This window comes from Haemaphysalis longicornis, unplaced genomic scaffold, assembly GCF_048455015.1.
Source record: "Haemaphysalis longicornis isolate Haplotype H1 unplaced genomic scaffold, Haemaphysalis longicornis Haplotype H1 scaffold_8, whole genome shotgun sequence".
Taxonomy (NCBI): Eukaryota; Metazoa; Arthropoda; class Arachnida; order Ixodida; family Ixodidae; genus Haemaphysalis; species Haemaphysalis longicornis.
In genome coordinates this window covers 154,151,766-154,221,315 of record NW_027526445.1, presented here as the reverse complement: position 1 = coordinate 154,221,315, position 69,550 = coordinate 154,151,766, and the positions used below count along the sequence as shown (strand labels likewise).

Sequence of the window (69,550 nt, the reverse complement as noted above, 5' to 3'; positions counted from 1 at the left end):
TGCGTTGACGCTACCTTGCTGTTTCCATTTCTCTAACCACCGGAGTCGGCCCAGCATGTGACATGCGCGCGACCCACGATACGTTTTAACACGAACGTTTTTTATGCCCGGGTACACCGCGATCTTACTGGCGTCATATCCGTCACGGAAATGACGTCGCCAGAATAAGTTCCATTGACGCGGCTGCGGCCGAATTCGAGCCACCAACTCTCTCGCCGCAACGGGAGGTACACAGCGCTCTGCCCACTGCGCTACGAATTCAAGCGGAAGTAGGTCTATGAACGCGCCTTATATCTTGGTCTTCATTCTGACGCCGTCTAGCAGTTGCTGCCGTCTAGGAGAAGTGAAGCGAAGTAGTTCATCATGACACTAGTGAATGCCGACAGTTGGCGCCTCGATGCCAGCGTCTTCGTGTACGCGGGACGCGGGTGAATTGAGGCACCCTGCGCCACCTATTGCTTTCGGTTTCGGTTTCGGTTCCGTTTCTTTCGCACGGTTTTCAAGGGGGTGTGGTTTCAGTCGGAATGTTCCAGCGCGTGCAATCCAGTGTCTAACGCTGATATGTCTAACGATGCTATACCAACCTAAGATAAATAGCGATCTGGAAGTTCATATGGATGCACAAAAAATGCTCCTGTGAAGGCACATTTTACTTTCGTGTGTTGCCGATTCCTATGAAAGAGGCATCAACCACATTTTTTTATAACTAGGCTATACGCTTATCCAGTGGCGCCGTCTCCTTCGTTTCTCTTCCTCCATGACCTAAGCATCGTCCATTGTTTCGTATGTCCTATCGTTATCATCATCATCATCATCATCATCATCATCATCTAGCTTTTCCGTTTGCGACCTTTTTTCCCCTTTTTCGGTTACTATAACTCCCACGCTCGGCCAGTTGCCTTTGTTTGTCTAACGGCATGTCCGTCGTGATTCCGTCCTCTCCTGTTGTATCTGTCAAGGAAGCGATACGTGTCTGGCGTGTAATCATTGCATCGTAAAGGTTGGGTCGTATTGGCTGGTGGTGGCTTTAGCTGCAGCGAGCGAAAGCCTCTTTGCTCGCCGTGCGGCATTTTTGTATTCCCTCGCATATTCATCTGAGGCGCGCGTACTCGGGCGTACGCAGCTGTCACTGGGGTCGTCGCTATAGAGCCCATCGCAGTGGAGGCAGCACTCACAGCAGAAGCGTTTCCTTGAGACCCATGCCTCCCAGTTCCCTTCCCGCAACCTCTGCGACTGCGTTGAAACCCTCACTCACTCCGTGTGGGCCTCTCCCCTTAACTGGATTCTTCGCCCCAACCCATCTCTACCACTGAGAAGTGGGAAGACGATTGGGGCAGCTCGTAACTGGGCTTGGAGGAAAGAATGCAACCGTGGTTTCAAATGCTCCTGGTTGACCGAGCCGCCGGCCGAAGCGCCTAATCTGCGCGTTCCTTATCAGCCTTGCATTGGAAATAACGTGATTTCTCCCTCCTTCCAGCGTCGCGGCTGTGTACTCTTGTTACTAGCATCACAATTATCTGTAACTGCGGGCAAGTCGGCAGCAAAGCATGCTGGGCCCATGAAATGTAGCTGCGGAGAATAAATTGCGGCAGTGTCACCCATCGGCTGTTGGTATACGCAATACTCGCGTTCCACTTCGTTCCCGCTTCTGCGAAGCCCCCGGGACTCTGTTTCATACGATAGGGGCTGCGCACACGCCCCACTACATTCGCGAAATCCCTCCCTCTCTTCGTACGAGCTTTGGGAGACAGCTCTGAGCACCTCCATCTTCAACGATCAGCCCCTGCTGGTGTTGAGGGCTGTAGAGGCTGGGAAAGCTCCGGGTTCTTGGAATGATGACTCCTAGTCCTCCCCATTGCTTTTTTGCGACAAACACGTTTACTCTCTCTCTCTCTCTCTCTCTCTCTCTCTCTCTCTCTCTCTCACTCTCTCTCTCTTTGAAACCATTGGCTGGGACACGTCGGCTTTGCTCAGTGCCTGCTCCCACATGATCATTGGCCGTAAGGCTTCGGTAGAAGGGCATGCATAACTTGATTCGTGCATTCACGTTCCCAACAGCGACAGCAACTACTAAAGCAGTGGTAGATAATTACGAGTTTCTGGAGTTCATGGGATAATTTAGTGCGATCAGTAACGAAAAAGGCAGAAGCTTTAATTCATACCAATGCTCAATAATCGCCTCATGTTAATGTATTCGTGTCTGCCAGTTGTCAGCCCAAAAGCCCCACTAGCCTACCTCGGCCGATTTCGCTGGAACGGGTTGAAGTCTCATGAAGCCTACCCCATTTACCACTTTGCAACTCGCTCGCGTTAAAGGTGCTGCGCAGCAAAGGGAGAGGGCGACGCGGGTATGCGACAGAGCCGACAAAGCGAATCTTGCCCTAAACTCTTATTACCATAGCATTCCAACTTCTTACCTCATACTGCTCTAGTAACTAGGAAACTAGTGGGGTGCCATATTTTTCAATTATTAGTAATGACAGACTACTTAGTAAACCCGAATTATATTATTGTATCCATCATAAGTGAGCAAGCGGCACGGATATGAGCTTCACACCCGCAGTCAGCGCAATATACACACACATCACAAGGCACACCCGAAAAAAAAAAAAACGCGTGTGAGTACGTGCAACGAGGCAGCATCTTTCACGCCGGACGTGTACACTTGGCACGAAGCACTTGTACCTAAAGAAGTACAGCAGCACTTACAGCCTCGGCACCATAGCAGTAGATTAAATTATACCGCTTTGTAAAAGTTCCCTACACGTTTACGCGACGAAGGAGCTTTTCGAGGTCGTCGTGGAGGGCAAGCCATTCGGAGGGCATTCCGTTTCTTCCTTTCAGTCGCAGTTCCCAACGCCACGGCGCAGGTGGAGTTCATCAGCAGCCTGTCACACGCTATGCCAAAGAGCAAGTCGGAGAAGACCACGGTGTCCCACCAGAAGCACTGCAGTGTCGGTATGCGGCCCACTGTGGCCACGAGCACCAACCGCCGGGTGTGTTCTAGCTCGTCAGGCCGATCGGTAACAGGTGCGCCCAGTTCTTGCAGCCACCTCTGGATTTTCCGCTGCATATCCAGCGTGCTCGTCAGAGCCAGAGTCCTGCCCCGGAGGTGGTCCAAGGCGATCTTTCCCTTGATCCTCACCAGCAGCTTCGGTGTGCGAAGCAGGAACAGCTCCAGCTCCGAAATACGCCTGGGCCCGGCAGCTTCCCTGGCTTCGTCTCGTGCCGCCTCGATGCATCGCTCCCGTTTAGTAGTCGCCACCAGCTGAACATCGAGGTCGTCGAAAGAGGACAAGACTTTCCCGGAAAATGACACCCAGAACGCGTCTACAGAGAGGAGTAGGAGTGCAGTCGTCTTGGAATGTGGCCTGACAGGAGTTCCAAGATGGCAGGTCAGCCGTAGGGGCGTCCTTGAACTCGCGAGTGTCAGCTCCACATCATCTGCTCCCCTCGCGCGCAGGTCTTCGGCGAAGGCCAGCCTCCTCGTTGACTCTTGCTTCCTTCCGAGCGCGCCCTGAAAGAGCCCCACGGTGGCGCGGTAGATGTGTGCCGGTTCCCTGTAGTTCTGGAAGTCGAGGAAAACCAGCGCGCCAACCATGCGCTTCTTCAAGACGCCGGTTTGCAGGCAAATCCACATCACGTCAGGCTCCATAAGGCGGATACCCGGTCCCAAAGGCGGCGTGTCGGACGCCACGGAAACGCTATTGGCAGAAACGACCTCCACGCCGTGGCTGAGGTTTTCGCCTGGTATAGCGATGAGGGAATGCTCCCGCGATGCAATCAGCGCGAGGCACAGCAGGCGCGACATCTGCGGGCTAGCCAGGGCGACGATAGAGTCCTCGCTGCAAACGGTCAGCTTGGCCTCCCGAGCTGTGAGCACGTATTTGTTCAGCTCTTCCAGCGTGGTGTCGACCTTGACGGGCTTGAGGTCTGCGAGGCGACGCGAGAACGCAGCGACGTCGCTTTCCTCACGGGGGGCGAGAGGTTTTTCGATGATTTCGCGTTGGGCGAGAAGGCCGCCTTGCTTGGTTCTGGGCCTAAAATGGAACGCGCATTCACGCTCCACGCGAACCACACTACGCGCGTGGCTAGGAGTGATGATGATGATAAAATTCTTGCACACCGAGGTAATGGAGGGAAAGAAATTAGGAGATGGCATGACGTCGTGCCATCAACCTTCGCAAGCCCACCTGCGTTGACGCTACCTTGCTGTTCCCATTTCTCTAGCCACCGGAGTCGGCCCAGCATGTGACATGCACGCGACCCACGATACATTTTAACACGAAAGTGTTTTATGCCCAGGTACACCACGATCTTACTGGCGTCATATCCGTCACGGAAATGACGTCGCCAGAATAATTTCCATTGACGCTGCTGCGGCCGAATTCGAGCCACCAATCCTCGCCGCAACGGGAGGTAAACAGCGCTCTGCCCACTGCGCCACGAATTCAAGCGGAAGTAGGTCTATGAACGCGCCTTATATCTTTTTCACTACGGTCTTCATTCTGATGCCGTCTAGCAGTTGCTGCCGTCTAGGAGAAGTGAAGCGAAGTAGTTCATCATGACACTAGTGAACGCCGACAGTTGGTGCATCGATGCCAGCGTCTTCGTGTACGCGGGACGCGGGTGAATTGAGGCACCCTGCGCCACCTATTGCTTTCGGTTTCGGTTCCGTTTTTTTCGCACGGTTTTCAAGGGGGTGTGGTTTCAGTCGGATATACGCAATGTTCTAGCGCGTGCAATCCAGTGTCTAACGTTGATACGTCTAACTATGGAGGAAGAAAAAGTTAGGAGACGGCGCTACCGGAGAAACGTGAAGCCTATACATTAAAAGTAAAATCGAAGTCGGCCCAGGCGTCACTGCACCACGTGACCCCATCGCTCCGCCGCCGCGAGCTCTTCAATTTCGTCTGCTCGAAACTACTCTCCTGCCCGTTGTCGCGAAGCCTGATATATGTTGGTTTTTTTTAAATGCGAATGCATTTATTAGCCGGGGGTTGTCTTGCTCCGTTGGCCGGCGTGCGCCTGCATTCCTCCAGCGCGAGCGCTTGTGAGCGCGCGCCTCGTAGTTCTGCCTTCGTCGTCGTCGTAAATGCGAATGCATTTCTTAGTCGGGGGTTGTCGTGCTCCGTCGGTGTGCGCCCGCAGGTGTTATCCAACACCCTCTCTATTTTGCTGAGAGGGTGTTGTGTTATCTCTCCGCGCTCCTCCTCGCCCCTAGCAACAGCTGTGGCGCACCTAGCAACCGGAGCAGGTGGTAGCTCGGGCGGGAGTAGCGGAGGGCAAGGGGAGAGGACACGCCCGAGGGAACTTGATATCGCACGCCGTTGCCACGTCTCCCGTTCGAGACACGTCTCCGTACAAGGACTTGTACACCCTTGCCTACACCGGAGCCGGAGTCTTTGTGGTGACCGTGTACCTCGCGCCCAACCTCGCTCGAGACGCCGTTGCCGCGCAGCTGGACGCGGCTATGGAAAGTGTGCGCGTGCGCTCCAAACCCTCTGACCCCATAGTCTTGGTTGGCGACTTCAACGTTGACGTGCGCAAGAAGAGTGGCGAGTGGCTGGTCGAGTACATGCAGACCAGGCACTCTATGCATTGTCTCTCTGCCGGCTTCGACACGTGCCCCACTACCATTCACGGGAGTTGCATTGATCTGGTCTTTACGCGAAACTGTGACGCGCGTATGCTTCTCAAAGACCCTTTGACCGTGCACTTTAGCGATCACAAGGCAGTGATTGTGGCTGTCAGGTACAACGATAACACAAACAGGTGCTGATGAATAAATGATTACGTTCACACTCTCGTCATTAATTACGCCATTACTTGCAACACACTCATCGGTGCACCCAATGCATTCGCATTTCTGCACGATTCCCTTCGGGGAGGTGCGGGGGAATTTTTTTTTCTTCCTCCATGCGTCTAACGATGCTATACCAACCAAAGATAAATAACGATCTGCAAGTTCCAATGGATGCACAAAAAATGCTCCTGTGAAGGCACATCTTACTTTCGTGTATTGCCCATTCCTATGAAAGAGGCATCAACCACTTTTTTTTATAACTAGGCTATACGCTTATGCAGTTGCGCCGTCTCCTAACATTTTTCTTCCTCCGTGACATAAGCATTGTCCATTGTTTCGTATGTCCTCTCGTTATCATCATCATCATCATCATCATCTAGCTTTTCCGTTTGCGACCTTTTTTTCCCTTTTTCGGTTACTATCACACGCTCGGCCAGTTGCCTTTGTTTGTCTAACGGCATGTGCGTCGTGATTCCGTCCTCTCCTGTTGTATTCGTCAAGGAAGCGATACGCGTCTGGCGTGTAATCATTGCATCGTAAAGGTTGGGTCGTATTGGCTGGTGGTGGCGTTAGCTGCAGCGAGCGAAAGCCTCTTTGCTCGCCGTGCGGCATTTTTGTATTCCCTCGCATATTCATCATGAGGCGCGCGTACTCGGGCGTATGCAGCTGCTACTGAGGTCACCGCTCCCCATCGCAGTGGAGAAGCACCCACAGCAGAAGCGTTTCCTCGAGATCCATGCCTCCCAGGTCCCTTCCCACAACCTCTGCGACTGCGTGGAAGCCCTCACTCACTCCCTGCGGGCCTCTCCCCTTAACTCGATTCCTCGCTCCAATCATCTCTACCACTCGAACTTGTGCGTGACGAGCTGCCGGTAGAAGTGGACGGCGAAGATGACGGACACGACGGCCACGGGGATGAGGATGATGGTGGCGGCCAGGGCAGCGCCGCGGCTGTAGTCGAGGAAGACGACCCACGAGAGGATGGCGATCTCGGCCATGAAGAGCAGGATGCCGAAGACGGTGGAGAAGGCCCAGGCGGTCTCGATGTACAAGTGCATCTTCTCGTGCGGCGACTCGGAGACGGTGGCGATGCCGTGCACGCTGGCCACGGCCTCCAGGTTGGGCAGGATGCGGTTGGAGATCATGAGCGCCAGCATGTGCACCGACACGAGCAGCGTCGTGCACACGCTGAACACGATCAGCAGCGGGAAGACGCGCGGGGCCGCTCGTAACAGGGCATGGAAGAAAGAATGCAGCCGGGGTTTCTACTGCTCCTGGTTGACCGAGCCGCCGGCCGAAGCGCCTAATCTGCGCGTTCCTTATGCCTCGCATTAGAAATAACGTGATTTCTCCTTCTTTCCACCTGTGGATGTTCCCTCTCGTTACCACCATCATAATTGTGTGTAACTGCGGCGAAGCCGGCAGCATAGCATGCTGTGCCAACGAAACGTAGTTGCGGAGAATAAATTACGGCAGTGTCACCGATCGGCTGTTGGTATACGGAATACTCGCGTTCCACTTCGTTGCCGCTTCTGCGAAGCCCCCGGGACTCTGTTTCATGTGTTAGGGGTCTGCGCACACGCCCCACTACTTTCGTGAAATCCCTCCCTTTCTTCTTACTAGCTTTGGGAGAGAGCTCTGACCAGCTCCGACTGCAATGATCAGTGCCTGCTGGTGTTGAGGGCCGCTGAGGCGGAAAGCTTAAGGGGTCTTGGAATAAGGCCTCCTCTTCGTTGTTTTTCGCGACAAACACGTTTACTCTCTCCCTCTCAAAGCATTAACTGGGTCAAGTAGGCTTTGCACCGTGCCTGCTCCGGCATGATCATTGGCCGTTGGGATTCTGTGGAAGGGCATGCATAACTTGAATTGTGCATTCACGTTCTTAACAACGAAAGCAACTACTACAGCATCGGTGGATAATTAGGACAGTGGTGTACATAGGATAATTTAATATGGTCAGTACCGAAACAGGCAGAAGCTTTAAGTCATACCAATGCAAAATAATCTCCTCATGTTGGTGTAATCGTGTCTGCCAATCGTTAGCGACAAGGCCCAGTAGACTACCTTGGCCGATTTCACTAGAACTGGTTGAATCATTATGAAGCCTCCAGCATTTTCCAGTTTACAACTCGCTCGCGTTAAAGGTGGTGCGCAGCGAAGGGATAGGGCGATGCGACGGACCGGACAGAGCGAATCTTGCCCTAAACTAAGATTACCACAGCACTCCAACTTCTTACCTCATACTGCTCTACTAACTGGGAAACAAGTGGGATACCTTATTGTTCAATTATTGACAGACTACTTACTCAACCCGAATTAGTTTTATTGTAACCATCATAAGTGTCTACTTCATAGCAAGCGACACGGATGATCCTCACAGCAGCAGTCAGCGCAGTGTGTACAGCCATTACAAGGAACATCCGAAAAGAAAATACCGTGAGAACGTTCCGCCAGGCAAAGCAGGGCAGCATGTGTCACACGAAGCACCTGACACGAAACACGTGTGATAAGCGAACCAGCACCACTTACAAGATGACACGGATGAGCTTCGCACCAGCAGTCAGCGAAATATACGTACACATCACAAGGTAGCGTCTGCGGAGAGCACTGGGAGTGCAATCGTCTTGGAATGTGGCCTCGGAGGAGTTCCAAGATGGCGGGTCAGCCGCAGAGGCATCCTTGAACTCGCGAGTGTCAGCCCCAGATCTTCCGCTCCCCTCGCCCGCAGGTCTTGGTCGAAGGCCAGCATCCTCGTTGACTCGGGCTGCTTCCTTCCGAGCGCCTCCTGAAAGAGCCCCGTGATTGCGCGGTAGATGTGCGCCGGTTCCCTGAAGTGCTGGAACTCGAGGAAAACCAGCGCGCCAACCACGCGCTTGTTCAAGACGCCGGTTTGCAGGCTAATCCACATGACGTCAGGCTCCATAAGGTGGATACTCGGTCCCAACGGTGACGTGTCGGACGCGACGAAAAGGCTGCCGGCAAAAAAGAGAGGGAAGTAGTGCAGAAGCTCCGCGTCGTGGCTGAGGTTTTCACCTAGTATAACGGCGAGGGAATGGCCCCGCGATGCAATCAGCGCGAGGCACAGCAGGCGCGACGTCTGCGGGCTAGCCAGGGTGACGACGGAGTCCTCACTGCAAACGTTCAACTCGGCCTCCCGAGCCGTTCAGCTCTTCCGGCGTGGTGTCGACCTTTACGGGCTCGAGATCTGCGATGCGACGCGAGAACTCAGTGATGTCGCTATCCTCACGGGGGGCGAGAGGTTTTTCGATGATGTCGCGTCGGGCGACAGGGTCGGCTAGCTTCGTTGAGCGGCGTTTGGGAAATTCTGGGCCTAAAATGGAACGCGCATTCACGCTCCACGTGAACCACACGACGCGCGTGGCTAGGAATGATGATGATGGTGATAAAAATTCACGCATTTCCACGAAGTGAAGCATGACGAGTGGGCGAAGCACTGGGGATCTTTCTTACCGTAAATAACCCGCGGCGTTGCCCACTCGCGCATGCAAATGAGTGACAAGGCGTGTGTACAGTATATACAAATCCAATCCAATGCTCCCTGCGCATGCGCAACACTGTGTACACGGACGACATGGGACAAGCCACGGATATTCTAGGCACTGTACCACGGACAAAGCGAGGTCTTCGCCTTATGGAGTTTGATACTAATATATGCTAGAGGGAAATCTGTAGCAGCCGTCGCGGGCCGCCGCGGACGGCGCCATTGCCGCTAGCGACGTTCCCCGCCTACATGGCTTAGATATATGGCTTCCTTTCTGTCTCGGGGCCCTATTCTCGACTGCACAAATTGCCGGCATTTCGCCCATGTTTTTTTGCGTAAGCACGACGTGAGCAATCAGTGACGTGCTGCACCTATAGCTATGACGACATGCAGTGTAATTTGACGAGTCACTCATAAAGATCGCTACCAAGGCATCAAATATTGTGTAAGAAAGATATAAAAACACTTGGCATGTACTATAAAAATTAAGACGGTAGCTGAGGCTGACAAGAAAAACACATTTCTGGAGGTCAAATTTGACGCCAACACCACAAGGCGATCGAGTAACGTTGATCCAAAAGCGAGCGAAAGGCGGATGTCGAGCTAAAGAACATCACACAATTTTTTTACCGTATCTATTTATTTCTTTCAATCGCTTTTATTAACATAGCTGGGCTCTCTGCTTCAATGCAAGCTTTGTTGCGTTATCACCTTCCCTGCCGCCACCGCCGCCACGCCATCGTCTGCTGCTATGTTACAAGTTTATGGCGTGATCACAGAAAAAGACGGCCGCGACCATCGCTTCTATGACACATAAGAGCAGCGAAGCGCTACGCCTGATAACCGCGGAGCGCACCGATGTCGCCGATTCACTCATTCGTCAAGCTCGACTGCAATCAGCGCTGTAATGAACTAAATAGTCACTTTTCATTGTTATTTTTCTCTTGAGTTCGATCATGTGACCCAACAGCTTACTAGGACAAGTATGGACAAATGCCATGCATTGGGTTCTCTTTGTCATGGAGAGGCTTGTACTGCCCTCTTATGTTGCGGTTACGCGAAACAAATAATTTTTATTTCATTGCCAAACATAGAAGCAAAATACTGCATGTTATTTGTATGTTCCATGATCGCTGACTTGGAAGCAGTTGAAACTATAATTTGTTCCGGTAGGAAACACGCTTTAAACAGCGCGCATGCGAAACTGCGCCTGCTGCAAATTGCCGCACATTTCGCGGCGCCGTAAGCCGGGGCAATATTGTGCCCTATTTTGCTTGTATTTTGCGACAAAAACAGCCGCCATTTTCAAGCTGTTACGTAGCGTTACGTCACTTTTACGCAGGCTGAAGTTGCCAATGCATGACGTAATCGTTCCCGCCAACTGTTTAAATTACGTCACGCCTTCTCAGCCAATCACAGAGGGGGTGTGTATTACAAGCAGTATTGTTGTTGAATAGCAAAGGCAGGCTTACGTTATCATGTCCGCTGCATTTAGTCTAGTTTTTCATTGCCGGCCAAGAATTATGCGCCTTTAGTAACGAGAAATAAGGCAAACTTTAGAACTGGTGTCCGTAGACGACATGAAACGTCAAAATGACGACAGCACACACAACCGCTTTGTCAACCGGAAGCACGTGACCAAAATTGAAAGCCAATCAGAAAAGACTTCCAGAAAATTGCCTGAATTGCCGGCAATTTGTGCAGTCGAGAATAGGGCCCTCGAAGCCAAAATCAACAAAAAGGGTAATATTTTTTTATTCATAGTGTTTAATTTTATAATAAGAAAACAAACTTGATGAACCTTCTGCGTATCACGGGTTGCTTTTTTTACAGTCAGACTTCTCAGCCTGTTCATGAGCCATGTAAAGGACAAGTGGAACGTGCCTGCCCGGCTGCCCGGTACATGACGGAACGCTCGCCGAAGCTCGGCTCCCCTAGACAGGGGTCAGATTTCAGTGGCGCCAGTATATATCAATATGAAACTCTATGCTTCGCCCCTAAAATTCTTGGACACCTAAGTCATGGAGGGAAAGAAATTAGGAGACGTCATGACGTCATGCAACCAACCTTCGCAAGCCCATTTGCGTTGGTGGTATACCTTGCTGTTTCCACTTCTCATGCTGCTGGAGTCGGCCGAGCATGTGACCATACACCTGGCCCTCAATACTTCCTTCTTGTAGCTTCATGGCGTCGTTTGGTCGGTTGGAGCCTGCGAGTTCTCGCATGGCGGGGTCAAGTGGCGTAGTGACGTCCAGATCGAATTCGGTTTTACTTTTTCTGACTACGCTTTACCCTTCTCCAGTGGTACCGTCTCCTAACTTTGTTCCTCCTCCATGACCTAAGTGCACTATCCATTGCGGCGTATGTCCTCTCATTGTCATCATCATCTATAGCTTTCCGTTGCGCCCTTTTCTTTTTTTTTTTCGGTTACTATGACTACCACGATGGGCAAGTTGCCGTTGTTTGTCTAACGGCATGTCTGTCGTGATTCCGTCCTCTCCTGTTGTCTTCTTCAAGGGAGCGATACGTGTCTGGCGGGTAATCATTGCATCGTAAAGGCTCGGTCGTGTTGGCTGTGGGTGGCTTTAGCTGCAGCGAGAGAAAGCCTCTTTGCTCGCCGTGCGGCATTTTTGTATTCCCTCGCACGTTCATCTGAGGCGCGTGTATCCCGGCCGAACGTATTTCTCAGCTGCCACTGGGGTGAACGCTAGAGAGCCCATCGCAGTGGACACAGCACCCACAGCAGGAGTCTGCGTCCTCAGTTAAAATTAGGCTGGCCAGTATTTAATCAATTATGATCCAACTAGCTCAGATTCTGCCCATCCTAAGCTTAAAGTCATAGCAATGCTCAATAATCGCATCATGTACGTGCAATCGTGTCTGCCAATTGTTAGCGCAAAACCCCCACTAGCCTACCTCGGCGGATTTTGTTGAACGGGTTGAAGCCTTATGAAGCCTCCCCCATTTTCCAGTTTATAACTCGCTCGAGAAGTTTGCGGGGATAAATTTGTTGTCGCAGTTAGCACAGGACCGGGATAATTGGAGATTAATGAGAGCTAGAGGCCTGTGCCCTGCAGTGGACGTGGATAGGCTGATGATGATGATGAACTCGCTCGCGTTAAAGGCACCCAGAAAAGCTTTGTGAAGGTGGAAATCGAATGCCTTCAGGTGGTAGAATACATAAAGGGGGATTTTTGAGCCAAGTGTGAGCCCCATACGTTGTACGGATAATTTGTAAACAATTTTTGAAGATCGCCTTTCTCAGCCGATGAGCGCGCCGCCGCAGCCAGTCGACCGCGGCTGACGCAACGCCGACCGCAGCTGACGCAACGGCGATCGCGGCTGACGCAACAGCGAGGCGCCCCCCTGATTCGGCCGATCGTCGGTCGCCGCCGACGTCACTGCCATTGGCTTCCGGCTGCTCTTCCTCCTTCCTGCGCCATCCCGAGGCAAAAGCGGGTCTGCAGCGATTGACGCGTGCCTAGGCGCAGGAATGTAGCTAGCAGAGAACGGAAGTCGAGCGTCGCGATGTCACATGGCTATTCCTGCGCCTAGGCACGCGTCAATCGCTGCAGACCCGCCTTTGCCTTGCCTAGGCGCAGGAATGTAGCTAGCGGAGAACGTAAGTCGAGCGTCGCGATGTCTCATGGCTATTCCCAGTGTTTCCAGCTGCTTTGAAAGAAGCAGAAAGGGGGGAGGAATCGATCGGCAAGGGGGAGAGGTGCACTTAATTGCTTCTGGCCCAGCTAATACTGAATGTAGATCAATAATTCCAAGGGCATTGGATCGCTATATTGGTACTACGCGACAATAAAGGCCTTTTGTAACTTTTACAAAAGGCTTTTCTGGGTCCCTTTAAAGGTGATTCGCAGCGAAGGGAGGGGGCGACGCGGATATGCAACGGACCCGACATGGCGTCGTCCGCCATCCTCTGAGCTCTGCCTCTATGGCGCTACTCAAGCCGCGCCGGTAGGAGGAGCTCAGCCGGGCTATCCGCCTGTGCTTGGGCCTTCCGAGCACATCTCCGGTTGCGGCGACGTAGACGGAGGCAGGCTCTTGGCCTATCCAGATGTGGTCCCTGCTGGTGGGGCTCCACCACATCCACCGCCTGCAGGACACACCGTACAGCGAGGCACTCCTCCAGTGCTACCGCAGCCGGCCCAACTCTCGGATGGGCATGCTGCTCTGTACCCACCAGAGCCACATCACGTTGCCGCAGCGGCCCCGCCTGGAGCCACCCCCCCAAAGGCATGGAGCTATAGACTCTACGCATCGCCACCACATTGCAGGGGTCCGTAGCAAGAGGTCGACTCCATCCCAGGCCGTTTACCAAGAGGTGGCCGCCCTGCTGCAGGACGACGCTGCCGGACTCCTGCAGGTGTACACGGATGGCTCCGTGCAACTGTCGGCGGGCAGAGCCGGAGCCGCCTGCACGGCCCTGCGGCAGCAGCCAGGTGCCGGCACCAGCCTGCCCTTCCCTGCCTCATCCACCCACGCAGAGCTGGCTGGACTCCACTTGGCCGGGGATCTTCTTCTAGAGCAAGGCGCCCGGGTCCGGGGGGCCATCATCCTGACTGACTCACGGTCTGTCCTTCGTCTGCGTCCCGCCGACCAGCCAGCCAACTCCAGCGGCTACGTAGAGCGGTCGCTGGCGGCCAATCTTCATGCGGTGGGGGCCCAGGGCTGTCCACTGCGACGTCCCTGGCTGCCATCGCACGCGAACATCATGGGCAACGAGGTTGCGGACGCCCTGGCCAAGAATGCTGTTCACCAGGCAGGGGTCCCAGCCTCCCGGGATGTGGTGTCATTTGACGCTGCAAGGACTACCCTTGCCCATGTGGTGGAGGCCATGCATGCAGATGCCCCAGTGGTCAGTGGCCAGGCCCTTCTGGTCCTGCCTGGAGGAATCAGAAGAGACGCCCTGTCGCTCGTGCTTCGCCTGCGGCTAAATTGTGCAATTCTGGAGCCCCACGGCCGCCGGGCGTCCCTTACCTGCGCCGACTACCCTGAGCCCGAGATGCTCGAGCGCTTACTGTGCTCTTGCCGCCAGCATGACACTGTGAGGAACTCCGGGTCGCACTCCAGCCACTCGCTGCATCAAGCCACAAGCTGGAAGTCTCCCTGCTCCCCACTGGACCGGACGCCATCCGACGGGAGGTCTTCCAGCACCTACTAACCTTACTGGTTGTGACTAGGACTAGCGCTGCGTTTGTAGCCGTTGAGTCATGCACGAAACGAACGCGACATAGATTGTCCCACAATCTCCTACCACTCTTCTCTTTCTCTCTTCCTATCCTTTGAAATTCCCACTTGCCTTCCCTGGACTGGGTTGTATGAGGTGACCTCCCGATTGAGTTCAACAATACCCCCGGTTCGTTTCTCTTCCCTCTAATAAATCACCCCCATCCCCCCACCACCACCGACAGAGCGAATCTTGCCTTAAACTATTACCACTGCATTTCAACTTCTTACCACATACCGCCCTAGTAACTCGGAAACAAGTGGGATGCCATATTTTTCAATTATTAGTAAAACAGACTACTACGTCAAACCCGAATTCGTTTTATTGTAACCATGATAAGTGTATGTATACTTCGTAGCAAACGACACGGATGAGCCTCATAGCAGCAGCAATACTAGTCAGTGCAGTGTGTGCACCCATTACAAGGAACATCTTAACAAAAACCTGAGAACGTTCCACTAGCCAGCACAGGGCAGCATGTTCTACACGGAACACGTGACACAAAACATGTGTGAGTACGTTCAACGAGGCATCATCTTTCACACCGTACACTAATGACACGAAGCACTTGTACTTAAATTTAGGAGCACAGAAGCACTTACAGCCTCGGCATTATCAGGAGTAAATCAAAGTAGCTCTCGCTTTGTAAAGTACCCGTTGTAATGTACCGAAGAGCACTCGGAGGGCAATCGTCTAGGAATGTGGCCTGGCAGAAGTTCCAAGATGGCAGGTCAGCCGCAGAGGCGTCCTTAAACTGGCGACTGTCAGCTCCCTCACCCGCAGGTCTTCGGCGAAAGCCAGCATCCTCGTTGACTCGGGCTGCTTCCTCCCGAGCGCGTCCTGAACGAGCCCCGTGGTGGCGCGGTAGATGTGCGCCGGTTCCCTGTAGTACTGGAAGTCGAGGAAAGCCAGCGCGCCCATACGCTTGTTCAAGACGCCGGTTTGCAGGCAAATCCACATCACGTCAGGCTCCATAAAGCGGATACCCGGTCCCAAAGGCGGCGCGTCGGACGCCGCGGAAACGCTGTCGGCAAAGAAGAGGCGCAAGTAGTGCAGAAGCTCCGCGTCGTGGCTGAGGTTTTCACCTGGTGTGACGGCGAGGGAATGCTCCCATGATGAAATCAGCGCGTGGCACAGCAGGCGCCTCACCTGCGGGCTAGCCAGGGCGACCACCGAGTCCTCACTGCAAACGGTCAACTTGGCCTCCCGAGCCGTGAGCACGTCTTGTTCAGCTCTTCCAGGGTCGTGTCGACCTTGAAGGGCTCGATATGTGCGATGCGACGCGAGAACGCAGCGATGTCGTTTTCCTCTCGGGGGGCGAGAGGTTTTTTGATGATTTCGCGTTGGGCGAGAGGGTGGGCTAGCCTCGCAGTTGAGCGGCGTAACTTCGGAAATACTGGGCCTAAAATGGAACGCGCATGCACGTTCCACGTGAATCGCGCGACGCGCGTGGCTAGGAATGATGATGATGATACAATTATAGGACACCTACGTAAGCAACGCCTCCCTAAGTTATGGAGGGAAGGGCCCATCTCCCCGCGAGGGGGACTCGAGTAAATGCGTCGCATAGGGGGTGGGTGTATTGCGTTAACGTTTAGTGTTTGGGGAGTTGGTGGTAGTGAATGCGTTGTATCAGCAGCTTCTTGACGTAGTTTGAATGAGTCAAGGATATAAGGCGCGTTCGTAGCCTTTCATTTTGTGTCGGTTTTGCGGCGCAGTGGGAAGAGCACCATGTACCTCGCGTTCCGCCCGCAGGGCCGTGGGATCGAAACCAGGCGCCGGTAAGTATTATTTTTTTATATAGTGTAGGGGGAGGGGTGTGGACCTGTTGTTGAGAGCGAGGAGGGTAGCGTGATGCGGGAGAGGAGTGGGGGAGAGGGCGCGCCTGCGCGCTGAGCTGTTGCGGACGCACGACGGACGCTACATGTGAGTTAAAGAAATGCTCTGCATTTAAAAAATTAGGAGACCGCATGACGCCATGCAACCAGCCTTCGCAAGCCCACAAGCGACCTTGCTGTTTCCAAATTTCGAGCCGCCGCAGTCGGCCCAGCATGTGACCCTGCACGCGACCCACGATACCTTTTTGTAGTAGCTTCATGCCGTCGTTTGTTCGGTTGGAGCCTGCGAGTTCTCACATAGTGGGGTCACGTGGCACAGTGACGTCCGGACTGAGTTCGGTTTTACTTTTTGCGACTACGCTTTACCTTTCGCCAGTGGCGGCGTCTCCTAACTTTTTTCTTCCTCCGTGACTTAAGCACTGTCCATTGCTGCATATGTCATCTCGTTATCATCATCATCATCTGACTTTCCCGTTTGCGACCTTTTTTTTCTTTTTCGGTTACTATGCCTCACATGCTCGGCCAGTTCCCTTTGTTTGTCTAATGGCATGAGTCTGTCGTGATTCCGTCCTCTCCTGTTGTCTTCGTCAAGGGAGCGACACGTGCCTGGCGTGTAATCATTGCATCGTAAAGGCTCGGTCGTTTCGGCTGGTGGTGGTTTTGACTGCAGCGAGCGAAAGCCTCTTTGCTCGCCGTGCGGCATTTTTGTATTCCCTCGCACATTCATCTGAGGCGCGTGTGCCCCGGCAAATGTATTTCTCAGCTGCCACTGGGGTCAAGGCCCTTGCACTAGATACAGCACGCACAGCAGAAGCCTGTCTCCGAGATCCACCCCTCCCAGTTCCCTTCCCGCAACCTCGGTGACTGCCTTGAAACCCTCACTCACTCCGTGTGGGCCTCTCTGCTTAACTCAATTCCAAGACCGAACCCATCTCTACCACCGAGAGGTGTGAAGAAGTGGGAATCGGTGCAGCAGAACGGCGCAGTCGGCATATACACTGATGCCAGCGTGACCCCTCAATGTGTTGGCCTTGCATGGATGTGCCCTGAACTTCTTGCTCTGTCGGGAAGTTGCAACATGATGGACCCAACCTTAACAAGTTTTGAAGCAGAACTGCACGCTTTGAACACTGCTGTGTCATCCCGCCTGTATGAAACTACTACGGCTCTCCCACTTTCGCTTCGACTCATCGGGGACTCTTATGAGGTCATACAGGCACTTCGCTCCCATACCACCACTAACCACATCACGCATGAAATTCTATACCAAGTGGAAATTCTTCAATGGAACCACAACACTGTCCGCTTTGACTGGGTACCTGGCCATGAGCTGGACTTTATTGGTAAACAGGCGGCTCATGCGGCCACACAGGAGTGTTGTATTAATTCAAACGCCGCTGGTCTCTGCCCAGGAACTGTCTTGTTCGTCTACATCATCTCCATCGTTGCGGATTCATCGCTACGAAATGTATAGACGCCAACAACTAAAAGCCTTACTCCTAGAGGCAACCTAAGTAAACTTCCACCCTTACCATGTAGTGGCCAGATCTTCATCAACAATTTTATAACAAACACTGCCTTCACTCCGGAAACAGTTCGTAAATGGTACACGCCTCACCTTCCTCCCCGATGTCCTCATTGTCAGTCAAGCCTCCCAGCCGATCTCCGCCACTTGGTCTGGACATGTCCAGCCTTCAATCGCCACTGTAATTTCACCGCCCCGAACCCTCAACCAGACCCAACTCTACTGGACACGTCTTTACTCGTGCAAATAGCAACGTCTTCTCTAAAGAGCGGCCTAGCACGACTGGTACAAGAGTGCCATCGGTGACTGTCATGCTGGGACTATTTAGGAATGGACACAATTAGGACTTCGGCCTACGAGTGCCTCTACTGATGGACTTCATCGAGACATCAATGTGAATGAGTGCTGAAGTGATTGGCTTTTATTTCCCCTCTTTCTTCACATACCACGCTCGGACCTCTGGTCTTCCTGCCTTAATGTTTTTCAAGCAGTCAATGTGGGCCTCTCCCCCCCGCTCCAACCCCATTGAGCAGTGGGAAGACGCGCGGGGCAGCTCGTAACCGGGCATGGAGGAAAGAATGCAACCAGGGTTTCAACTGCTTCTGCTTGACCGAGCCGCCGGCCGAACCGCCTAATCTGCTTGTTCCTTATACACCTTGCATTGAAAATAGCGAGATTTCTCTCTCTTTCCAGCGGTGCGGATGTGTCCTCTCGTTACCACCATCATAATCCTTTTCCCATTGCATCGTTTTCTCCCTCTCTCCGTTACTATGACCAAGAGGCTTGGCCATTCACCCTTTAAATGCTACTGGCGTAAACAACCTTACTCCTCCTGAAATTAGTATGCTCATATTACTGATACGCCTCATGTCTCTAACACAGGTTTTTGAAGGGGTCATGAAGACATGCAACTTTGGTTCATTCGAAAAATTGCCTTCTTAAAATAACGCTATACCACTTTAACGCAACTAAGCTGTGTAGTGAGAAAACATAGAATACCCGCGCAACACCCTAGCTACTTTTCTGCACTGAACTTATAACGTATTATTGAAAGCTTGTGATTAGCTGAGGTCGACAAAATCCAACGCAAATTAAACAGGGATTATAAGCTCGCATAACAAGCTTAATTTTGTGCTAAATTTAGAGCACATTCTTTTGATAGCAGTTACAATTGTGGGGTAAACAAGTTAACGTACAAACGAACACGTAAACATAAAAGCACCAATGCACACTGTGCGCGATATGCTAGCCATAGCTGCACAGCAGTACGGTGCGTTGGGCTTGTCTCACACGACACTGGCCAGTTGGCATAAGAAACATTGCCTTACGTGACCCTGTTTGTCGAGAATGCCCAGTGTTTCACGAAATGATTACTATCAACCGAAAAAAAAAAATCCAAGTACATATTTGGTCAAAAAAAAGTGATTGCGGACAGTGGTATTGAGCAGTATCGTAGCGCCATCTTAGAGGGCGAATGGTAAATGAGGCAACACGTTTGGCCATTTGCTGCTGCCCTAGTCACCGTACTGACAATCGTTTCAGGTACCTGTCCTGGATACAGCATCGCTGACCTCATGAAACAAGATTTAGAGGCAGAATCTAAATTTTGGCTTAAATTGTTGAATTTCTCAGTGAATAAAACATCGTTTGCTGCTGGACAAGCGCTGGGGGCACTTTGTCGATACTTGGGGGCACTTGCCATTATCAGCCAGCCTTGCCATTAACATCCATTCCCTTTATTCCTATGCCATATAATAAATTGAACACCCCCACCCCCCCCAAACATAATCGGACTCTGAAAAGGATCCGCACCGAAGGTACATTTCTGCCCCTTCCAACGATCCCTTTCCCAAAGCATGATAAGCCCGTTTTAAGAGCAGAGCATTTTAGGCGCTCGCCTTGTCGTCCTAGCTTGCTCGCTGGAACCAAGCATATCGCCACGGCGTTACGGTGTAGCCTGTGGCGGTCCCTTCACCGCGACGTAACCCAGAGGCTTCGAAAGCCAAACGGCTATGCCAGGATATACGTAGCGTGAGCTAAGTTTCAGCTGGTTATCCTTAGCTTTCCTGGTTGCCTAGAATTAGCTGATTTCATTATCATGCTTACTGCTACTTATCATCCAATCCAAGCCAATCCGATGCAATCCAATCCTCGCACTTGCGCAGCACGGCTCTCCAGGAGCTACGCAAAACTGGTCAACCTCGGCCAGTGTAGCCAATCCAATCAAATGCAATTTAAGTAACGCTGCTCGCGGCATACCTGAGAGGCTTTGAAAGCCGAGTGTTTTAAATAGTCATAAGCGTTCGAAACTCGTGAAACGCTGGCGCTTGCCATACATCTTCCTGTTGTTTAGCGCAAAGAAAACTATGGGTACATTTGAGGCAAAATATACGTAATTAACCGGCAGCGCCCGTGTTCCTTTAGTTAAGGACGCCCGTTGGGTTTTTACGATAGTAAATGCAAAATGTGGCAGTGCAACGCCGACACGTGCGGGGAGAAAAGCACAAAGAGAACAGAACTCCCGCTGGTGCAGTTTCAGGCAGGGGGCACGCGAGCATTGCGAAAGTGGGAAATTTGAATTGCATGGGGTAGTAGCAGTAAGCGGATAACAGCGGTACAGCCCGTTATGGCAAATCACTGCTCTGCACTTCCGACAGCTTTCACATTGAGTGGAACGGCTTTAATTTTTTTGATATAGTTCGCAGCCAAACCTAGAAAATAAAAGTAGCTTTCTAGAACTTTTGTTTGCCAATGTGTGTGCAGCGAATGTGATCTATGCATCCACCTCCAAAAGCTCATTTTGGCCAAATGTAATACGAAACAAACAAGTGGACTAACAGAAGGCAGTAAGAACTTTTCATTCCTGCAGTGCATTTTATTGATCGAAACTGCTCACTAAAAAGTGTTTTTAGAACAATGTGTCAAAATCATAAAACAAAAAGCTTGCTGGGACACTTCACAGCAGATAATGACTCAGCATACTTTCGATATTTACACAAATGCCCTTATCTCAACAAACACACAGTCCGCCTTCATCGATGAGGTTCAGAGTCCGCACTGGAAATACTGCTTCTCTCCCTAGGTTCCCCAGACAGGGACGCAGCTGCAGCGGCCGCCGCGGCTTGCTTCTCCAGAAAGTCTGCCTCAAGGAGGTACTTGAGCTCCTCTTGCGTCAGTGCTTGCCTTTCAGGAAACAGCCGCCTCTGATGGAAAAAAAGAGAAAGAACGAAAAAAAATAGTAGATGGGTACCTGTTTTTACAAACTACAAACAATGAAATCTATGATTGGGAAGAAGCCCGTCTGGTCGGGGTGGGTCATGATACGCTCGGAATAAAAACACCGACCAAAAAATATATCTCGTAAAATGAAAGATGTTCTGGCTCCCACACGGGAGCCTTGTTCACAATGAATTCGTCAGTACATCAGACCCCGTTTTATGTACGTCTAAGAAAGAATATGACGTAGGCAGTAGGAGTAAACTGGAGGCAGATTGCCCTGCGTTCGATTCAATGATTCCAGATGAAGTCGTGACGTCAGGTTCTTCTCTTTTGCAAGAACGCGTGCTGCGCCCAAGTTTATCTCGTGGCCCAAAGTGTCAGCATGCTCAGCCAGAGTGTTTGAGGCCACGTGGCATTTTCCAACATCGTAGTCACGTCGTTTTATCGGTTTTCCGAAGTTCGTGGTCTCTCCTATGTAGCCGTACTCGCAATCGCCACAAGGGACAGAGTATACCGCTCCTGGGAATTTTTCCTTTGATAATTTGTCTTTCAAATTGACCAGGGCATCCTTCAGCTTGCAAGTAAGTAGGCACGTGCGCATGACACGGGAAAGGGTCTCGCTAAAACTACAAACAAACGTGGAAGCATCTCCAAAAATTGTGACAGTGTTTTATGACTAGACACTCCCACCAAGTTGATTACTGGCAGATGCTTGCTAGCTTAACAGAATCTCAGCTCTCGCTTGTGCCAGGACCACCCCTGTTCGAACGGCACGGTGGCCATAACCTTAGGAGCAGCAAGTGCACTTGTGACAAAATAAAATGCAAGGGTCTGATTAACCAGTAAAACTATTTTAGTCTTGGCTTTTAACACTAAGCGGGAAGATAGCAATGACCACTGGTGATGATGCACGCATCACGGCGCAGCGTGCTGTGAGGTGATGCTGCCTTTAGGGGCAATGTTTCCGCATTGCCCGCACCGCAAGTTCGCTCCCAATCTCGGTGAAACCGCGCCAGCACTTCGAGACCTGGAAATTGTGACGAGTGACTCAGAGCATTAGCCCTTGCGGAAGTCCGTCGGAGCGCGCCACATCAGGAATGACAGTTGAAAAAATGAGTCCCTACTGTCCCCTGAGCAATGCGATTGGCATTGAACATCTTCTCACAGCTGCCTCACGTTTTTCAGCACTGCTTGGGAGGAGCTTTAGTGCAATACTGCCTTTTGGCGCAGCACTTCCACCCCTGTAAATAGTTATGGCTGCTGTTCACAAAAACACATCGCAGCTTTCTTTAGAGCGACAGATTCAATATTCAGTAATGCTTGTATCGACTGATTGTTCGAACATTTTGCACCGACCTTGTCGAGTCTGAAAAATCAGTCATAGCCTGCCGCCAGTTTTGTGCTGTGTTCCACCGTGAATAATAATAAGGTGGGATGAACTAAGTGAATCGTATATCCCCCCAAACTGACAACACAAACGTGTGAATAGGCAGGTGCCTACCAATATGTCCAGCATCACACCTTGATCTCCACCAGCATTATGAGTGAGGCTACATGCGTGAGGGCTTTAAACAAGCGCTAAAGGGGGGCCGTGTGTCAGTGCTTTCTTTTTTTTTTTTTCAGCTCCGAAGTGCCCACCAATGGCACTCAGTTACCCTTGATAAGAATGCTGGGCGCTGACTACTGCTGTCACTGCTGATCTTTCCCCATGATTTGCCATGGTAGGAACCCGTAAGCTCGAACGTCCAGTAATGCTAGCTGTCGTATCGCGGAATCAACATATGCGGGCGCTTCTCGCCATTCTTCGATCCTTCCTGTGCCCAGTCCTCTTGCAAAAAGAAAAAAGAAAAAAAAGAAACGAAAACAACAACAACAACAAAAAACCCTACCAAGAGTTTCTGGACATCTTCCTTTTTTTGCAAGTCATTCGCAGGAAATCATTCGGATTCAAAATACGGGTGCCACATTTAATTTTTGCATGTTGGATATCAAACTCAATGTCTTTTTTTATATTTTAAAAATGCACAACACAGGCATGTCTGTCACATTGAGTTTTCCTACTGCTGGCTGCTACGTTTGTAACCTGCGTTTTTTTTTTCTTTGAGCCTGTATGCTTTTAATGTGAATCCTTTTTCGTGGACATAATGCGGTATGAACCTATGAGCCAGAGTGACGACTGGGTCCACAAAAACGGCAGCCTCTTGTCCAGACCATCAAGTGCGTGTGGCATCCCCAGACAAAACAGACAAGTCTGGCGCAAAGTTAGCATGAAGCACTTCAACGAGTGAGAGTTTCGTTAGCAGGTGCCTATCAGCTTTCGTTCTTGATTTTGCACAAGCTCAATGTAGTAACAGTGAGGAAACCATGGCTGGCAGTGTGTACATTTTATCGTGTTCTATATGCCGTTCAAAAGTTCAGTCATGCGCGCAACCTCACCTATTGTGTCCATGGCTATTACAACGCAAGGGGGTGCAGCAGCCAGTGCACAATTTCGCATTTTCATTAACAGTTACGAGGACAGTAGCATGCAGTTTTTACTCTACTTATGAACGACTTCAGGCCACCGATGTTTCTGAAAAAGGAATCGACTACCGTAAAATTTCGAGCGAACACCCACCACCGAAACATCGCCCACCCCCTAAAATCAATGGCTTTAGCGCCGATGAGCACACAAAATAAGCGTGAATCATCTATACATGTGTTGATGCAGTCACTTATTTGTCCTTTTCGCACTTGAGCCGAAAGTTCGCAGGTCTGGTTTTTATATATATATATATATATATATATATATATATATATATATATATATATATATATATATTCGCAGTTTCGATTGGCGGTGCGGCCACTTTTTTATATTTTTTCGCAGCTGACCCGAAAGATCGCCCACCCCGCATTTTTTCACTTGATATCTCTGCACTTTGGGTGTGCGTTTTTTTGCCAACTTTACGTTAGCTAAAATTAACACATGCGTGTTGTTGTCACTGCAAACACGGCATGACTACACAATCACCAAAGTCATCCCACAGGAGACGGCACATGGAAGCACCGTAAACTGAATGCTGGCAATGGTGGTGGTTGCGGTCGAGTTGGTAACTTGTACGGCGCGGAAAGGGGCGTTTGGTGACCACTTTCTCGCTGTCGGCGTAGCCCAACGACGCAACTCATGAAAGGCACCAGGTAACTCACCTCTAGGTATGTAGCGTGAACAGGCGCGTCGCTGTAGTCGTTACCAGTCAAATAACCCTCGGCCTGTGACGGCGCCGACGGCGCAGGATCCGACGCGATCAAGCGGCCAGTGTGGTCGTGGCGCGCCTCTCCGAGGACGGCCAGCATTTCCCGAGCCGTCACATCCCGACTCCTCCCTTTCAGCCTGGCCAGTTTGGACTCTGAAAAATGGCACAGGAAGGGAAAAAAAAAAAAACAACATGCCTGTGTAACTAATATCCATCGAACGTTGCTACTTGGACGCCACGGGCACGGCACGATACAACGCATCTACGGGACAGATGACTTGGATGTCGTACCTAAACTGGCGACGTAGTGATCGGTATCCGGCATGGCCCCGCCCGGGCTGAAATCGTCGTCAAAAGTATGCTCTACGACACTGGCAGCGGTTCCTTGACAACCCCAGGCTCCCGAAGTCGACGCCATGCCCTCCGCGAGTTTGCAAAACTGGGAATGGAAGGAAAAAAAAAAAAATCGAAGAGATCGCTCACCTCGCCATCTGCTGGTCCGAACGGTCACTAGATTCGTTGTCGAAACTGTGCGATGTATTTCTTCAAGCACTTTAAAAAAGTTGTCCGAAAGTTGTCCATGAACATCGTACTTACGCCCTTACGCGATCCTTTATGAACTACTGGCTTTTCTGCTTTGCGTTTTGTTCCATGCAGTGCTGAAACTGTTTCACAACGTCTTGGCACTTGCGCCAGTCGCGGTGCTCGGCCATGCACTCCTGCACAGAATGATAAAAATGAAACACAACCATAAAGTATTTAAAGTGAAGAAATTGATATTATTATTACACACTTATTTTTTGGCTGAGCGATAAGCTGACAAGTAGACCGGCGGCATGCCCTTGAATAGTGTTAACGGCTTAATACTAGCTGCACTCACCTGAACAGCGTAGTGCAGATCGATACAACCTGTCCTTTTGAGCATCTCTTCTACAGGGTCGAGGTCGTTATCCGTAACGGCGGGTTTTTTCGAGTAATCATGCTTAAAATTTTGAGCAGAACCAGAGTTCGTGGGCGCGGCCATTAGCGGGTATTGATTGCGATGCCACTACTGCTGCCAACACCACTTCTAAAAGTTTACATAAATTTATTTCTATGCCGACAAAATTTAGATTATAAGTTTTATTTTAGCAATTTATTATTTTTATAAAACTTCGAGCACAATTGACGTACTGCCCCAGCGATCGCAACGACGGCCGTGACACCCATAGAGTTAATACTACTGACTGTGACACCGGGTGGCCACGTGACGTCACCCGGTCCTTTTCTTGTCAAAATGGCGTCGATCAGGGACAGGCGGCACACGGAGACCGAATCTGCCGTCGAATATGTCCAAGTGGATGGCCTGGTTGTGCTCAAGATCATTAAGCACTGCAGCGAAGAGGCGGGCGGGCTCCTGGACGTCGCCCAGGGCGTGCTGCTAGGCCTCATCAACTCCAACTTCGTCGAGATCACCAACTGCTTCCCCATCCCGCCGCGCCACGCCGAGGAAGAGGAGGCCGATGACTTGGAGTACCAGATGGAGATGATGCGCCAGATGCGGCACGTGAACGTCGACCACCTGCACGTCGGCTGGTACCAGAGCTCCAACTTCGGTAGCTACTCGAACCGCACCCTGTTGGAGTCCCAATTCGGCTATCAGACCAACATCACCGAGTCCGTGGTACTCATCTACGACCCGATTCGCACTACGCGCGGGTTCCTGTCCCTGCGCGCGTTCCGTCTCAGCCAGCCGGCGATGAAGCTGCTGGCCACGAGCGACTTCAGCGCGGAGCAGTTCAAGAACTCGCGCTGCTCGTTCGAGAACATGTTCGAGGAGATCCCCGTGGTGATCCGCAACTCGCACCTGATCAACATCCTGCTCTGCGAGCTGACCGAGTCCACGCCCGTGGACACCGGGAAGCAGCTGCTAGACATGAGCACGGCGTTTGTTTTGGAAAAGAACCTGCAGGCTATGATGGGCTGCGTCGACGCGCTCAACCAAGAGACAAACAAGTTCATCAACTACCAGCGCCAGGTAATGAATGAATGGCTCTCGGGATGACGGGGCGGCCATTGGCAGAGAGTTATAGCAGACGGTACCCGGTAAGCGACCGGCGCTACTGCGCGTGCGCAGAAATTGAAAAGCTGGTTGTGCGCATGCGCCGGTTATCTGGTACTGTACCGGGTGCACTTGCGCATGCGCACAGCCAGTTTTTCCGCCTCTGCACACGCTCTGTAGCGCCGGTCGCCTACCGGGTGCCGCACCGGGACAACTTATCCGCTCTGCTATAACTAGACAGTTTTAGTTTGGCGTTTTTACGCTCCGGGTAGCCCCGCTAAGCTGCAGCAGAGCGGCGAGCGATTTTCTCGTTTTCGTTACCCATGATGCACAGTGGACCGGACCTTCCGGACTAGCAGCGCCGTCTGGCCAAGTTTGGCGTAATAAAACAGAACCGAAAACCATTTCGCCACTTTAACAAAGCAAAACCAGTACATATAGCTTATTTGTTTATGAAGTACTGACATGTACAATCTTATTGCGTTACTAGTCAGTTACAATGATTGAAAAATAAATTTTCAACCTTGATGATAGCCACGCAATAGCCAAACAAAGTTGTGTTCCAGATCCATTCGACTCCTTTTCGACGGCAACGATCCAACGCGGCGTTTTTTTGCAGTGGACTAGAATAGTTTTGTGTAGTTTTCAAATGGGTTCGCAGTCGCCACTTCTCGCTGCAAGCACCAGTCCTTGGGGATGCAGAACAGCTTTCGCTGTTTGCACGTCAAACAAGAGCCTGAAGCCGCGGCGCTCGTCGCAGGCGTGGCAGCCATCTTACAATAAGCACAGTCGTTGCACGCGCGCAAGAGGGCACCCGCATCGCCCCGTCGCGCTAGCGGAGAGGGCCACGACGGTCCGCTCAGGCTTTGTTTTAGCAGACCGTGTTTCTCACTCCACTAGCCCACTTAGCCACTAAGCAGAGAATGCATGCATATTCGCACTCCTGCATCCGCTTAGCTGCTGAGCGGAGCGTAAAAACGCCTAACTAAAGCTCTCTACGCTTTAATCTCCCTTGGCGCGCCGTCATACGGGAGAATGGCTCTAGTCTGTGCTAGTTGGTACATTTATTGCGGAAAACAGCTCGAACTTTGACACCAAATGGAAAACAAGAAGGAACAGGACTAACAACAGAATTTTTTACGAAAAGAAAATGCGTTTTCTTTCTTGTCTTCCATTCTGCGTCAAAGTTCAAGCTGTTTTCTGCAAGAAATGTGCTAACTAGCACAGATTAGAGCCATCCTTCCATACGACAGCTTTGCAAGTGTTATAGCAGAACGAAAAACCAGTCCTGGTATGGTACCTGGTAAGCGACCGGCGCTACTGCACGTGTGCAGATAGAAAAGCTGGTTGTATGCTTGCGCAGGTGTACTGGGTACTGTACCAGGACTGGTTCTCCGGTCTGCTATAACTCAATGTTGGCGCGCTGTCGTACGAGAGAATAGCTCTAATCTGTGCTAGTCGGTACATTTCTTGCAGAAAACAGCTCGAACTTTGACGCAAAATGGAAGACAAGAAAACAAGACACACCGCTGACTAACAACAGAAATTTTTTACGAAAACAAAACCGATTCCTTTCTTGTCTTCTGTTTTGTGCCAGTTTGAGCTGCTTCAGAGCCATATGGGAAATTCGGCTTCAGTAAAACTCCAGTAACCCGAGAGCCCGTAAAGGGGAGAAATTTTAATTTAAGTGAAGTTTCGGACTAAATACAAAGTGCCGAAAATTTGAGTTAGCAGGTTACACAATCTAAGACGTCGCACATCCAAGGAAGTGCAATCTAGATGCGTAACTAAAACGCAGCCAACAACATGGCAGCGTCTCCCTATAACGAGAAACACCTTCCTTCTTAGAAATAGGCTTATTTAAATGTCTTCATGAATGTAGGTCAGTTGACTGGACCTGGAAATGCTCATCCTTCACATTCGTTTTCGTTTAAGAAGGATCCTGAGAGAATGCGAATGCGTCCCAACCAGAACTCAGTGAAAGAAATTATGAACAAGCCGGTAATGATGCAGCAGGTCAACAGCTGCAGAAAAATGGAAGTAAGCTGTAAGTGGAGGTAATGGGGAGGCAGGGATGGAAACTGCAAGCTCACAATACTGTTTTCATCTGCAGAGTCTGTTGTCAACATCAGCCAATTCTGCAAGTTAATGTTATGCCTACAATTGGGTGCAAAAAGGTAGCTGTAACCCTTTTCTCCATTTGCCTTATTTGATAGCTTGTATGATTGACGTTTACAGTAAAAGGTGGTTGTTATTTCAATAGGGCAATCTTTTAAGCAGAGTAAAGTTCTCATCGCTGCCCCCTTAACAATTCCTTGGTAGCATGCTCTTCGCTGTTGCACTGTAGACGTGTCGTGCCAAAATGCGGTTGGGCTCATTCCTTTCGCATCCAAAGTTCTTGCATGGCAAGGCCACCTGATGAGTCGCCCACTTGGAAGAAAAAAAAAGCAGCACTCGCAACTTCATGCGGTTGTCATGAGTTGTAGCCTTCCCTATGTACAAGTTGTATACAGTGCAGTGTATGATGTCCTACTTTAGCCAGAAAAAAAAAAGGAAAAGTCACACAGAAAATGTTACATTCCCCTATCACCGGTATTGGAATCCATCTGTTCGAATGTTGTCTCAGAGCTGACTAACTTGAACTTGGAAACAGCCACGAGGTGTTATAGGTATGCGTTTGTCTGTCTTTCTCCTGTGAGTTACTTGAAATGTTGTGCCCTTGTATCAGTTCAGAAACTTTTCGCGCATGAAGTACTGGGGTCGATAAATAAGGAAAAAAAATCATGAATTAATGCGTCAGTTACCTTAAAATGAATGAAAACTGAATCCAGGGTCTCTTTACAGGCCTTTTCAGGGGCTGCAGAATGCTCCCTTGACTACTTTCGGTATCTGCACCAGGCTGATACTGCAACTAGTCAAAAGAGGGCGCCACAGCCCCCCTGGCAAATCACTGCTCCACACTTGACGACAGCTTTCGCATTGAGTGGAACGGCTTCAATTTATTTGATGGTGTCGTCGCCTGAAAGAATTGCTGCACTAGTTTTCAGTCGACATTTCGCCCAGAGTGCCAGCACGGCAGTATTTGATTGCCCCACCTTCCCACGTTTCTGTGGTGTCTTGTCTCTTGGCTCATTTGTGCAATGCTGCAGGAAGGAGCTCGGGTCGCGTGACTGAGTCTGTCCTTTCCCCGCAGGTCATGCGCCAGCAGCAGCAGAAGACACAGTTCCTCCAGAAGCGAGCCCAGGAGAACAGCGCCCGGGCTCAGAAAGGGGAGCCACCGCTGCCCGAGGAGGACATCAACAAGCTCTTCAAGCCCATTCCGACACCGTCCCGCCTTGAGTCGGTGCTCCACTGTGGCCAGGTCGGTGGGGGACGGGCATGGCCCAACTGTTCATTAAAGGGGCCACGAAGGCAAAGGCTGCGTTCCAATTCGCAGACAGCTTGGTATACAGCTTACGAAGCAGTCTAAAGTAATAAGAATTGGAACGGCGCTGCGGTCACGAGCGCAACACCAACGCAGACGACAACATCGAAGCAGACGTGTTGAGAAACGCAAGCCGTGGGTTTCGTAAATAATATTACCGTTATTATTACAAACATTTTGGAATTTAAAAAATAAACAAACTTGTCCGCACCCCTGGTAAATTATACTAAATATTCTAATAAAAGAAGTTAGTTTGCCGCAATATTATTACACAAACAGGTGGCGTCACTTTTTAGTTTGGACGGGAAGGTAGCCTGCATCGTTATTGACTTCGAAGCAGTCTTCGTTGACTGTTTCGTTCGTATTGGAACGGGGCTTAACCTGGCCGACTGTCCGCGAAGACGGCAACAAAGCTGTCTAAACGGTAAATTGGAACGCACCCAAAGTAATACGTGGCACAGTTTGAAAGAAGTGGCCCTTGGTAGCTCTGTCAGCTCCGTTCCAGCCACGAAAGACATTGTTAACCGGAAAAAAAAAAAAAACGCAGTAAGTCTTCAAAAGCAGCGAAATTTCGCTTTACAGTGACGTAATGTGGGCGAGCGTTATAACTAGAGGCCCCGCTGCAGTTGCCCAGTCTTGGCGGTCGGTTATGTGTGCGGCCACGAATCACCCAAGCAAGATTATTTCCCTGAAGTTAGTGACAAACTTGGTGTTGTCGGGACAAAAAAGCCTTTTTAACCCTTTCTGTCCCGGGGATTCGAAATGTAATCGCATCGCTCTAGTCGCTGTAGCACGTAGAGAACAAAACCAAAACTGCTAGTTTTTTGGGGTAATTGTCCTTCAGGGATGACTTTTGGGATATACATCACCATTGTAGCGTTTTAGCGGAGCCGGACGCTTCAAAGAAGAAAAAGCTCCAGTGAACACAAAATTACAACGTCGAGACTAAAAAAAAAACAAAAAAAAAACAGACGTCCTAGTTGTATTCCCAGTTTTGTAAATATGTGCACAGCGGGTCCCATTTTTTACTTGCAGGCTCATGTGTTCATAAAATTTAGAAAAATGAGCAAAAAATTTTTTCCGCTAGTTACCAGATGTCTTAATTATTTGCCTCTTTAATAAGTCAGTAATTACTTGCACTACCAGCTCTATTTTTTGTTTGTGGGCTTCGTGGAGCCGTAGAATTTAGTAGAACACAGAGAAAACATTTTTGTCCCTGAAAAAAAAAAAATGGGGCAGAAAGGGTTAACGAGTCAAACTTGTATTTTGTCTCCCTGGCCTCATTAACCTCTGATTTGGCGCTCTTTGCCCTATCTGGCCTTGCACCATAAAAATCTAACCATCATCATCCCCCTTTCACTATCATGTAGTTAGCGGGTTCAATGATTGCTGTTGGTCATTCAGTGCTGTAGGCTGGTGTAGATGCCCATTGAATGATTGCTGATTTCACCAAGAATATTCCCACTTAGCCATTGATTATTAATTCTGTGGCTTCCAGAGTGAAGCAGCACTTGGGATGCGAACTTGCATTACGTCCCTTTCTCGCTTCCCAACTTGTCAGAGGTTAGAAGCGGAAAAGATGGGGCATTCCCATGCTCACTGGTGTGTCTGGTTAGCGGAAAAACTCGAGTTCTTAATAGTGCAGTTTTCAATTGTCGTCGTTGCTTTGAGGTGATACAAACGGAATTGATTTGATGATTTAACGCGCCGAAACTACGCAGGCGATGAGGTGCGCTGTAGTGGAAGGCTCGGGATTAATTTTGACCGCCTGGGGGATCTTTAACGTGCACCGAATTCTCAAACACGCAGGCGTTTTTGCTTTTCGCCTCCATCCGAAAAATGGCCACTGTCGCTCGGAATCGAATCTGCGTCCTTGGGCCCAGCAGCACCGTGGCTTAGTGGCTGAGGCAAACAAAATTACTGTACAGGGGGCTTGTGCACACTTTAATTCTCTAAATATCAGTCTCTCTCTCTCTCTCTCTCTCTCTCTCTCTCTCTCTCTCTCTCTCTCACACACACACACACACACGTTTTAGCCGCGAATCTTTATCCCCATGTTTTCGTATTACTAACTGTTATTTAATTTCACTGTCATGCATGCCTGTACTTTTAGTAATGTGCTCACTTCAAAGTACAGTAAATCCCTCGGACTCTGATATCTCGAAATGTCACCTATGTCGGAGCTTTTTTTTTCGCCGTGCTTCCCATAGGCGCCATGTGTTTTGCCCCCCCTCTAACTCGGCACTCCACTTATCTCAAAATTTGCAGCGGATTTTAGGACTTCGAGTTAACGCGGGATTACTGTACTCGCTTTCCCTTTCAGTAAAGTATTTGCATAAGGGTTTTCAACCTTTGTTCCCACAATGCACTGCTTTTTCATCCTTCACGCTCTCGTTCACAAACTTCTTTCAGCTTGTTGGAATGAAATAAACGAACCTTCGCATGGCACGCGATACACGTGGCAAAATCCAGTGCTTGGGTTTTTTTTTTTTTTTTTTTTTTTTTTTTTTTAAGGGGAAGAAGTTTGTGGGGATTCGCTGTCAGGCGACTGCAGCTGCTATTCTTGTCGAGTGCCAGTGTTGAATGGACGGTGGTGGTGGCGAGTTTTCACACCTCGGTGTTTGCGGTGTCCTCCGTTTGCAGGTGAACTCGTACTGCCAGCAGGTGGCGCAGTTCGCCACCCAGAACCTGGGCAAGCTGTTCATGGCCGAAGCCCTGCAGTTGGAGAGCAAGCCCCCGGGAGTCGCTCTGCTGCCCTGAGACTCTTCCCTCCCGTTCGCCAAGAGGGGGTGAAAGGGGAGGGGCCGATCGCTGGGCTTTCCTCCGTCGAAGTTGCTAGGTAAACATGCGCCGTGTCGTGAGTGGGCACGCGGAAATGTGGAGGGTGATGGTTTTGAGTTGGTCGTGTTGTAACCAACGTTTGTCTGCCTTTGATTGGTTGAATCTTGGTTGTTAGAGTTCAAATTCAGCGGCTGGATGACCCTCGCGTTGAGTCTCGAGTTTGATGACGTTCGAGGCGAATGCAACAGCTGGTGGTAAAAGTTGGGCCGGTGCTTCCGCGACGGTTGCACCTAACACTGGAAAGCTCCAACTCACCAGATTAAGATTTTGATTTTTTTAGTTCTTCTTGCCTCCCGTTTAGTGCTCAGAGAGTTACCATCACAATTGGTTGAGTTTTTTGTTTGAGATAAGTCGTAAACCTGTTGTCAAAGCCATCATCACTTCCACAACGCGTTGTAGTGGACGGTCATGCCAGTATTTGCACTTCAGCACTCAGCGTCGGACCTCTAGGAATAAAGCCCTTTTTTTCTTCTTCTTTTTCACCTTCTTTGGCCTGTGTGTTTCTTGCCTGCCGCGTGGCTTCAGTCCAGGTGCAAGCTGCTTCAGCAGTTTCACAAGTCTCGCATTCTTTTACGAAACACTGGAGATCTGGCAGGCCCCTCCCTGTTGCCTTTATTTTGAGAGGGAGCTAGTGAGGGCTGTTTAAGTGCAGACTTTGTACCTAAACCTATTTTCATCGCCTATGCAGCATTATATTTTTTAAGGGGGCAGTTGGGTCTTTGGGGCCGAAAAAGGGTCAAAAAAAGCGTTTTCTCAAAAATGGAATTTTTGGCCTCCACGGCCATTTTTCTAACAGTCTGTAAATTTCCTCATCAAAAGGCATCATATTTTGTTGTTATTATATTATAATAGCATTTTAAAGTGCACTCTACAGCTCAGTTAGCGCAGAATTCGATGGTGAAACGGCACTTTTCTTGCAATGCAAAGCTAGCATTTCATCCTCAGATATCTTGGCACCCAGAGCAGGTACAACTTTAATTCTTTTTGCTTCTGATACCAAAATGTGTGGAGAATACAATATAGGAAACAAATTTTTTAAATGGAGGCTTTGGAAAATTATTATTGTGTTCAATTGGCACCACCTGCGAGCCATTTCTGGCAGAGTGCGGGAGAAGCGAAGTTCCCTGTGTTGTAAAACGACCAAAAATAGTTCAATCAAAAAAGTTCTTCCTATGTTGTATTCTTTAGTCATTTGTCTGCCTAGCCACGTGGTAATTGCCATTCTGAATGGAGTGGTTATTTTGTAACTGTGTCCCAAAATAATGGCAATTAATCATTAATTAACTCAAAATATAATCAGCTTGCAAAAAATCTAATAGGAGATTTGAAATCAGCACAAAAAACTCTATAACGCAGTGCAGTTTCATTAAAATTGGTTGGTAAATAAAAAATATAGCTCTAAGACCAGTCTGCCCCCTTAAGTTAAAAACTCAAATTTGCTTGGAGGTTGGGCCCTTGGTTGCCTTTAAAGCAAAGTTAGTGCTTCAATATCTTCGTTTCTGTATACACAGACTCAATTGTACACAAAGGGACCTGGAGGAATACTGCAGTGAGTTTGTCGAACACTTATTTGGGACACATTTTGTAGTCTGGCTTGCAGTTCGTCATTTTAGCATTGAGTAAAGTCTAGCACTTTGGGTTTTTCCTTTTTTTTTTTTTTCCGAAAATACTTTATAAACATACGTAAAGCACCCTTTGTGGTTGGCTCATAACACTGCAGTGACATTGTGGCAGTCCTCTAAATATCTTAATGTTGGCGGTTTGTTCAGGCACAGTTTATGCGGGAAAAGATTAACTAGTCTGTATGTCTGTCCTGTTAAACGAGTACTGACAGAAAATTCGAAAGCTGAGATAACTGTAAAAAGCTTTCTTTGTATATGGAGATATCGCCCAGAAAGTTTCAACAGTAACCATTCGATATAACTTCAAATCAATTTTAATCTTTACGCACACGCGAACACTAAGAACAGACACCCTTTCGACATCAGCATGACGCTTTGAGTGCAGTGCCCTAAACTGCCGACGTCAGGACTCCCGTGGCGTCGCCAAGGTGACTTGCTGCTATTGGCGCGCGCTGATCCACCTTGTGCGTCACGTCAGAGGTTTTTTCCACTGACGTCATGCTGCCCAAGCGCGTGTAGCCATGAATAATGTGGGCGCGCGCGCCCATGGTGCGACGAGCACGGTGACGTCAAGAGCGCCGTCCTGTCATGGCAGCCACCTCGGTGTTCGTTTCATCGAAACTGAAACTGACACAAATAAACGAGGCTGTAAGTAATTACTTGCACTGCAATCGACCATCTAATGTGCCATTCTGTGATGAGTGGGCTGGTAGGCACCCCTAGCAGCGAAAAAAACGTAGCCCGGAAATTTCGTCAGTGATCCTTTAAATGCCACCTTGTGGGCTTCCAATCTTGGGTATGAATAATGAGAACTCTGCAAAAGAAACACGATTTCTTTGTTCAAATACATGTAAATTGTGTGAAAGGATCAACAAGGGCTACACACTCCAAACTTTTACATAACATACTTGCGCAATGTTTACAGCTGACCTCGATGTAATCCAGAGCCCTCCAGTATGGCACGTCTCATCACCTGCGCTGCGTCGGCGCGTTAAACCCTACAGTCAACCAATCAATCAATGACCTCAGTGCAACTTAACAGTGGTCTCCATTGGGTATAAGAAAAACTACTCCACAAACCATCGCTTGCTGGAAGCAGGCAGCTTTAATAAGTTTATTAACGCCATATGATCCCGGTGCATCAAAGGATATTGTATCACTCATACTGAAAGAACACAGGATATTTTTATCTCTAAGGCTGTCCGCTATGAGCACCTTATTGACTGGACATTTTACGAGTGCAGTGAACTGACACTTGGCGTTTTCTGTAGGCCATATTGACTTTGACTGAAAAACCAAAATAAAGAACTTCAAGGGCATCTACACACTCTAAGAATTGGGAATGCGAAGGCACGAATGTAAAAACACAGTAGAGTGCTGCTTGAGTGCGTGTGTTAATGTCGCAGCAACAGGGGGGGGAATTGGCAAATCGGCCATGATCATCTGATGGCAGCTGTCGTCGTCACTGAACAGTTCCACCCAGTGGGCACGCGTGTATTTCAGCTTATTATGTGGACATCGCAGCCCAGTATGAATTGGCCTCTGGCAACAGCTGTTGTCAGTGGCCGATCCCACCGAGCGGCTATGTCGTTGCGCCTTTACCCAACCTTATTGAGCATTGCGATGTGTCGTACCACATCAAACTCATTGTACGTTGACCCATGTGCACCGGCGGCCAGCGCTCAGCCAGAAGCCATAGTGCATTCATTGACTCCACCTTTACAGCACCTACAGCACAATGTAGCCTAAGTAGTGTTGTGGATGCTTGCTAAACCTGCATTCCAGAGGACCGGGGTTCGATCCCCATCCAGTTCCAAATTTTCCTAATTTTGTTTTCAACTGTCTATTGTGTTTACGTTTATGCCACGAGCCACTTTAGGAACCTTTATGCTGCTGCAGGCAGATGCTGGCGCCATGTAACGCTTTTGCAGTAAAATGCCCGTTTGAGTTCGTGATCGCAACGTTTGCTTTTCCGTTTTACAGAAGGACCTTGTAGTTTATGAATATTGCAGGACAGCTGCCTGTGCCTCTTTAGGGTGCAGATTTTTTGTTATTGCTTGAGTGTTTCTGGAAGCAGGCATATCGGCTAAAGTATTCTGCTGCTTGCTAGGTCAGATGTTCATTTTTCCCAATTGCAAAGACTTACAGGCCAACTGCATTCACATTTTACCTTGGCAAATTTGTTTTCAACGTACAGTACGTACCGCCAGATCAACTGGGACATCACTTGTAGCCCCAGGAAATGTGTTGTTGATTTGCTACAAGACTGCAGCCGGCTGGGTGCTTGGTTCTCCAGCCTGCCAGGAGAACTGCTTGAGCTCTGCTAGGCAAGCTTCTCCTAGGGCTTTTGCGAGGATGAAGCATTGCGCACAGGTCTGCTCCAGCCGGCCAACCACTTGCGGGAGCTCGCTTGCCAGCTGCAACGTCACTTCATCCTGTCCATAATACTGCGCTCTTCGCAATTTCAGCTTCCAAAATTGCCGATTTTTTATTGGTCTGTGCCGTGGATATGCGTATTTCAGCTGTCATATTTGGTATCTTGCGGTCTTTTTAGGCAGACTATACAGAAATAAGGTTTTCTGGAGGTCGAAATTGAGTGCAGTTGGCCTTTAATGGAGGCGAAACGTGAAAATGCCTGCTTTTGCAAGACCTTTACGCAAGGAACCCCAAGTAGTCTAAAGCATTCAGCCCTTTACCGCAGTGCACTTCAGCCAGAGGTAACTTAGTGGCACATCAGAGTCCAATTTGACCAGAAGTATAAAAAACAGATACACTATCCTTTTTCATGGCTTCTGAGCCTGCTTCACCAATTGAACAGACCCTTGTGAATGCAGCAGAAAAAAAAACATAATTTAAGCATAGTGATTATAAGTGGCACAACTTAACGCAGCTGCATTGGCTCGAGGTAAATTATGTGGGAAAATTTAATTTTTTTATTAACTACCATTTTATATGTGCCTGACCTGATGAAAGGTACATATAAAAAAAAGACATCCCTCAAAGAAGACATCCACTTGTGTGTCTTGTGCATAGCCTATAGATACAAAGTCCTGAAAACAGTCGCAGCAGTTTGCTTTTGACGTTTCATTTATTGACCACCTGAAGAATTTGACTCCTTACCGCCACGGCCACCTTTTGTCCTCTAGAAGAGCAGATTACAATCCGTAACTTGTGTCCGAGTACGACTGACTCGCAAAGATCGCCTTAGTATCACTGAAAATCTGTAGATGGAAGGAACTGTCTTCAGTACTGGTGGAGCCTTCTGACAGGACGGATGTTGCACTCGTGCTGGTGCTATCGACTGTTGTTCCAGAAGCATTCTTTTCCCCACCTCTCTTCCTCCTACGCTTTGGAATTGGTTTGGCAACCACCACAGGCGAACGCTCGCCACCTACGCCGGCATTCTTGTCTCCATCGGTGATCGACAGCCTACAATCTGCACTAACGTTTGATGCGCTCGCACTTTGCAACGGATCACAGTTCGGCTCTGTTCGGACGGTGCACTCGCATGCGGGTGGCATTGAGTCGCGCAGATCAGTGGTTGGCAGATTTGCGTCACTGTTTGCAACCACCAACGGTGGCGCAACCTGGCTCTCCTCTACCTGCACGCTTGTCCTGCTGTACTGAGACTCTGGAACCAGCGAGATAGTGTTGTCGCAATGGCCTCGTCCTGGCGCAAGGTATTCCCTGTTGCCGAAAGCCTTGTCGTCGTCTCCCTCAAGAAGATCGCTGAACTCGATTCTCAGCAGCGTCGAAACTTCGTCCACCAGGACTTCTTCGCCCCCGTCGGCTTTCAAGATGTCGACGCCTCCTGTCGCCGTGTCCTCCGTGCATTCGTCGGCACAGTGTGGCACCTCCGACAGCCGCAGCTTATCGCACTTCTTAGGAGGCAGCTGGACTTCGCTGGGCTCGCCAACCAAGGTAATCGACTCCTTTGTTATCACACTGCCTTCGCTTTTCAGCTGCGAATGGTCACTACTTGTGGCTTTTACGTCGTCGGTCGCAACTAGATGTTCGGCGGCGGCCCCTTTGGCAGGTGAACCCTGAAGCGGCGTCTCATGTCCATCGGCCTCTTCGAGGACAGCACCGTCGACGGAGAAGCTCTTGTGGACCAGCGGAAGCTCGGAGAGGGTTGCGTTCACACTGCTCGCTTCGTCTATGTTCTTGCAGGATGCCGACTTGACGGCCGGCCGGCGAGTGGTGGAACAGTCCTTGTACTCGATGGATAGCATCTTCTGATGAGGTGCGGACAACGGCACTAGTGCCCTCGGTAGTACGATCTGCCTGGTTTGAGCACCAAAGGGACACTCCATGGATGTGCTGCTGTGGCCGAAGGTACTCGCAATACAGTTTTTGAAGGAGAGGCGCTTGAACTGTTTTGTAGTCGTCATGCGAAGCGTCCTGGTACCATTGATGTACCTGTGCACGAGTACGGACGCCCTGTTGGGCGCCGGGAATGTGGAGAAGAGGCCGCTCGGAACCAGCTCGTGGCTGTGAAGAACAGTGGTGTCTTTGTTTGGGAGGGGCACAGGGCAGCGGCTCTGCGGTTCGCTCGCAGTCGTGTCACGCTTGTCTCTCGACGTGCCAAGGAACAGAGCATTGCTCGATGACGCACTCCCTCTAGCAGTGTCCGTGTGTTCCGGTTTTCGTTCTTGCCTTGGAGAGGGCTTTGGTGCTTGCGATGTGCACGCCAACGGTGTAAAGTTTTCCACCTGCGCGTCGTCTCTCTCTCTCGCTTCATCGTCAGGGAGCCTGTCGGGCGTTTCCTGATGAGCATTGGCAGCAGTTGCAGCAAGCTCTTCTTGTGGGATCGTGGTCTCCTGCGTCAAACTGATGCTTGAGCTGGAACAGAGGTTCGAGATGGTCAGCCTGGCTGTTGAAGTTTTCCCTTCATGTGTGACGGTCTCCTCACAGTCCCTTCTTGGTTCTTTTTCAACTGTTTCAAGCTGGTGTATGCTTGGGCAGGGGATTCCTTCCTGTTCAATGGCTCTCACTTTGCTAACTGATGATGTGGCACCGTCCAGAACCGAGTCAAATGATTCTGAGGGCTCCAGAATGTAAATGGCGGCAGTTTTCTCCTCTTTTGGTGTGATGGCCTGTAAGCGCTCACACACTTCGCGGATGGCGGCCACTTCGCTCTGTGATGCTTCGACACACCTTGGCAGGCTGACAGCAGACACAGCCACCTGCCCGCATGTCTCTTTTTGGGCTGCTAATGTCGCCTGGCCATAATTATCGTCAGTTGTGCTGGTTTCTTTAAGATCACACTCACTCGCCTCCGTCGATGTCTTGCCTTTGACTGCGCTCTTATCTTTTATCTTCTCTTGGCTGCCCGACAGGTAGTCGCACTCTTTCACCACAGTTCCGCTGCCCACGTAGTACACGCTATTCAACCAGTGGACGGAGCGCTGACGGTTCTTGAATGTCGACGACGTCGAGAGCTTGCCCCCTGCCCACGGTACCTGAGTGATTGTGTTTTTGCCGTCCGTCTGGGGCATCGTCGGTGTCGGAGACGGCGTCGCACTCGTCTCAAATCCGTGGTCACTGGAGGCGTCCGACCTTGCCGACGACGCCTTTCGACGAGCGCTGGGGCTGACCGAGATTCTGAGAGCCTGCCGGCTGTTGTCTCGGGCACGCCTGGGCATCTCCTTCACCTCCTGGTGGCAACGGAGCACCGTTGATGCATTGCACTCGTACTCCCCGCTGTGTGGCGCGTCATTTTCAGAGACTAACCTTTTGACGGTGTCCGAGTCTTCGTGTGGCATCCGCGGCGGACTCGCGTCGTCATCGCGGGAGTCGGGTGAACAGTCCGTTCCCCTTCGCTGGGCCCAGGTCCGGAGGTTGCTCTGCAGTGCCGTCTTGAGGTCGTGGGCGCGCTGTCCAAACATCCGAATGATCGGCGCCGGGCCACCTTTCTTCGTCTCGTCCGAGTCTTCCTCCAGCTGGTTGCTGTGTGGGTCGCTGTAGTTGGTGGTGTAGTTGCCGGAGGTGCCTTCGCTGGCCTTGGACCGTGTCCTGCCGCTGTAGCCGCCCGTCAGAGACAGCCGGGCGCCGAATTCGTCCTGCTGTTTTAACAAAACGACGAGAAGTTAAAAGAAGCATCGAAGGGGATTTGTTGAGCACGTTTTTGTGGCTGCATTCATGGTTCAAGGTGTGTAATATGTCTCATTCCACTGTGTTGTGGATGTATAGTGCCTCACTTGTTTTGAGAGCTGAGATGACGAAAAAATTCAAAGCTACTCCACCCTGTGAATGTGGATGACCAGTGGAGCTGTGAAGCCACTGTCACTTCGTAACGACAGTCAACATGGCTTTGTTATCGCTAAGACACATTCTAGGATTTTGTCAAATGCTTCTGGGTGATCATTTGGCCCAAATCACATTGCAAGCCAGATGTCTTTAATGTGGAATGCGTGAACTACTCCTTTGTCAGGCCCAACACATCCACAGTGAAATCGGTAGCTTTGACCGCATCACAACTAACCCATGGTGCAATGACACTAAAGCATTGATGTCCAAGTGAACGCCCCTGACACTTTTCTTGCGCCTCGTGTTTTTGGGGGGCTTATTCATCTTTCTGCTTAACTGACACAGCTTGCTTCGTGATCTGCTCCCGTCGTACGCTTTCAAATGGCTTTGATCTGTCTCCTACGCGTTGTGCCACTGCTCGTTCACTTTCGCTACTGCCGAGTTGGAGCTTGTGCTATGAAACGCCTTGCGTTTCAGACACACCTGGAGCCTTGAGAGTTTTGATGCAAGGACATCACAAAATGAATAGATACCTGCTCTCATACAGCTCCCCTGTAAAAAAAATCTAGTAGCTTTACAACTTCATTTTCGTCGATGCGTAGTTACCTAGAATAAACGCATTTGCAGTCCGCTGAACCACTAACTGGACTTGCGATTGCGTCATCACAGCCGATGACACAAGATTGCTGATAAAGAGGACTGCGCAATGTAACACCATATTTGAATGACCTTTAGTTGCAGAACAAAAATGTGTCCAAGCTGGTTGAAAAAAAAAAAAAACAAATTCAAGACATGGGCTACACAGTTCTAAAGTGCAACCTGATGAGACACTTAGACAACACTTGCAACCTGCTTCAGTGTCCAAGAATTACGTAATGCCTCGACTTCGTTTAGATGCTCCTGCCATGACTCGCTAAGCCTAATACCCCTGTCACTCGCGATCGGGCACTCTCAATCCGGATTGAGGCGAAGCACCACGACTGACTTTTCGAGCACGCTGGACGCACTGCCGCTGCTACACGGCACGTTTCAACAATCCCGATTGAGAAGTTGCACCGGCTGCACTCACGTACACCAAATGGCGCCAGAAATGTAATTCGCGGCCTGCGTCTGGTAACTGCAGTTGTAGGTATACACAATTATATAAATGTTACCGCATGCTTATTCGAGTCATGATATTTGATACAAGTTCTGGCGTTAGTTGAGTTGTCAACTTCTGTGCCGTTAGTCAGCGGGGACGAGAGTATCACCACTTTCGTCCGATCGCACTTGAAAACCTGGATTGAGTTCGAGCAGGATCGGGCTTGATAACTGCCGTGTAGCAGCGCCCGATCCGGATCGACTCAATCGCAATTGAAAGTGCCCACGCGACAGGGGTATTACCTTGTTCTTTGAACTGAGGTCGCAAGTTCTAGGTTTAGGGGGGCCGTGATGACAAAATACAAGTTTACTTCATTAAGAAAGCCATTTTGCCCCAATATACCAATTTTATCACACACTTCAAACACAGTCTAGATATTATTAAGCAAACAGATGAAGCAAGGGTGACTCCCAGTCACTTTCTAGCCAGGTCTTTATGACATCAATCTTTTTTCTAGGAGTTGGCAGCCACCAACCACAGCCACCACAAGAAACATGACTGTGCATTTGTAGTGGTGACTTTAATTTTATTTGATCACATCACTTGAACGCAAACATGTAGTAAGCTCACCGATAACTACATTTTAAGTGTTTCCTCAATTCCGTCACTGCCAACGTCGTGTAGCACGAAATTTCAAGGTTTTCGATTATTCTTTCACTTTTTTTCCTGGTTAAAAAAGCGTCTTTCTGGGCCAAAATGGAGCTGAGTGAGTTACAAGAGGGTAGTTCTACCAAATTAAACAAGATTGTCTTTTGTCGTCACGGCCCCTTTAAAGGGACCCTGCAACACTCCTTGAGCAGTGCAAGTAAACCTGCGCGACATTTAGCTTACACTGTGAGGAATACCCGAGCCAAATATTGTGCACGTGAAGCGGTTAGCAAGCGGTTAGCACGCTGTGAAATATGCGAAAAAACCAACCGCGCTCTCGTCGATTTTTCTCATTATGCACCCCTAGCATCGCCTAAATGACGTCATTGAGGCCATGGCTGTCCAATTGGCCGTCACTGGTCAACTTCGCAGCTCATTTCTCGTATTTCCTGTGACGATCCGCCGTTGTCGGCGCTGTGTACCAACCTCTTCTATGCTTGAACCTGTATGCACAGTTTTGCCGTTTCTTTTGTGTTTTGAGTGATGGGCTCAATATTCCCTTTCAACCAGACCACTCGACAACAAACGTTTATTGCTTCAAAAACGCCCCACCAGCCCAAGCACACACTTGCAAGCAGGCAGCCATGCCTGCTTTTTTGTGGCTTCAGACCAGAAATAGACCCCTCTACATTGCGGAGAAAACGAGCAAACTCCCCGGCCTGTGATATATCAAAGGCCGCCGAAGAGAATGCTGCGAGCCGCCCCCCCTTTCTGGGAGAGGGCACGCAGCTATCGTTGCGTTGTCTGTGGTCGAGTTGAGAAGAAACAATTAGTACGCGCGATTTCTGATTGCGCGTAGTTTCGATGGTAGTGAACGATTTTCATAATTTTTGCAAGAGGAGATTGCTGGGACAATAGGCTTTACCCTAAAATACATTCCAAGTAGTCGATGGTAAGTGCTGCAGGGCCCCTTTATAACTAGAGACACTGCCCTTAAAACAGCTTCCTTTATTGTTAATTAAACTCTGTGAAACTTGTCAGTCTTGCTGCATTTTTTCCACTGATTTCAAATATGCCATTATTTTTTGAGTAAGTCAATTAGTTACCAAGGTAATTGGAGATAATTAGTCGTTTTTGGAGGAACAATAGATAAAACAGTGTTAGTCATAACACTGTAATCTGTATTTTCCAATACTATGAACCCTGGTGAGTGCAATAAGAGAATTGGTTTTCTGATGCACTGCTTGGAACTGATTTTACAGCTCATAAAACCTTGGTGGCACCAGTGGCAAGGAATCATTTCGAATGCCCATTTCAAACACCAAAATTTAATGAGCTGTAGAATTAGTTCCAAGCGGTGCATCAAGAAACTGTTTCTCTTACTGCACTCACTAGGGTTCATAGAATTGGAAAATGTAAAGATTACAGTTTTATGGCTAAACACTGTTTGTGTATATTGTTCCTCCAAAAATCAATAATTATCTTGAATTATCTTGGTAACTAGTTGACTACTGAAACAATAACGGCACATGTGAAATCAGTGGAATAAAAGCAGCAAGACTGACAAGTTTCACAGAGTTTATTTACTTAACAATGAAAAGAAATAAATTGTTTTAAGAACCCTGTCCCCCTTTGAAAACAGAGAGAGAGTCGACTCGCCTGGTTTGTGCCAATGTTCAACATCCCGTCGTCGTCTTCGTCCATGCTGGCCCGCACCAACGAGGACATGCGCTGGAGCACGTCCTCTCCACAGTTCTTGCCGAGGGACGTGTCGAACTCCTTCTCGAAGAGCCACGGTCCCTCGACACCGCCCACTGGCACCCCCTCAGGCATGGAAGACGACGCAACCGTGTATTCTGGGATCGTGAGGTCCGCCCTGCGGCTTGCGTCTTGTCTCGTCCTCGCTTCCGCCCGCTGCTTCTTCTCCTCTTCCTGTCGGGCCACGCTTTCCTTCGACGACGAGGAAGCCACGGTGACCTCTGGAAGGATCATGTCCTGCGCAGTCTTAGGACGCGTAGTGCTGTCCTTGCCGTCAAAGTTTGTTTGGCTGGTCCCACCACTCTTGTTTTCTACGCTCAATGACTCCGCCTGTTCTTTGACGTTCTTGTCTTCTCCTGGTTGGTTGTCTGCTTTGACAACCACTGCCGAGTTGTCCTTGTCTTCTGGTTTGTTGCTTACTTCGACAACTGCTGCCGAGTTGTCCTTGTCTTCTTCTTGTTCGATGTCTGCTTTGATAACCACTGCCGAGTTGTCCTTGTCTTCTCCTGGTGTGTTGCCTGCTTCGACAACTGCTGCCGAGTTGTCCTTGTCTTCTCCTGGTTCGTTGTCTGCTTCGACAAGCGCTGCTGAGTTGTCCTTGCCTGCGACTACCGCGTCCTTTTCGTCACGCTTGTCGTCATCAATTTGGTCACTCACCACTACCTCATTGCCGTCTTCCGCTGGCACGTATTTGCATTGGGCATTATCTTCAGCATCTTGGAGTGGTGTAGGCTGGGCCGCGATGACGGCTTCTTCCTTAACATCGACTTCCGAGACGTTGGCAGACAAGTTGCTACAGGCATTGGTTTCGACCGTGGTGTCGTGCTCTGGGAGGGTCGTGAAGCGTTCCTTGCGGGTGTTCACGTCACTTGTCGAGGTGAACGGGACGTGGTCTTGTACCGTCATTTTGGAGCAGCTGAAGTACTCTGCCGGACTGCCGGGTCTTGCGCTGTCCTGAGTAGAGGTTGCCGAAGTCATGATGTAGGCGAAGTGGTAGAAGGCCTCTTCGCTGCGCTTACTGGGTGTCATGGACCTGAAAAAACAAAAAAGGAAGGCAACAGAGCAAGAGAATTGCGTTGGAATAGAAGCAAATTCTGTATTCCAACAACCAATGTTGAATCAAAAATGAGAAGTTGGGAAATTCGGTTGGTTCAACGACGCAGGGAGATTTGGAAAACTACAAAGAATGCTATAGACCACTCAGCACAGATTGAATTAACAATCGATGGCAAGGAGCAAGCCACTGGCCCTTTCACTGCAGGCTGCTACTAGGAAATAAAGCATCACTAGATGCCCTTGTTGTAGAGCAGCGGGTAGATGTCGTCTTAGTCAAGCACCCTCTGTTTTTTGAGGTTCACTTGCAGAGGAAAATGAGACTGGCATGCCACCTATTTTGTATTTGGCTAAGAGCTGTACGTTCAGCAAACTGCTTTACATTATAGCTACACTTGCGCTGTGTTCATCACACCATTTTCATTCCTTTGTTATGTTTTTTTTAAACAAAATTTGATGTTTGGCGGGACAGTACAAATGGGACACAGATAATGTGGTGACATACACGCAGGGATATGTTGCCCTTGTATTTTTGGGTCTCTTTTTATGTTCTTTTGTTGTTGTTTTTTGCACTATGGTTCTGCAGAGTTAACACATTTACCTGTTGGTGTCAAAGAATTTGTTTTTCGTGGATTTGTATTTGTGCGGTAAGCCTGTGTTACCATGTGCAAAGGCTTAGCTTCTAATGCTTTAATGTGAGAACTTTGGAGACATCTCTAACCACAAGCCATATTCGTAATTTGTTTAATTAGGCGGGACAAGTTTGGGTACAACCTGCCTATATTTTGTTAGCAGTAGAAACGTGGTCTAAATCCAGTCATCTATCTCAACTCAGTAATGACCGTCTGACCCTAAGTACTAAAATGCTGTGTGGCTAATTTATGAAAATTTCTTTCAATTGCCATTTAAATCAATATGCAGTGTGTATCGAGAATCTTGATTCAATAACACTACAAAGCAATGTTGTTTATGCATTTTTCAAAAGGTCTGAACGATATTATTCATAGTACACCACTACCACACCAAAAGATTTTACGGACTCATTGGGGAGCAAACAATGATCTGAATTTTACACCTGGAATTTTTGGAGTGTGTGAAATTTTTGGCTACCAGAAAGCATACATGTGTGTGTGCATATTTCTTTGCTTTTATATTTTTCTTTTACTTAGTAGACTCCTACAGAACATTGCTTGTTCGAGATTGGAAATAACGAAAAAAAATTGAGGGACGAATTGCTCAGTAGAGCTGCAGTGTTCAGCATGATGCTGAAAATACGTGCCAGCCTTGTTACGGAACAACATGAACAGAGAGATGAAACAAGATAGCATACACTGAACAAAATAATGCAAAATAAACAGCACAAAAACGTTTCTCCTCGTCATTATTTGAGGGGGGAGATAGAGTATGAAAGCTATGATTTATTTACAAGTGCAGAAAGAAATGATGAAACCGTTGAACAGTCAAAAATTGTGGCAGGCAGGAAACAGTGCATAGGAATTACGATATTCTGATATTCTGCGATACTCCATACCGTATTTTCACGCATGTAATCCGTACCCCCACTTTCAGCCTGCCGGAAAAGAAAAAAAATCCTCGCGTATTACCCGCACCTTTGATACAGGAAAGGCTGCACCAAAGCTATTGCTCAAGCAAGACATCAAACTATGTAGACAGAAAACGCGTATATTTAGCAAGTAGAATACACTGACTGCACAGCCAAAGTGACAATTCACTAATAAAATTCAGTTGTTAGAGTGCGCTCGTACTTGTTTTTTAACTGAGAAAACTTCTTGCTTGGCTAGTTGGTGAGTGCAAGAAAAACACACAGACGAAGAACAGAGTAGAAGAACAGAGTAGACGAGACAGGGCGCTAGTCTCGTCTACTCTGTTCTTGGTCCATGTTTTTGTTGCGTTTCAAATCACGGCATCCTTGTTTTTTCTTCCTTGTCCTTCTATGTTCTGCACAATCGCTTCCACGGAAGGCATGGTCAGTGTTACTGCGTAGGAGCTTCACGACACAACACGCATGGCCGTGAAGCTGCACTAAAGAAAAAACCCCGCGTATTACTATCTGAAATTTTCGCATTTTTGGTGCGGGTTGTATGTGCGAAAATACGGTATGCCGCGAATGCAGCAGAACTCACGTGAGTGTCGACGCATCCGGCTGCTGCACCGTTGTTGGACTGTTGGTCGCCGATAGGGACAGCGCTGAACGGTTGGTGGTGGGCCTCACATTGATGATGTCGTCCAGCTGCGCACACGTGCCCTGGTGACCTTCTGGTTGGATCTCGTCGTCTACCCAGTTCTTGGGTATCTGGAGGTCGTTCGCCTCCGGGTTTTCATACTGCGGCGAACCCGAACAAGTAAAGAAAGTTATCACTTGCGACTCAATCGGTGACTCGTTTCAGGTCTAGGACCAGAGCTTCACGTAATTGATGAATTTCTTTTTTAAATTTCGGTGTGTTGAGCGTGGAAGTTGCACCAGGGCAATTGGGCGCGCCATAGAGGAGGACTCTGGAGTTATTTTGACCTGGGGGTCGTTAATGTGCGACAAAGTTTCGACATGCAGGTGTTTTTGATTTTCACCTCTGTCTGAGAAGCAGCCACTGCAGCTGGGATCTAACCCGCATCCTTGGGCTCAGCAGCACAGCGCTTTAGCCACTGAGCCACCGTGGCAGGGTTTCAGGTGATTGGTTTTCTACACGCCCAATAACGTATGGAGAGGAGCCCAGAAGACGCCATGCAGACAAAACACAAGTTTGGTTTATTCGAAAGATGGCCTCTTTAGAATCATACTGACACCACTCTAAGTGCACACTTCGCTCAAATAAGCTATATAATTAGAAAAAAAGGGACCGGCCATGCGACCCACTTGCTCATTTCCCGCAACAGAACCTATGACGTCATTAGTGCCCAGCAGTGCGATTGATTGAGGCCGGCGAAAGCAAACGCAAATTAGGCAGGGCTTATAAGCTTGCCGAGTAAGCTATTTGCACTTCAATGTAATGCATATTGATTTTTCAGCAGTAAGAATGGTGGGATAAACAATGAAAGTTGCGATAATGTGCGTAAACATAGAAATACCGATGTGCACTGCTGTTGGTACTCGGTACACTAGGCTTGTTTTAGCTGCACAGCAGTCCGCTGCTTTGGAGTTGTCTTACACAACAGTGGCCGATTGGCGTAAGTGACATTGTCTTATGACCCCGGGCCGTTTGTCGAGGATACCCTGTGTTTCAAGAAACGATTACTTTCTACAGTAACAAAAACAAGCCAGGTGCAAATACGGTCAAAAACAAACCAAAGGTGGACAACGGTCTGCAACTAAGTATGGTAGCACCATCTGGTATGACTGGTGGTAAGCAAGGCTGCAGAGCCCAACGACACACTAAAAATTCATTTGAATACCCACTCTTATGACTTTATTGCAGACGTCACCAAAACACACGATTTGGCGGGACAATGAAAATTTTAACATAAATTGATTAATTTCTCAGTGAATACAGCATCGTTTGCTGCTGGAGAAGCGCTACGGGCACTATAACAAACGAAATCTTTCAAATCAAACAAACCTGTATTTTGTCTGCATGGCCCCTTTAAACACGGATTCCCCCACTATTAAGAAATGGCTTACGAAACAAAGTATAAAGCTTTGCCAAGCAGTGTTCTATGTGCTTATCACTTAGACCCTGTTGGATATCAGACCATAAGTTCCGTCGCATAAAGACGTATTAGACATAATTAGGTAGCAGCTGGAACTTGATCACATGCCACCTGCGTCAAGTCTGAAAATTTGTATTTGTATGGCGTATTGGGACAAAATACTAACTGATGACTGGCTGGTGGCGAGCTATGCAAACCAATCTAAATATTAGTTTAGCTATTAGGGACTGTCGCGAAGCGAGGAATCGTGCTTTCTCCAATTGTGTTCTCCCCAATTAATCAGTATAATGGCCTGTCTTAATTATGCCCAGCGCAGCGTATTGATTGGAAAGATTTTTTGAGGTTATTACCCCTTTCCTGCCCCCCACCGACTTCACTGCCTTTACTGACAAGAGAGACTGTCTTTTGAGCCTGCTAATAGATGCGACTGTTCTCATTTTCACTTTACTGGCTTTCATCTTCGTCCTTTACTAAATACAGCACATTAGAGGTCGTTCCTTGTTCACGTACACATGGACTCTGCAGTGTTTTCTTTCCGGGTTTGACATACAGCAATGCAGTGCTTCCAAAACCTGTGCTCTGGTTTGTTCGAGCATGAAAATTGTTTCAGGGTCTCATAGAAAAGCCTGCACGCAATCACTGTTGCAGCGATTCGTGCTTAAAAAAGCTGCCGCACTGTGTTTGGCAAGCTATCAGAATGTTGTCGGAAAACTTAGGATACGTATTGTGCTCCGTCTCCCAACAAATTTTTTAGGCAGCCGTCATGCTGCCCAGTAGAGGTACGGCACAAAAACTTTCCAGCCAATGTTGACTGTTGCGAGTCGCAACCAATTGCCACAAGTCCCTGGTATGCTGGGACAACAGGCACATAGATAAGCTGGTAAGCTCGCGAAAATGATAACCCCTTGTGTTCTTCACAGCTGTGGTTGTACCCCGCCCCTAATCATCCCTAAACAAACCCTCTAGTGTATTAGTGACCTAATCTGAAGGTGTTTATGAATCTGAAGGTGTTTATAAAGAGTTTTGAAGGCGTAGACGCACCTGTTTAGTTAGTGACCAATGTCTTGCTCGTGCTTTGCTAAACACTGAGAAATATTTTGGCTAGTCTGAACTGCACAGAGCACATTAAATTATGTGAAGCATTCAGCTATGACTTAACTACCCACTTTAGTAAAACCTTGGTACAAGAGACACCATTACACTACGAGAGACGTTTCAGTGAAAGCGGTGTGGTTGGTTTTCCGATATGCGCCATCTTAGCAACATCGCATACAAGAGACCTTGGTTGCAAGAGACGTGTTTCACAGGTCCCTTGAGTGTCTCTTGTAATGAGGTTTTACTGATGAACTGGGCTGGTGAGAAACAGCAGAACTGTAAAAAACGAACATCAACAATCAGGTGCCCAATGAGATACTATATGCCACTGAACCAGCCAACTGAGACAAGTGCATTGCCAAAGTATGTGGCGGTGTGAAAGATGTGATGCAAGTGTTTTACAGTAGCTGCACCTCTGCCTCCGCTCTGGAAAAACCAGTGTGGGAGCAGTGTGGCAGTTTAACTAAATTTCACGCATGCAGCGCATTAAGTCTTTAGTTTTACACCTCGGAGTTAAACGAGCTTGATGGGTAAGTACGGCGCCAAGTAATAAACAAATTTTCATCTGTAATTATGCGCATCAAATTATCACAGATAGTAAGGCACAGCAGGTTAGACTGCGTGCATATGCAAGTCTAAAACTTTGGCACGTACGGTGCACTCAGGTTCATATAATCACCAACTAGCGAGTCACGAGACTTTTAAAAGGAGCTTTGTGCCTGTCATTTAAACTAAGCAGTTAGCCAGTTTTTTCAACCTGCAAGGCCTGTCCTGTTTGACTTAAATCTCGCTTCATTTCAAGTTCTCCAATGCACTCATAGTGACGATACCTTACTGCATTGTAGCATTAAACAATCGTCAGCGCCAGAATCACGTAAGTATAACCGTTCCGTGATGCCAAACTGTTTTTACTTGCCCCTACACAAAGTAGCGACTCTGCTAAGACAATACAAGGCAAGGCAAGTGCCTCTTATCGATGTCATCCATGTAAAGCACATCCTGATGAAGGTTTTGGACTCGGGTAAGAAAATTTCTCAGGACACTTAAGCCTGCTTACCCTGGCGATACTTCTCAAAGACGTTTGTACTGCTACATTGTGTTTGTCTTTTTTTTTTTTTGCCTTCGTTTCTTCGCCTTTTGGTGTGGATTCTTTTGACAGACAAACTGGCGACACTGCAGACAGGTTGCCTAGGATCAACTTTCTTTGTGGCTGGTGCATGCCTGTTCTACTGTCACACAATGTGACGCCAGTATCGCTTAATTCCACCACTTGCAACGTATTGGGGTAATGTGGTGGTAACAAAACTATCTGATTTATTGTATCTAAATTAATCCACACACCATGTTTTCGTGCATATAACCCGCCCTTGCATATAATCCGCACCCCCACTTTCAGCCCGCCGGAAAAGAAAAGAAAAAATCGTCGCGCAATGCCCGCACATTTGATACAGGAAAGACTGCGCTAAGGCTACTGCTCAAGCAACACATCGCATACCATGTAGAAAGAAAAGGCGTATATTTAGCACGTATAATACACTGAGTGCGACACAAAAGTTACAATTCACTAATAAAATTCAGTTGTTAGAGTGCGGTCGCACTTGTTTTTTCTTTCTTGTCCCTGTATGTTTTACGCAATCGCTGCCATGGAAGGTTTAGTCAGTGTTACTGCGTAGGAGCTTCACGGCACAATGCATATCGACGTGAAGCTGCACTAAAGGAAAAACCCTGCGTATTATCTGCGCCCCTACTTTGCCACGGAAATTTTTGCATTTTTGGTGCAAGTTATATACGCACGAAAATTTGGTGTGCGCACTTTGGTGGAACATTGTTGTGTCTTTTGCTCTTTATGATGGTAGCCGTTTCTTTTATCAGACAACAATGCCACTTTTTCACACAATGAGGCACTTGAGGTGCGAGTCGAAAAAGAATTGCGACAATGACCGGCTGCTGAGTGCTCAGAAAAGGCTCGAAAAAGTTGAAAAAGACTTGCCGCAATGACCGGCTGCTCAGTGCTCGAAAAAGACTTCAAAAAGTCGAAAAAGACTTGCCACGATGACCGGCTGTTCTGCACTGCTGTCTCTTTGCCGTCGCTCCCAGCTAGTGTCAGGGGGTGTGTCGGCATGCTTGATCTCGTAGCCTTCGTTCGCAGTGTTGTTGTCGTTGCTGTCGCTGTTGTTGTTGTTGAGCTCATCCTGGAACTGCATGTTCAGGTGGTCGCACTTGAGAAGGTGCAGAGTTTCTTCTTTGTTCAGCGCTGACCGCGGGAAGAGCCTTCTCGATATCTGCAAGGGACGAACAATAGAACGGGCTCAAAGTCAAGATGCGACAACCTTTATGGAGCGACTAGTAGCAGTATCGTACATTGGCAAGACATGTGGGGGGCATTCAATAATCACTTGAGTAGTATCAGGTCCAATCAAGCCAGTATTAGTTTTAGCCCGGTTCACAGTGAACAACCGGTAAATACGAGAGAAACACACCGTATTCTTTTCATCGCTCCTCTCTGCAAGATATAGTGCCTTCAATTTTGTGTCAGTTGAAAGAGTTGAAAGAATACCAAACATGTATATAATACTGACATTTCAAAACCACCTAAAATCAGATGTTTTCAAGCTTTTTTTTATCACATAGTCGGTGTCGTATACTGAGCCCATGACAGTCACTAATTTTTCAGGGGATGTAGTCATGGGTTTGATGAAAACGTGTGGTCAGGCATTGCATAAAGAAACAGCTAGTAATGCAGTCACTGACCAAGTCAAAAGGTTCAAGGGCGTTTGGGAACCTATTCCAGGAGATGGCTTGTGGCAGATAAACGCCTTTACATTTTAGAATTTTGTGTACTGAGCACAGAATTAATTCAGGACATCTGGGATTCTTGCCCGTCATGCAAGGTTCCTCTTATGTTTTTATGTTGGGGCCACGAACGAGTTTGTAGTTTAGAGTAAAAATTAATTTAGAGTCTGCTTGTTTTGAATAATTTACATCTTTAGCACTTGACGTGAATTTAAAGTTCTCCCTCACGCACACGGCTCTAACACACGATACCCAAAATAATGGAACCCCTAAAATAACACATCCGATCACCTGCGAAATAAAATATTCCAGGTCATTCCGCCCTGCGAAACTCGTTGGCCAACAAAGCTAAGTGGAGAAGTCACAATAGAACAACACATTCTTTGACACTGTCAGGCCTGTGTTCAACTGCTGCTGCACTGATGGTGGGTGTATTGGTTCCGTGATGACATTGAAAACCAAACTACCCCAATACGAACTGTCAGAACCATCCTCTCCGTGGTCCCGGCAAATCCACATAGAAATCTCCCCCAACCACAAAAGGGGTATACCGTCACCTGCAACCCATACAAATCATGCAGTCGTGAATTAACTCGTCAATATCACCCATGGATATGCCTGGCGAAATGTACACCATGGTGGGTACAGGGTTCAAGAATAGTACACTATAACCATGGTACACTATAACCAAGGATTAATATCCTTAGTTTTTCCATTATTAGTCTGCATGCTACACACACACAGCAGTCAACATGTTCGTCCTCTTGCAATTCGAGGACATATATGGACACACACATGTTCCGTCCTCTATGTATTGATGGCTTGCACTGAAATCACAAGAGTTCCTCTATATAGCTCCCACAGGGATTAGGTCCATAGAGGAACTCCATCAGCTACATAGAGGAACTCTAGAGATCACTGTAGCTGCCATGTTGAAGCACCGCGTGCACTACGAGAGGTCGTAAATTTTTTCTGCTGCCCTTTATGTGCAAGCCATGTATACAGCTGTCAAAACCTGATTATGGGTGATATGCAACCATCCATCCTTCCATCATCTTATCCATCATACACCCATCATCCCACTGCGCATGGAACGCTGACAGCTGTCATGAGCCTGCTGACAGGTGATCCGCAACCAACAATGGCACCTGCTTTTACAAGTATAGCGCTGGCAAACGCGAAAAGAGGCTTGAATTTGAATGCCCACCGGCAAGAACAGGAAGGGCCACAAGGTCAGAAGTCCATTGTCCTCTTCCTCGTTCGTTGCCTCGCCTGTCGGCTCGGGATTCAGCTGGGCATCCTTCATCCGCAAGGCTTTGGCAGAAGTCATGGCAGCAAGCATTTCCTTTGCAGTCGGGTTCTTGTTCACCTGTCTCAGGCATTCCAGCTTGTTCTCTGCGAATAGACGACGAACGAGGTTGGATTTTTTGAAGTGAGCGGCCTCAAAATGCTGCACACATTTACTGAAAACGATTTTTGTTTTTCCTTCAGGAGCACGACATTTCCCTAGTTCAGCCTAAACAGAATTTTTGGTAAGCGCCCTTTTGCACAACTGCTTACGTTTAAAACAGGTTTTATACTCGCGTGTCAGCACATACGAAAATGATTGGAGTTGTGTTATAGCATATAGGCAAAGTTTATTTAAGGCATCGCCTCCTTTAATTTTTTCAAAGGCCACAGTTACGACTTTCTACGCAACTACATGGATAGGAGTTGGGATGAAGTGATCATGTACCACCTTTCTTGCGCCCTCTCTTTGTTTATCCTCAACAAACTTCCTCTCGAACTTCAAATTGAAACAATTGCACTTGGAACATGTCAAAATCTCCCCCCCCTAAGGAGGGTTTGGACACCCCCCAAAAAAGATTCCACAAACCCGGGAGGATATCGCCCCCCTCCTCCGAAATCGAAATTCTGGATAAACCCCTGCAATGTGTGAAGCATCGCCTCCTGTATTTTTTTCAATGCCAAACGCATACGCCCCGAGCCGCAAACCAAGCCCTTTCCACACTCCCCAAATGCTAGCCTTCCCAGTGCTTTAGTCACGTGACCGGTTAATCTTGGGGCGACGTTTGGTGGTAAGTGGCAACGTAGGCAAAAACGTGCTCGACAGCGGCGCCGAGTTTCCTCTTGCTGGCCAGAGTAACAATCTGAAGCATCGGTTGCCTTGGCAACCAGGCACAGGCCACTCTCGAATTCAGTTCGGGACACGGGACACGACCGGGGATCCCTGATATGCCTGGCCCCACCTTACGACATGTGGCGAACCAGGCGTACCACTCACTCCCATTAATTGTGAAGCGGGCGATGCGTCTGGCATTGAAAAAATTCAGGAGGCAGTATAAAGGAATGATGCAATGAGCGGAGCATTTCAGCGAAGAAGCTGATTATTGTTTCCGACGACAGGGTACGCTTGGCCTGCTAGCTCAGTCGGTTAGAGCGTCGTGCTAATAACGCGAAGGTCGTAGGTTCGATCCCTGCGCAGGCCACGTTTCCTTTTGTTTGCTAAACTTGCGCGTTTTCTTTTCGGCGGTGTTCTGCGAAGCCACCGTTTTTTTGTAACTTCGGTTATGAGAAATGTGGGTGGTGTTCCTGGTGCGTTCGTGACTTATGAAAACGCATCTCACCTTGCAAGAAAAAAAAAAAAAAAAGCTGGCCTGCGCAGGGATCGAACCTACGACCTTCGCGTTATTAGCACGACGCTCTAACCGACTGAGCTAGCAGGCCATGCCGGCGACGGCTTTATAAAAGCTATATAATGTTACTTACAGCGCAATTTTTTTTGGCATTAAGGGAATACCGCACCAAAGCAAGTTACAGGATATTTATTAGTACGCGAAGTTAATGCAATGCTTTTCTTCTTTGACTGCGCCAGCCATAGAGATAATATACCGGCACCAGCTACTACGGAACATGCTACGGAAGCCAGCCACAGCCAATGACAGTCTCTAGCGAATGGCGGTCGTTCAAACGTGTGTAAACGCTGCAAATGTGATCCATCGTAGCACTTTTCTTTTTCAAACGGCATATAAGTTGGCTTTAGACGTATGGCCACTTAAACATCATCAATATAGCAAACAACACTCGCCTTGGAGAAATATTTCCACAGGGCTGAGAATTTCCGGGGCTTTCCACTCCAAACAAAGTGGTCTAGCTTTTTTGTAGTCGTATTTCGATTGAATACAGCTTTCCGTTTGTTTATTTCTGTCGTTTTTCAAGTCGGATATGCCGAATGATCAAGTCGGATATGCCGAATTATTCCAAACTACTCAAGAGGTTCGGGGTGGAAAAAGAAGCTGTGGATGATCGAGCCTGATGCAAGATGCAAGCTGAGGGCAAAAGAAGGTTGACAGGTAATCTTCAGGAGCTGCGCTGTCACTCTGAATTGCAGTGCGAAGCAGTGTTCAAAATATTTCCAGGTAGGCATTTTTTAAAGTGGAGAGTTAAATAAAAGAATTATCGCATTGGTTTCAAAGGGAATTGTGCCTGTATGAGGCAATAAACCCGGCGTTTGGAGCAGCGCCTGACCCCTATAATTTATGTGGCGCGTAGAACACGCCTTTCGAACGAAACAGAGTTCGAAGAGAACGAGTAATATACAAAACTAATGCGAGCCTTTTGTGTCTTTACGAGTGCGATAGCCCGTGGCTACATACCGAGCCAGGGGAAACAGTCAGTCTGCCCGTTCTCCGTCGGGGCTGTCGAGGTGACTCGATTAGCGCCGTGGAACAGAAAGTGTTGCGACATCGTGTGTATACCGTCAGTTGCTACGTCGGCTAAGCATGGTTGACCACGCAGGCGCGCCAACGCTGCAGCGCTAGAAGCGCGTACAGTGCCAGCGGAAACCATAATGCTTTCGCATTAAAGTCGCTTAGCAGACTTACGCGCTCAAAAAAAAAATACTTTTTAACAACAGAGCTTATCCGTCCGTCGCACCAAAAAACCTCGCGGAGCGATGAAGTCACCTCGTGTTGCCATAGCAACCCTTGGCGCAGCTGTGCATAGCTTCTCGCTCGCTTCGCTAGCCCAGGCATGGTTCCGCCGAGCCTCACCGGCGCCCGTCAAGCCGTGACGTTAGTGCGCAACATGTGGTATAAAGGTTCGCGTACAGCGCGTCGTCCAGGCTTGCGCGTGGGCTTGTGCCACGTGAGGAGCTCGCAATAAAAATACAAAAAAATACCGAGCGCCCGGCGTCGTTTAACTCCACCTCCGAGAACCCAGCGTTCGTGGCGAGATCTCTGGCGTGCTGTTCTCGCCAGTTCACGTGCGTTCGCGACTGAAGTGGGGAAGAGCACAGACGCAGAGTTCACGCTACAGATGCCGCGGGTTCTTGCGCGTGGTAACGTGGCCCACTTTGGGAGAGATGTGAAATCCTGCGGACTTTAAAACGATCCGGGCCTACCAGTCAGGGAGACCTTTCAGCGGCAAGTTTAGAAATCGATGTGATGGTGCAAGAGCGGAGTCTCCGTCGAAGGGAGAGGGGCCGCTAGCTCTGCTGTTTCACCAGCTGTGCACCACTAGTGCGCCAAATTTTTAAGTGCGAATGCACTTTATAAGCGACCCCAAACCTTCCACCGCCGCCGGCGGCGGCGGCGTCCGCAGTCCTCCTCTCCCTAGCAACGGCGTGGAGCGGAGAGGAGCGTCGGTAGCAACGGCGCGGTGACGTCACTTCACCACGTGACCGCGCTCGCTCCGCCTCCTCGCCGTGGCTACGCGGGTGCGCGCCGCTCCCCGCACCGCTCCTCGCGCCGTGACGTCATGGTATGACGTCACAGCGCGCCTCCTCTCCCCAGCAGCTGCCGCGCGCCTCTCTCTCCACCGTGACGTCACACTCTCTCCTCTCCCCCTCGCTCGGCTGCAGCTGCCGTGCGCCGCTGTCCCTCTCCCCTTGCGCTCGCCTCCTCTCTCAGCCACCTGGCTCGGCGCGCGCGGTGCGGCGTACCCCCCTATATATGCAGCGATAAACTGCCAGACCTCCGTGGGTCGGCTCGCGCGCGCTCACGGGCGAATGCCAACGGATTTTAACTTTACTCCCCCTCATAGCATCACCCCGTGCATTCGCACTTAACCATGTTCACCCTCGGGGAAATGCTTGGGAGTTTTTTATCATGAACATCTAGATCAGCTCCCTCACCGAGATTGGCAACGTAGGCGTCCGAGTCGTGGAGGAAGTTCGGAATGACGGTGAGGTGGAAGTCGTCCTCGAAGGCCATCTTCACCTCTCCTGTGCCGCTTGATGGGTTCGCGAATTCATTCCAAGGGTCGTGGTCGCTGTCCATGGGTTTCGAGAACCGGCGGCTGAAGCACGCGCCTCCTGCGAGCGAGCTGGAAAGCGGCCGAAAATGGACCATTGCGGTTTTAGTAGCCGTTGGCTCAGCTAGTGCACCTTATATCCGACGAAGTTGTTCTATATATGATCTTATTCTTTGCCCCTCTGTTGCTTGATGGAAGCTTAATCTTTTACCAGGACTGTCTTTGTCCCGAAAGCAAGAAGAAAGCAAGAGAAAATGTTTAGCTGAGGCTCTGCAGCCCCTCCTAAAATTCCTTAGTACGTATACGCATATTTATGTCACGAAATTAGTCTACCATTGAGCACGTTTAAGAAACCTGCTCAATTCGTAAACTACTCATTGTCCGCGGGCTCAATACTTCTGGAATATGTGACCCTTTCCTCCATGAGGTGACCGGTATATACAAAACGCAAAGGGTATATCTGTTCCCGCCACTTCCGATTCGAGATCTCGCCTGGCCTTCCGTACGCCGGCGGCAGTCAAACCCTGTTATAGCGAATTGCAATATGCACCGGGATTAGTTCGATATATCCAATAGTTCAATACAGCTGAACCCGCCTATAACGAACTTATTGTTACAAGTTCGCAATCCGCGGGAGCCCCCCCCCCCCCCATACTTCTCGCCCACCCCAACTCCACCATCCCCGCATGCAGAAACACAGAAACAAACACATTAAAGTAGCCGGTACCACACCCAAAATAATCCATTTATTGCAAGTAATAGAGCTACTTTCCGCCTGAACTGCCTACTTTGCACGGAAAAAAGCGGTGATTTTTGTTTTCACTTTTTTTGGCGGCTTCAACTAGCATAGCTTTCTCTACACGAAACATTGTTACACCAGTTCGAGTCCGCGTCCTCCAAAATCTCAGACGCATTGGCCGAGCACATCGACTCCCGAAAGCGCTTCATTATAAGCGTCGGACGGCTTTCACTCGAGACATCATCGGGAACATGGGGGAGCTCTTCCCTCAGTTCACCGATGCTGCTGTCTTGGTCCGGACTCGCTGACTTCGCGGGTTCCGTCGTGAGTCCCGCGCGACGGAAACAGTTACGGAAAGTGTCTGGCGTCACGTCGTCCGTGCGAGGCGCAATGTCTCAGTCGCAACCCTTGCTTTGCGGTCGCGGCCAATCCGCATCCCAATCGCCGCTCCGAGACCGTGCATTTCGGCGGCCATTTTCGGCGCGCAGAGTTCGATATATCGGATGTGAACTTCGTTATAAGGAATATGTTTCCCATGTATTTCCGTAACTGAAATATTTTTGTTCGATATATAGCATAATTCGCTCTATACGGGTTCGTTATAGCCGGGTTTGACTGTATTACACGCGTGTGTGCGCGTTGTTTATTTGCCACAGAGTGCTTACCTTTCAAAGGAGCCATCGTTGTTATTCATTGAATGAGCGATGCATGAGCGTTTTTTTTTTTTTTTTTCAGTGGAAACAGATAACACACGCGCGCGTGAAAGCCGTCGGCGTACGGGAGGCTGCAGGAGAGCTCTCGAACCGGAAGTGGCGAGCCGCGAGACTCCGCGGGAGCAGACAATGTACCCATGAGCCTTTGCGCTTTTTACCGGTCACCTATTCCCCAAAGAACTGAAGCCGTTTCACAGATACTGAAAAATACTGAACTTCGCGTGATGTGGACAACGGGAAGCAAGAGTCCAGACCGGGTTACGCGCAGTCACAAGGCGCGCAGAATAGAGAGTTTTAGCACTCCGCATGCTCCGTCTGTTCACCGGGACCCGACTGCGCACGCGGGTACGGCGAAGAGGACGCCCCCCCCCCCCCTTCCCGTAACGAATGTGCGGGCATGGCGAGGGCCGACCCGCGGAACTAATCCCCCCTACCGAAAGGAATGCGAAAGCGCACTTCCCAGTCGGGTCCCGGTAAACACAGTACGACCGGAAAGGACGGAACAGATGGAGTGCTAGAACTCTAATCGTTTGAATCCCCCGAGGTTATTCATCAGCCGTAATGGGGTGAAACGGGAAAATTTGTAACAGCCGCGAGACACGACGATTCACGTGTCAGTTCGAGCTTTCATTGCATCTATGTACAGGCTTGGAGTGTTTTGAGCCAGTCGAATGAATGCATTCACACAAGGTACACTTTATACTTTATTGACCATTGCTAAAATTTGCGTGGATCAGTATAGTATAACTAAACTATAGATCACTAGCGGGGCGAATACTTTATGACATGACTAGGAGGGTGCGGTAGAAAAATGGACGAGCCGCCAAGACCCGTTCTGATGAGTGCTTCAGGGGAACACGCTAATGATGATGAGCACGAGGGAGGCGAGGCGTCATCTTTTTCAACAACAATTACACTTGGCGATATACATACTTATGAAGGCGAAACGTTTGTGAGAATCGCGATTTTATTTTGTGGCAGAATTCTTTTTTGCCAATCGGTACACTGCTTGAAGATATGTCTGATGACGTGAGGGGGGGGGGGGGGGGTCATTTTTTTTTGCAGTTTGGATGTGATTTCGCTGGAAATAGGTGCTGGCGGACGCTGCCGTTTACAATAACAACGTATCGCATAGTAAAGTTTGAGGCTTACTCTAGTTGCTGAGCTTTGTCGGTAGCAAAACTGCGAGAAGGTTGAAGGTGTGGACACTGTGGAGTAATGGTGGAATGATATGACTGTTCACCTGTCCCGGGAGTGTGTTTTACGGCCAAATATTACGATTGCTTTTCCGGCACGTTCTTGACTAAAGCGGTTGCTAAATCAGAGTATAGACCAAGAATAGCATCATCATCATCAGCACCAGCCTATCTTCGCTTACTGCAGGGCAAAGGCCTCTCCCAATAATCTTTAAGAATGTAACGCTCCTTTTTTTTTTTTTTTCTGCGCCCTAGAACAGAGGGTTTGCGCCCACACTCAATCTATAGCCCTCACAGACGCCACGCCGGCGGCTGATCCACACCGCCTCCACATGTGGGATGCCGGGTACTCGGCGTTCCTTTCCACTACGACGGCTCCGGCGCAATTCTTCTCCCACAGCTCCACAAAACAATCACCCAACTTACGCACCTCATTCGGCGCATCCGCGGCTCCACCTACGGCCTCAAAGAATCCGACACTTGCAAACTCGTTCAAGCCCTCCTCATCAGTCGCCTTATATACTGCTGCCCTTTCGTCAACCTCAAGACACAGGAAGCTAACAAGCTGGACGCTCTGATCCGCAAGACCTATACAAAGCAGCCTTAGGCCTCCCTACCTACACTTCCAACACACGCCTTCTCCAGCTTGGCCTCCACAATACCCTCACAGAAATCTTGGAAGCCCAACGCACTTCCCACCTGCACCGACTCTCCCTCACAACGGCTGGTCGACGGGTACTTCAGGTCATCGGACGCACGGCCCCTGCAACCCCACACGCGCCCCAACGTATTCCCCTCTCCATTCGTCAACGCATCCACGTCCCTCCCGTCCCCAAGCATATGCACCCCATCTACAACCAAGACCGCCGCAACGCCCGCGTCCGGTTCCTCGAAAAACGCTACGGCTCGGATCCCAACACCCGCTATACCGACATAGCGCAGTCCTCAACCCGCCACAGCACCACCATCGCAGTCGTCAACAACGAGGGCCGCCTCCCCACCGCGGCCTCCCACCGCCACATCCCCACGCTCACCGCCGAGTCCCTCGCCATCGCCCACGCTGCCCTGACCCACTGTCACCAACCCTACCTGACCATAATAACCGACTCGCAGCAAGCCTGCCGCCTCTACCAAGCCGGCCTCGCCCCGCCAGCAGCCATTCACCTCCTTCAACGCCTCCCCGAAGAGGGAATGAAGCGGCCCACGCCGCAGCCCGCGCACTCATTACCCGGGCACTTCCCTCGCCTAGCCTCGACCAAATAACTCCCCCACCCCCCGACCCAGCAGCCCTGACACCTCTCAACCCCACGTACAACTCCGTCCTCTCCCACCACACTAACTCCCGACGGCGATACCAGCCCCCCCACCCTTCCCTCACCGCCCAACAGGCCTACATCCTCCGCCGACTACAGACCGAAACCTACTTTAACCACATCATTCTATACCACATTTCCCCTTCTCTCTTTCCACCAGACTGCCCACATTGTCACATCCCTCTCAACACCTACCACCTCGTCTTCTCCTGCCCCCAACACCCACATCCCCACCCCTCCCCTTCCCCTGAGCAGTGGGAGTCCGAGCTGACCAGCTCCGCACCGGAGCGCCAGGTCGCCCTGGTGCGGCGCGCACTGGAGGCAGCCCGGACAAGAGGCCTCCCGGACTTAGGAGGCTAACCACGCCCTTATAGCCCTTCCCTTTAAGCTCAATAAACGTTTTGCCACCACCACCACCACATCCCAGCATGTTCCTTATTGGACGAAGCAGTCGCTCCCGACTTTTCGCGCGCGTGCTAGTCGACAACACTCCCCAATGCTGGCTCAGAATGTTTTTTTTTTCTTCTTCTAATGAAGCCTGCGCCACGACCATCCGCGACCCGCACCCTTACCACGAAGCCGCAATAGCTACGTGGAGCTGTCCTCAAACGTACACCTATGTGGCTCGTAAATTTCTACGACAGAGAAAAAGAAAAAAAAAAGAATTGAAGAGCCATCGCTGGACCTGTAAGAATGCGTAGCCATATCGTCCCTGTTTCTCGCGAACTTGACGCTTGGCCCGATACAAACGCCTCGCTCCGGGTTATAAAAGTCCGCAACGCGGCGTTTCTTGCACTACCCTCGTACACCGTTATGACTGACCGTATACTCTATAGACAACCGTCTTAGTTGTCACGATTGCTCGCTTTAGCAGCGGCATTGACTGCCTGCCGCTTCTTTAGTTGCTCCGCCAACATCGGCATCTCGCCGCCGCCATTCCCAACTCCTCCTCTTTTACCGCCCTGCTCTGGCTGAAGACACGATTCTACTGCAACAGGCGCGTTGGCATGAGCAGGTAGCGAGCCGCGCTTCGACTTGACGCCACCCTCGCAACGTCCGCAGCGTGAGGCGCTCTCTGTACTCGTTCTAAGCTCGTCTAGTCACTCAATGTCGATAGACCCACGCGAAAATTTTGCCTATCGCTGCTCGATTTATATCGGTCCCTATCCGCTGTGTCGCGGGCGTTCCAGCTCCCACACAGAGCATGCGCCCTCACCTCTTCATGGTTGACTAGCGGATGTCGTCGTGGTCGGCAGGCCGGTAGGAACAGGAATTTTCGCCCTTCATGCGAGGGGGACTTCAGGTGGTCGTTGCAGGGGCGCTGGCAATTTTGAAGGGAACAAAGCCGAATGCACGTCACTACGCCATGGGCCCCTTTCGCCCTTGCCCGGACGCTTCTTCCTCGTCCACCTCTGCTGGCGCGCCGCCTCTCGAGTGCTAGCGCATCGTACATTGCCCCTCGAATCTCCGAAATCGCTTCTTTTTTTGGCCAAGCTGACGTTTGCTTTCAGTAGTACCAATTCAGTTTCAGTGTTATGTATTCAGGTAATACGTACGGTTCCTGCGAAGGTGGTTTAGAAGAATGCTTGTCCGCGCCGGCATCGCGTGCTTCCGGCTGTCCATTGGGAGCTCAGGGCAGGGAGGTGTGCACGTGCTATAGCTTCTGAAAGCCAACAAAGGAAGGAAGAATAATGAATTTATATCAACTTACGGCAGCGAACCTTCAGTTAACCTCCGCACTGAAGTACATCACGTCTACCGATATCATACTCACCCCCCCCCCCCCCCCCTGCGGGAGGAAAAGAAATCGCGGAAAGTCGATCTATAAAAATTTCGGAATTCAGTCCATAAATGTTCATATAACGCTAAAAAATGATTGTGCATATCTGAATAAAAATTAAAGCCGTTCCACTCAATGTGAAAGCTGTCGGAAGTGCAGAGCTGGAGCCTTTCTGTGTCAAACTCTAGTGGAGATCAGTGGGCTGGAGCGTTTCCACGTCATTTCGACCGCGCCATTTTTTTCTTGCGCGGCCGCTTTTTTCGCTTACTATCGTAAAAACCAACCTGACGAGCGTTCATACTAAATGAACGCGGGGCTGACGGTTATATACAGATTTTGCCTGAAATGTACCTGTAGTTTTCTTTGCGATAAACAATGGGGAGATGTATGAAAAGCGCCAGCGGTTCACGAGGTTCGAACGGTTATGACTATTTAAACCCCGTGGTTTTCCAAGCCTCAGCGTGGCTCCCTGGCACCGGTACAGAAGGCTGTAATTGGGTTCATTATCTCGCTGCACCGACTGATTCTGGCGGCCGCATCGACCGTTAGCGAGCTAAGACGACATAGCAAGCCCATAAAGTCCTCTGCACTTAATACTAACTCCTATGGACCACCTCTGCCCTTTTCGGCAAGAAATAACAAGCGAATACAACGTTGTAGCAAACGATTACAGAAGCTTGGCGCGGCGGTTGTACCTTGCAGCATCGGTGGGAAGCGGAGGAAAAATAAATGGGCGAGCTCCCGCCGCTCCGATACCTGTGTTTAGTGCGAGCAGTCGGTTTTGCGGAAAAGTCGTGAAGCCTGTTTTGTGAAGCTTCTTTCGGGAAGCCTCCTGTATTTTCCAGTTTATAAGACGCTTGCGCAAAAGGTTGGTGGGCGACAGAAGGAGAGGGGTAGACGCGGGCACGCGGACACCCGAAGTTAGGCCTAACATCACACTTTGAAGTCTGAAGTCGTCAAACGGTACCCGCTGGAAAATAAATACTTATTGTACTCCGCGCAGTGGGTTTTAAGCCAACTTTAAGACCGACCTTTGACCTCAGTTATCTGCAGGGAACATAATCTTAGTGACCCCCTAGATCTCTTCAGCTGCGAGGGCAGCTGTGTTGTGAAAAGATGAAAGTGGTGACGATATGGGAAAGAAGAGAGTCTCAATAAGTGGGAAGCATAAACTGCAAGTCGGCCTTTGTAACGAATCTTTTTTAAGTGCGAATGCACTTCTTAAGCGAGCCTGAATCGTCCGCCGCCGTCGTCCGCCTAGCAACAGCTGCGGGTGCGCGCGCTCCTCGTCTTCCCTAGCAACGGGGGGAGATGGACGCGCGCTACTCTCCTCCTTTTCTCTCCGCTCAGTGACTGCGGGTGTTGGGCGCCTCCTCTCCACTTCGGGCGGGAGAGCTCTCGCTCGCGTAGCGGGCGCTCCGCATTCCGACGCGTGAGGGCGCTCGTGTATTCCTCGCCGTAACGGCGGGCGCTACTCTCCTCCTCCTCTCTCCGCTCAGTGACTGCGGGTGTTGGGCGCCTCCTCTCCACTTCGGGCGGGAGAGCTCTCGCTCGCGTAGCGGGCGCTCCGCATTCCGACGCGTGAGGGCGCTCGTGTAGCGGCCGCGTTAGGGTGCCTGGATGTTCCTCCTCGCCGCCCCTCCGTGACGGGTGGAGACAACTGCGTCGTCTGCTACGGAAGCCGCCATGTTGATCCCCGCCGCTGGGGCAGCGCGCTGCAAGCACGGGGATGTCCTATCGGATTCTTATATGCACACGCATTCCGTAGCCACAAACCGCTTCCAGAGGGAAGGAGAACTTATTTGTGGGCTTGTTTGTACGTCTTAACAGTGAAAACACTGCGCTAGCTAAGTCGACAAGATGAAATAGCGGGAGAAACACGGCACACAGAGGCGCATCCGCGCCTACCGCCTATACGTGCGTCTCCTACTTTTTTGTTTTGTAAACTTAAGTCAGCGCAACGTCTCTACACTTTTAAATGTAACACGCATAATAATGCATCACTGAGGCTCGCTTCTTGATCGTTAGTTTTGGTGTTAAATCTCATCTGCGAAAAAGTTGCGTCTTATATAAGTGCGTTCGACCGGCAATGTATTGTGAAAAGACTTCGCGGGAGAGGTATATGTTACATGAATCGCCCTGTTCTTCCACTAAGTCTGTCTGATTTCGCAGTTAACTGATATTAATCATGAGCCTTCTTTGCCGAAAATCAGCCGCAAAAAGCATACCTTGTATATGCAAGATAATGCGCAAATGGCGAAGCGAGGGCACTCAGTTGTTGTAGTAGTGCATGTAGTTGTTTCTCCAAGGGGAAAACAAAAGCTAAAAGTGAATGAACGAAATAGCAGAGGCTTATCTAAAGCACCGCAGTTAACACATAAAGAAAAAATCTGCCAAGAAGCCCCAAATGTATAGCGCTTTGTAACTGAAGAAAAATGCCTAATCGGCGAAGCCATTTAATAGGTACAGGAAATAGTGGCGCAGCATGCAGATGTTAATTTTGGGTGAGGCGGTGGACCTTAGAGCTGTGAACAGGCCGAAATTTCTAGGCCCGGCCCGACGCGCCCCGATAGAGACACGGCCCGGGCCCGGCCCGGGCCCGAGAAATTCATAAAAATTGAGCCCGGCCTGAGCCCGACGAATATTTAAAATCTGAGCGCGAGCCCGGCCCGAGCCCGCCAGAGTGTTGTTAAATATCATCCCTAGTCCGACAGGATATTAACATGAACTTGAAGATGTTTGTTGTTAACCTAAAAAGCGTAAGCACAAAGCGAATACGACTGTCTAAGATTTAAATTTCCTTTAAACTTGGACCGAACTTTGTACAACTTATCCTGACTTAGAAGCTTTTTTTTTTCGGTAGCCGTGTAACTTCATTTGCCAGCCTTCGAAATCAAGGCACACCCGAGGATACCTTAAATGGTTCCGAGTAAGGTGATTTTTTTTTATTATTGTAATTCTTCAACAGATATTGCACCTTGCGTTCTTCCATTCCTTGCTGAAATTTTTGTCTTTCCCTCTAGTTACGTTGGCAGCATGATTTTATCTGCGCTTCAGTTCTTTCTTGCCTTTAGTCATGGCTCTAAAGAAATTCTTGCGCGAAATAATTATGGGCCTGCTTAGAAAATTGGTTCTTCAAACTCTGCACACACTGCAAAATCCAGGCCACGTTTGTTCTGTTTGTTTTAGTTTGAAAAGGGTTTGTTTTAGTTTGAAAATGAGAGCAAATACAATCATGTTGTAGTCGGTGGCTGGAGTGTCCTCGTTTCCTGGCCCGCTCTCTCCCACTAATCTGATGGTTTGATTGATTGTAGGGTTTAACGCGCCGACGCAACGCAGGCGATGAGGTGCGCCGTAGTGGAGGGCTCCGGATTAATTTTGACCACCTGGGGATCTAACGCGCGCCGAAATCTCGTACACACGGGCGTTTCTGATTTTCGCTTCCATCAGAAAAGCGGCCGCCGCGGCCGGGAATGGAACCCGCGACCTCGTGCTCAGCAGCAGGAACTAAGCTGGTGGGACCCAGACGTTTCTTTTATTGATGTGAAGGCTTTCTAAGTGCAATTGTTTTTTTATCATATCTTTTAACGGCGCGGTAGTGAATCCTTTTTTTTTGTTTTCACTTTACCGGAAATATCAAAAAACTTTCTCTTGCCAACAATTTAGAATTTGCTGCACAGGATAGCCGTGCCTCAGGAACTGCCCGGGCCGGATCGGACCGGCCCGGCGCGACAAAATTTTTGGTTCAAGCCCGAGTCCGGCCCGGGCCCGAAATATTGCATGCTACCCGGCCCGAGCCCGGCCCGCGGGTAGGGCCGAGCTCGGGCCGGCCCGGGCCCGTGCACAGCTCTAGTGGACCTGGGAACTTGCAAGAAAACTATCAGAAAAAAGAAAAATCGATTCACAATTAAAAGTAAAAGGATTGGGGATCATTTGGTAAAAAGTTAAAACAAACAAACACAACCAAACAAAGCGAGAAGTCATGAAATATAATTCAAGGGGAACTGATTACAACAGAAAGTCTCCCAGTTTGCTACACACAGCCACATCTCGTTATAATACTCAAAATGATGCAATGAAATCCCAAAAGTACGTGTCTGGTTCAGCACCTTCACTTGATCAATTAAAAATATTGCACAAGATACCACCACAGAAACATTCGCCAACCATTCCTGCAGTGGTTTGTGCACAGAGGCACGCAGCAACCAGGCATTTTGAGCCGCTAATCGCGGCCAGACAGTTACAGCACGTCGGCCGCTGCACAATTCGGCGGTTCCGCCGCAGTAGCGGGGATCGTCATGGCGGTCGGCGGCTCCGAAAACCGGTCGAGGCGGCGAGGGACCCTGCAAAGAATGTCTCCACCCTTCACGGAGGGGCGAGCGAGGAGGAACATCCAGGCACCCTAGGCCGCGTGGCGCGGGAGGGTATTAGTCGAGCGCGCGCCGTCGTCGAGAGCGGTCGCTGGTCCTGCATCTCGATAACGATGATGGCGGACCGGGCAACGGTACCAGCAATAACGAGTGAAATATCTTTCTTTGTAGTTGTGTGCGTGTGTGTAATCTCTCGACTACTCATTAAGATCACGATATCCACCGTAATCGCGCAATCAACAACCGTGCATTCGCACTTACACACTCTCCCCCTCAGGGAAGTGCGAGGGAATTTTTTATAAAAGATGGGAGTAACTGTAACTAATATTTCCTGTTACAGTTGCTGCATAAAAAAGTAACAGTGTTACAGTTACAAGTTCCTCTATACCTATTAAAAGTAACAAGTTATAGTTACCATAAAAAGTAACCAATTACCTGTAACGCATTACTAGTAACTAGTTACAGCCTAAGGCTGCTGGTGAGACGCGAAAGCATACCGCCGCTCACCGTTCTCAGTAACAAAAACAAATACACAAACTCAGAATTTTCCAAACAAGCAGGTGAGAATATGTAAGTCTCCTATAAATCAAAATTTTAGAGAAAATATTTAGTTAGCAATGTATTCTGTCGATTTGAGAAAAATTTCTTGGAGCTTTTTTTTCAAAATTGCAGGCCAACCAACAATTTTCTATATGTCCACTGAATGGGCTTTTCAGCATTTTAAGGCAAACCGCCCTGTACTCTCGGGCATTTTTGAGGCAACCACTGCTAAAGAAAATAGTACAATAGGCTTAGGTAACAAACTTCAGCTTCGCCTCTATGTAGAGCAGTCGCTGTTGCGTTACTGGGTGCATCCAGTGTGGCGCGATATCATCTCTATGGTGACACATGCTTGATGCGCTCTCCACTTAACATGTGGCTCAGGGCATGCCCAGGCTTTGCCTATCAGCATGGTCCGTTTCTTGTAGAAGCCGACTTCTGACGCCGCTGCCAGCTTTTTCGTTCAATGAGTCATATGCTTTTGCATTAATAATTTAACTGTGTCACCTATAAATTAATGTATCCACAAATGACAAGCTATCTATAAAAAATCCCGAGCCATCTCCACTAATGTGAAACCTGGGGAGGGGCGAAGCGTGCAGAGTACAAGTGTATTCTTGGCGCCTTGGCGTTTTTGCCCGCAGAGATGAAACCGTTGGGAGGTAGAGGTATACAGCTTTGCCGTAAAAGTCTCTTACCTTTGAAGCATGAAACTCTCTAGCGCGAGGCGTAAACCAGTGTCCCGTTGTTGTTTTTTTGGTACGCGTTACGAAGCGCTCCAGAGCGAGGCAAAAACCAGTGTCCCGGTGTTTCTTTAGTACGCGTTACGTTCTAGCACGAGGCGTAGACGAGTTTCCTGATGTTTTAGAACCATGACTGGTGTTTTAGTACCAGGCGACGATTACGACGACAGGAGACTACAACAGCCCCAGCCCCTAAGGGGCTTCATCCCTAAAAAGCTGGCCAAGTGCCACAAGCGGCAAGCAGCATTCTAAAAGGTGTGCATGAAC

General features: G+C 49.4%; 4 protein-coding genes and 2 non-coding genes across 7 annotated transcripts; 2 read left to right on the top strand and 4 right to left on the bottom strand.

The window, feature by feature from the left end:
• Window positions 1–20,759: 20,759 nt before the first annotated feature.
• LOC144148959 (coiled-coil domain-containing protein 32-like) lies at window positions 20,760–25,192 on the bottom strand. 2 transcript variants are annotated; one of them, XM_077680479.1, is made up of 5 exons: window positions 25,162–25,180; window positions 24,974–25,087; window positions 24,660–24,807; window positions 24,322–24,521; window positions 20,760–21,116 (listed from the first exon to the last, which is right to left on the bottom strand). In XM_077680479.1, exons 3-5 carry the CDS (start codon window positions 24,784–24,786, stop codon window positions 20,946–20,948), a joined length of 498 nt encoding a protein of 165 aa, XP_077536605.1. In that variant the 5' UTR covers window positions 24,787–24,807; window positions 24,974–25,087; window positions 25,162–25,180; the 3' UTR covers window positions 20,760–20,945. The 2 variants fall into 2 exon arrangements, with proteins under 2 accessions (XP_077536605.1, XP_077536604.1); XM_077680478.1 differs by having other exon boundaries at window positions 20,761–21,116; window positions 24,966–25,087; window positions 25,162–25,192.
• A 413-nt stretch (window positions 25,193–25,605) lies between these two features.
• Window positions 25,606–33,156, top strand: LOC144149954 (eukaryotic translation initiation factor 3 subunit H-like). Its single transcript, XM_077681707.1, has 3 exons — window positions 25,606–26,385; window positions 29,603–29,770; window positions 32,477–33,156. Exons 1-3 carry the CDS (start codon window positions 25,645–25,647, stop codon window positions 32,591–32,593), a joined length of 1,026 nt encoding a protein of 341 aa, XP_077537833.1. The 5' UTR covers window positions 25,606–25,644; the 3' UTR covers window positions 32,594–33,156.
• A 3,878-nt stretch (window positions 33,157–37,034) lies between these two features.
• LOC144148825 (uncharacterized) lies at window positions 37,035–40,153 on the bottom strand. Its single transcript, XM_077680343.1, has 2 exons — window positions 40,030–40,153; window positions 37,035–39,953 (listed from the first exon to the last, which is right to left on the bottom strand). Exon 2 carries the CDS (start codon window positions 39,939–39,941, stop codon window positions 37,452–37,454), a length of 2,490 nt encoding a protein of 829 aa, XP_077536469.1. The 5' UTR covers window positions 39,942–39,953; window positions 40,030–40,153; the 3' UTR covers window positions 37,035–37,451.
• On the bottom strand, window positions 39,947–57,943 carry LOC144148534 (uncharacterized). The gene is made up of 7 exons (XM_077680058.1): window positions 57,771–57,943; window positions 53,844–54,031; window positions 51,892–52,125; window positions 47,230–47,429; window positions 43,934–45,065; window positions 40,030–40,361; window positions 39,947–39,953 (listed from the first exon to the last, which is right to left on the bottom strand). Exons 1-7 carry the CDS (start codon window positions 57,913–57,915, stop codon window positions 39,947–39,949), a joined length of 2,238 nt encoding a protein of 745 aa, XP_077536184.1. The 5' UTR covers window positions 57,916–57,943.
• Window positions 55,052–55,125, top strand: Trnai-aau (transfer RNA isoleucine (anticodon AAU)). Its single transcript has one exon. It is a non-coding gene; the product is annotated as a tRNA-Ile (tRNA).
• Trnai-aau (transfer RNA isoleucine (anticodon AAU)) lies at window positions 55,290–55,363 on the bottom strand. The gene has a single exon. It is a non-coding gene; the product is annotated as a tRNA-Ile (tRNA).
• Window positions 57,944–69,550: the final 11,607 nt, after the last annotated feature.

Excerpts from the sequence above, each read along its gene's own strand:
- LOC144148959 (XM_077680478.1), bottom strand. The coding sequence starts at position 24,786 with ATGGCGTCGACTTCGGGAGCCTGGGGTTGTCAAGGAACCGCTGCCAGT. Across the intron at positions 24,522-24,659 it reads TCACTACGTCGCCAGTTTAG|AGTCCAAACTGGCCAGGCTG; the intron begins GTACGACATCCA and ends GCCATTTTTCAG. Across the intron at positions 21,117-24,321 it reads TTCACGCTACATACCTAGAG|AGGCGGCTGTTTCCTGAAAG; the intron begins GTGAGTTACCTG and ends TTTTTCCATCAG.
- LOC144148825 (XM_077680343.1), bottom strand. The coding sequence starts at position 39,941 with ATGCCCAGGCGTGCCCGAGACAACAGCCGGCAGGCTCTCAGAATCTCG.
- LOC144148534 (XM_077680058.1), bottom strand. The coding sequence starts at position 57,915 with ATGGACAGCGACCACGACCCTTGGAATGAATTCGCGAACCCATCAAGC. Across the intron at positions 54,032-57,770 it reads CGCCTACGTTGCCAATCTCG|AGAACAAGCTGGAATGCCTG; the intron begins GTGAGGGAGCTG and ends GTCTATTCGCAG. Across the intron at positions 52,126-53,843 it reads GGCCCTTCCTGTTCTTGCCG|ATATCGAGAAGGCTCTTCCC; the intron begins GTGGGCATTCAA and ends CGTCCCTTGCAG.
- LOC144149954 (XM_077681707.1), top strand. The coding sequence starts at position 25,645 with ATGGCGTCGATCAGGGACAGGCGGCACACGGAGACCGAATCTGCCGTC. Across the intron at positions 26,386-29,602 it reads TCATCAACTACCAGCGCCAG|GTCATGCGCCAGCAGCAGCA; the intron begins GTAATGAATGAA and ends CTTTCCCCGCAG. Across the intron at positions 29,771-32,476 it reads CGGTGCTCCACTGTGGCCAG|GTGAACTCGTACTGCCAGCA; the intron begins GTCGGTGGGGGA and ends CTCCGTTTGCAG.